This window comes from Vitis vinifera, chromosome 13 (genome assembly GCF_030704535.1).
Source record: "Vitis vinifera cultivar Pinot Noir 40024 chromosome 13, ASM3070453v1".
NCBI lineage: Eukaryota > Viridiplantae > Streptophyta > Magnoliopsida > Vitales > Vitaceae > Vitis > Vitis vinifera.
In genome coordinates this window covers 20412681-20484769 of record NC_081817.1, presented here as the reverse complement: position 1 = coordinate 20484769, position 72089 = coordinate 20412681, and the positions used below count along the sequence as shown (strand labels likewise).

At 34.2% G+C, this 72089-nt stretch overlaps 3 protein-coding genes across 26 annotated transcripts; 1 reads left to right on the top strand and 2 right to left on the bottom strand.

Moving 5' to 3' along the window:
* The first annotated feature begins 16865 nt into the window (after positions 1 to 16865).
* LOC100852523 (SAC3 family protein C) lies at positions 16866 to 36044 on the top strand. Of its 6 annotated transcripts, XM_010647172.3 has the most exons (9): positions 16874 to 17211; positions 26616 to 26716; positions 29235 to 29456; positions 30339 to 30560; positions 30660 to 30745; positions 30920 to 31016; positions 31393 to 31485; positions 31581 to 31735; positions 35506 to 36044. In XM_010647172.3, the coding sequence occupies exons 1-8, from the start codon at positions 16911 to 16913 to the stop codon at positions 31731 to 31733; spliced, it is 1275 nt and encodes a 424-aa protein (XP_010645474.1). In that variant the 5' UTR covers positions 16874 to 16910; the 3' UTR covers positions 31734 to 31735; positions 35506 to 36044. The 6 variants fall into 6 exon arrangements, 5 of the variants coding, with proteins under 5 accessions (XP_059597742.1, XP_059597741.1, XP_010645474.1 ...); XM_059741758.1 differs by having other exon boundaries at positions 16871 to 17211; positions 30339 to 30745; XM_059741760.1 differs by lacking the exon at positions 35506 to 36044 and having other exon boundaries at positions 16888 to 17211; positions 31581 to 31853.
* Positions 36045 to 36112: 68 nt separating this feature from the next.
* On the bottom strand, positions 36113 to 45695 carry LOC132252564 (disease resistance protein RGA2-like). 19 transcript variants are annotated; one of them, XR_009467372.1, is made up of 11 exons: positions 43994 to 45695; positions 40437 to 40522; positions 40251 to 40336; positions 40037 to 40154; positions 39590 to 39910; positions 39451 to 39502; positions 38871 to 39324; positions 38062 to 38191; positions 37827 to 37920; positions 37343 to 37432; positions 36113 to 37201 (listed from the first exon to the last, which is right to left on the bottom strand). XR_009467372.1 is itself a non-coding variant. In XM_059741755.1 (4 exons), exons 1-4 carry the CDS (start codon positions 45387 to 45389, stop codon positions 40141 to 40143), a joined length of 1578 nt encoding a protein of 525 aa, XP_059597738.1. In that variant the 5' UTR covers positions 45390 to 45695; the 3' UTR covers positions 40042 to 40140. The 19 variants fall into 19 exon arrangements, 5 of the variants coding, with proteins under 5 accessions (XP_059597737.1, XP_059597738.1, XP_059597739.1 ...); XR_009467374.1 differs by having other exon boundaries at positions 38924 to 39324; XR_009467378.1 differs by having other exon boundaries at positions 36113 to 36959; positions 37078 to 37201; positions 39451 to 39910; positions 40251 to 40309.
* A 12635-nt stretch (positions 45696 to 58330) lies between these two features.
* Positions 58331 to 67281, bottom strand: LOC100250564 (uncharacterized). The gene is made up of 9 exons (XM_002272486.4): positions 67172 to 67281; positions 66936 to 67049; positions 64684 to 64729; positions 64518 to 64569; positions 62845 to 62940; positions 59445 to 59498; positions 59303 to 59368; positions 58611 to 58689; positions 58331 to 58525 (listed from the first exon to the last, which is right to left on the bottom strand). Exons 1-9 carry the CDS (start codon positions 67232 to 67234, stop codon positions 58448 to 58450), a joined length of 648 nt encoding a protein of 215 aa, XP_002272522.1. The 5' UTR covers positions 67235 to 67281; the 3' UTR covers positions 58331 to 58447.
* Positions 67282 to 72089: the final 4808 nt, after the last annotated feature.

The following is a 72089-nucleotide window of genomic DNA, read 5'->3' as shown; positions in this document are numbered from 1 at the left end:
GTAATACTGGCTTGGAAGAAGTGACAACATCCCGGTCAGACTGTATCATGATAATGCGACCCTCGTGTATGAACTTCACCTTATGATGAAGGGAAGATGGTATGGCACCAGCCTCATGAATCTAAGGATTACCAAGAAACAAGTTAAAGAATGACTGAATCCTCAGAACCTAGAAAAGCACTGAATATTTGATTGGTCCAATCATAACGTGTGTAGTGAGAATACTCATAATTGTCCTCTGAGTCCCATCATAAGCTTTAACGGTCTATGTAGATGGCCCAAAATCAGATGGAGAAAAGCCAAGGGCAATGGCTGTAACTAAAGGACAAACATTCAAGGTGGAGCCGTTGTCCAACAAGATCGACAACACTCTATGGCCTGACGAGCAACATCAATGAACAAAGGTCGAACATGATCTGACCCCTCTGGTGGCAAGTCATCGTTAGAAAACACAATGCACGCAGCCCTATCAGCTGTCAGAAAGTGAATCAGCTCCTTTGGGGTGGTAGCAGTATCAACTCTAATCTGACTGGGAGCTCTGATCAATGCATCTCTATGTGTGCTAGATGAGGCTAAGAGGCTCCAAATGGATATGCGAGCCTGCGTAGTGCGTAGTTGGCGCAAAATCTCATCATCCTCTCTGTGAATCTCCTCCCTAGCAACTGTACCAACAAATAGCCTATCGACAGGTGGAGGATGTGCTACTCTCCTACTCCGTGTGACTATCTGAATATCTCTATGAGCGGACCCATACCCCTCCAAGAACAGAATGAAGGGTGTCAAATGTGGCACATGTTGTAAATACACTAGTGAGACTACGATCTGTCGGGGAATCTCATATGGGGCTAACCTGAATGGCCTGGGGACTTGCTGTCCATGGGTATATCCACTAAAATTTGAGTCCTCGTACAAATTGATCAGCTAAGAAGCCTCTCCATCCCATCCCATCATAAATACATTACCCTCTGTGTGCTCAATCAAATGGATTCCCCTTAGGGGTGGAGGTACAGCTCTAGTGTCATGAGTAGGTAACGGGTCTGTGGTCATTGCAGGTCATCCCAAATCAACCAAACCCTGATCAATCAAGTCCTGTATAGCATGTCTTAGTGCTGAGTAACTGTCTATATCATGGCCCATTCTCTGGTGGTAAGCACAGTGAAGGTCTGTTCTGAATTCTGGTGGGGTAGGCTATAGTGGTGGTCTGGGCGGTAACTAGGCAATCAATTCCCTCTCAACCAATCTCTGAAATGCTCTGCTCAATGGCATCCCAAGCTATGTGAACTGTTTAGCTGACCTTGGCGGAGGCGGTGCTCTATACTGATGGAACTGCATGGATGGCCTCTGGGATGCTTGTGTAACATATACTAGTTGTGACGACGAATGTAGATAAGCTGACCCTGCTAGCCTAATGGGAATAGTTGGCCTGTACTGATCATGCTGTATCATCTGATAAGAGGTATCTGAAAACTGCCTCTGAGTCTGAGGCTGACGTGAGGACCTATGCCCCATCATACCAATGGCGCCAACATCCGATGGCCTGGGTCCTGACCCCGACTTCTTCCACTTTGAGTTTGAGGGGGAAGAATCTACCCATAATCCTCTATATATACCCTCATCCATGCCATAGAGGGCATGTACTAAGGAGCCAAAATTTGTATGCGAAAAGCCCATGAGATGTCTAGCATAGCGGAGCTAAAAACGGCGCATAATCATACTGATCCGATCACGCTCTAAGGGTATGTTAATAATTTGTGCTATCTTCTCCCTCCAGCGTGAGATGAAGGAGGTAACTATCTCATCCGACCTTTGTTTGAGGGCCTCTAAATCTATCCGGGATACATCAACTACAGTATTAAAGGAATACTGTCTGAGAAACTCCTGTGCCAGATCAGTCCATGTTGGGCGTCGTGAGGGGTCTAATGAAGCAAACCACCACTGGGCAACACCACTCAGGACAGAGGGAACAACGTGATCATCTATGTCTTGTCTAACCTATGCCCGCACATAATAGCACTATACAACTGCAAGTGAATACAGGGACACCCGATCCCCTGTATCTCTCAATGTCCAGCATGCGAAACTCAACCGGCAAAGCTGCAACAGGCAGGTCATCATACCCATCCCAACTTATGACTCCATCGGTGACATGCAGTGACCTCATTCTCTGCTCAATCCTCTCAATATGGGCCTGAATATCATCTGCAACTTGTGCAGGGGCCGCAACAGAATGTGGTGTAGTCTCAGTTTGACCATGTAAGACAAAGGCCCCTGCTTGTGGGGCTGACTGAACTGGGGGTGGTGGTGGAGGAGGTAGGATTGTGTAGTCCGGCTGTATGGTAGGTCTGGGTGGTGGTGGTGGTGGTGGGGGTGTGGAATAATCATGTGGGTGGTCCCCTGAATCGGTACTGGTGGGGCCTGGTGCCCTTCAATCCTCTGACCTAGTCCTAAAATAACATCTTTGAGTGACGTCATGGTATCTGTAATCTCAGCCAACTAGCCAACAGTAGCATGCTACGGGTCCATATCTCTCTGAACTGATGTCTGTTCTGACTGGCTACACTGGTTTGATCCTCTAACAAGTCTGTCTCCGACCCTGATCCAAGCTTGAGAACCCAGGTCGGTCTCAATCAACAATCCTACAAAAGAAAAAGGGTATGTCAATCCCCATGACTACCAGTCCTGAAATCAATTCTATAATGTAATCCCACGACTAAATCCTCTGAGGGAATGAACTGTCATGTGATGTTAATAGCTAATCTAATACATGGCTCCACGGGTAGGAGCAGGATTCTGACATGGTGATACCTTAGGGGTAAGGTGGTTCAAAATCCAACAACGGGAAAATACAAGTCCTAAAAGCTAGATGGCAGTACCCACAAAGGGGATATGCAACCTATGATTCTAACCAACAATCAAAGTGACACTCTGGCCACGCAAGTATCCACGAAATCCAGCTCAAGGCTATGCAGGTCTTCATTGCTCGGATATTCGTCATCTTCATAGTGCTCCCAAACATTGATATAGCCCTTATGCTAGACCCTATTCCAAACCCCTAGCTTGGTCGAAGGCAAACAGTTAGGAATGACTCCTAAACAATTCAAGAAACCAATAAGGAATAGTCGACCAAGACTAGTGATTCAGAAATAAGGGGATACAAGCGCGCCCCACAAACACAAACGATAAGCAGTCATGCAAGAGAAAGGGCAGTCATGTAGGAAACAGTCATGCGCAAAGAGATACCCTACCATACAATCTACACACAAGTTAATCATCTAAGCCTATCATAAACCGCAAAACCAAGAACCAACAACAACGAATAAGCATGCCACAACCAATCAGGTGAACACACAAGCAACAACGTATCACAAGTGCAAGTCAAATACCAACCAAGTAAGTGATCACCAGTCACCTATAAAGCCTAAGAGTAAATTGGTCAATGAACCATGTGCTCCAATATACCCAACTCAAGTTCAAGTTTGATCCTCTTATGAAACCAGAGATTCTGGGTTCGATCCCCAGTGGAGTCGCCAATTTGTGGACCCTCACCCGATCCACCGATCAGTGTGACTCACTATTTTAAAGGTGAAAGGGAAAGTTGGTTTTCGAGTTTTGAAAATTTCATCCCAATGAGGAATGGTTTTGTTTGGAGTCGCCACTTACTTTTTATTTTTATTTTTAAATGAGGAAATTTTCAGTAAGAACAAAAACCCTAGCATGACTCCAGTCAGGAAAAAGCGGTCTGCAAAAACTAGATTCTAGGTCTAGGGATCAGGTTACCTATTGGGAAAGTACCTCATGCAAGGTAGCACGCCTCTAGGCCCGGAACTCGGTCTCTACTAATGAACTGGGTATATGGGAGCATATGGGTCAAAGATCAAACAAACTTTGGGCTAAACAAATGACATGAATCACATAGACCCACCTAGTATTTAGCATGCACATAGACTCAACAAGTCAAAATCAGAGTGCATACTTGAGGTCCCCAGCCAAGCATTGCATAAGAGGTTAGTCAATAAGCTCAAATGCACAAAAAATATACATAGCAATCATGCACCAAGCATTCATGTGAATTTCATTATCCAAAGCCAAAGTGCATACCTGTGGTCCCCAGCCACGTGCTGCAACGAAAAGGTGAGGAAAGTAATACAAGCATACAACATGCACTCTTAATCAAACATCAAATCTCATACCCAAAAGGGAGGAAAGTAGGTCAAAATGAAATAAATGGTTTGCTTTCTTTTGCACACATTCCTCTAAATTCCATCAAACCAAACCATGCTCGCTTAATCCACATTTTTCCCATCCATGAAGTGGGCTCACATAAAATCTAACCAAACCGAACTTTGACCCTAAAGGTGGCCTACAAGTGCCTTAGAGCCTAAGGGCTCAAGCCACAACAAAAATGGGGGTCAAAACATGCTAAAACTAGGGCTGCCTAGCACAACCTATTGAACCCATTCAACCGATTGAGAAAAATTTTGAAACTTTACCAGCAGATTCCTCGAAGAATAAGAAATCCAGCAAAAAAAATGGAACTCAATTCCGAGCCCGGATGAAGAAGAACCGGCCGAAACAATGCAACGTGTTTATTTTTCACTTCAATAGTGGAGACAAGTGAGTGAGCTAGTCATGCGGGGACGCATGGGAAAATGGTCAGCTGGCTACCGTCGGCGGGACTCCCATCTAAAAAAGCTACCCGAACCTACTCCTATGTATCCCGACGAGGGAATGAGGGCCTCAAAGGAGATGCGCTGCTCATGCCATGGTGGCAAAGGAAGCCATCCTGTTAGGCATTAATCCATTAACACAAAACTTTCCAGAACTGGACAGGCTTATCTCTTATATCCAAGCCTCTGTTATTCTCCAATACAGGCTCAAACACATAGACAAGAACTCTAATATCGTAAAAAAAAAAAGTAGAAAGCATAGATGAAAACATTAAAGAAAAAAATACAAGGGAATGGTGAGCAAAAGATGAACATAAATAGCCTCAGTTCAGGAGTAGATTCATGGGTTGAAACGGGGAAACAATTCAAAACAGATTTTTAACATGAACAAAATCAAACGAGATCAATGGCATCAACTGAATGAAGAACATAGCAAACAGATAAAGAACCAATTTCAATCTAACAATTTATGGCCCTTTTCGTCCACACCAATCAATGAAACATTAAATATTCCGAAACAACCAGAAGGAGGAATTGAATATAAGCAAGAATTCTGAGAGTAATTAGAAACGTACCCTAAAAGAACTAGACTTTGAGAGGTGTTCCTCAGCTTCAAGTGAGATTGATTATCTTTCTGAAAAATCCACTCAAGACAGGTGATCACGATCTTTTTTCTTCTTTCCAAAGCAAACAAAATTCCTCTCTTTTTTTTTTTCCTCAAGATCCTTTTTCTTTCCCGTTCTCTCTGTTTTTCTTTAAAAATCTTTCCCACTTTTTCCTCTCAGACCTCCGTTTTTCTTTTTCTCTAGGTGAAAAACCCTTAGAGACCCCTAGACTCTTCTCCCACGCTTTCAGTTTCCCTTCCTGCAGAGTCTCCCCCCAGATTTCTCAAAAACCCCCCATTTTTTCCTCTACAAACGTCTCCTCTTTTCCTTTCCTTTCCAACTTCCCTCCTCAACATCTGCACCACACCTTTTTATTTCTCTTTCAGCTCTGGAAATCCCCACCTTCATCCTTGAAACCCCAACTCATTTATCTCCCATCTTCCCAAGGTGAGCAACTGCCCCTCATAACTTCATAATTCCTTGCCTGCCAAGAATCCACATGGATTCAAGCTGGGTTGCAATCAACCCGAAAAATGGCCCAAATCGGACATAAAACCATCCTCCTAACCCATTTGGAGCACTAAGGCTTGAACCATCCTGAACAAGAGCACCAAAAATGCCAAAAGCAGAGCCATTTGCAAGCAGCCCTGACGAACCGGTCGACCTCCTAAAAAAAAAATTGAACCAATTGAACCGGTTGACCATCAGTTTTAACGGTTGATAAAAATACTCATATTTTGATACAATATTCCTTGAAGAATAAGTAATCCAACAAAAAAAACGGTGAGCAATTCCGAGTTCGGATGAGGGAGATATGATCGAAACAAGCCCAAGTGCTCCATATTCAAACCTGCTCCTATGAACTCCAACTGAATTGAAGTTTTGGGGAGACCTCACTTCCTTCCTTTAGCATAATGTGAACAACTAGGGAATTGGCCATGATGGCACTCCAAAATGAACTAAACACTCGCACTATATTGAACCGCAAATGAACCTACACAAGGCTTGAAAATCGATCAAACCCAAAAGGGGGGCATGGCGGTGCCATGAGGAAAAAATTGGGTGCATGTGACACCCCTAAGATAAATGCAAGTGTCAAAGGAAAAAATTGAGGTCTACAAATGAATTCCAAATTTATTACATCATGTCATGCTTTTAAGGGCTTTATCCTAACATTATATATTTGAGATAAACATGATATAATGAGATTTATGTTTCTTTGCTATAATATTTCAATAAGTAATTGTGTTTTAATTTTAATAAACTATGCATGCATGAAACAATTCAAGTATCATTGGCATCATTGGTATCATTGTGAGACAAAAGTTTCTCTTATTACATACTAAAGAGATTTAAGTTATCAAAAAGTGAAAATGGTTTTATCTAGGCTAGTTTCAAGTTGACAACTTTTAAATTATTTATCATGTGATAAAGAACTTTTCCCCACAAATGATACTTGAATTGTCTAATTAGACAGTGTAGGAAAACATAATATCTATGAAGTTAATTGTTTGTTCTTAATTCAATTTTTAGAAATTTTGGTAGTCTTTCCTCTTATTTTCTAGGTGCATATTTGGATAAAGTTGCATAGTATGCCTTGTCCATTTTACATACTTAGAGAACTATAGGGAAATTCTACTAAAATTTCTTTAAAATGAAATTGACCACATTGGTCATTGACACATAGAGATTATGTATTTCTATATGGGATAGGAACTACTACCGAATTTAGGATGTTGGACATGTTAGAATGCATAAAACATGCATCAAAATTTGACATACTCAAATGATTTTCTTTGTGTTGCTTAAGGAGTTTATTGAGAAAATTGTTATGGACAATGTTTGATGCAAAGGCCATGGACAAACCGAATATAACAATATTAATATGCACTAGTTTTATTGAGGTTATACATCCATTTTAATGCAAGATTCATGGTCAACAACATTTATAACTTTTTAATCACTACTACAAATAAGATATACCATGACCTTGTTTTTTCCTTGGCACTTTTAAAAATGTTAATAATTAGCGTGATATTTCAAAAGTGTAGATCTATGTTCATAGATCAAAATGGTTAGAACAATGCTTACTCTTTTTCTTTTAAATTTGGCATCTTAAACAAATGTTGAACTACATTTTCTTGATTATTATTTGAACAAAAAAAAAAAAAAGGTTGTTAAACAAATAGCATGGAAAATGTTGCTATTTTCTTCAATTTGAAGTTTGATCACTATTGAAAGTTTGTTCTTAAAAAATGGATTGTTTGTGGATTTCAAAGGATAGAGGATTAAAGGAGTATGAGGATGGGGTAGAACATTTTTATCACATTTGCAATATAAAATTCTGCATATAAAAACTCCATTAAAAGCCCATGCTTGTAGAGTGGTAATATGATATTTCATATTCCTCAAAGATTTCCTCAAAAGATTAGAGAGCATATGTTTTTCTATAGAATTAATCAGAATTACCATATATGGTATTGGCATGGGGAAGCAACTCCAAGTGAACCACCAACTAGAAGGGTAGAACATTATAATATGGTTCAATTTAATGATGTAGATAGTACAATAGAAATGGTTGAAGTTGTACAAGTTGAATGTCAAAATGACCTAAAATTGCTTGAAAGATTACTTTAAATTGTTGAAAAACCTTTTATATCCTAGTTGTAGAAAATTCACACAATTGTTTGCATTGGTTAAATTATACAACTTGAAAACACACTGAGTGGTTTGATAAAAGCTTTTCAGAGCTTTTAAAAATGCTTAGATATATGTTGCCTCGAAATAATGAGTTACCCTTGTCTATGTATGAAGCAAAAATGACATTGAATACATTAGGAATGGAATATGACAAAATACACACATGCCCCATGATTGTATACTTTACAGGAATAAGTTGAAAGATGCATTTTCATGTCCTATTGATTCGTCCCCAGTTGGTGTAATCTTGATTCAGTCCTGTGATGGGAGTTATCAACAAAATTTATAAACCTAATTCACCATATACTAGGGTAGCATAGCTAGCATAGCATAGTGGTTCTAGGATCGTCCACAGGGATGGGTTTTCACTTCACACATGATATTAGTTTAAAGAACTGGATTAGTGCTTTTTCTTTTCTAAGTTAGCTTTAAAAAAAAACATAAGTTTGATTGAAAAGGATTGGTTTTAAATTAACCAAAAATAGTAACTAAGATTAATTACAAAGAAAAGGTTTATTGGAGTTTTAGGTCACTAGGTTCAGGTTCCTTATACAAATATAGAGATTCCGGATCTTTTCCTTGCATTAGGGATTTAACCTATAGTTATCTCCCAAACCGGTGTGTTACAGTTGCTTCCCATTAATGGTTTCAAACACTAAATTCCTCTCATTGAATCATCTTGCAATGGCTCATACCTCTCACCTAGTATTGGACATTCAAGGTGATTCTTAACCTTGGATTACCCTTCAAAAGTTCGCAAGAGATAACTAATGGATGTCTCCAGGGAGTCCGAAAGCTTACCAAGTGTTGGCTATTCTAGATAATCCTACCTTTAAACCACCTCCTAGAGGCTCGCAAGAGATAACTAATGGATCTCTATGGATTGAGTCCGAAAATCTTACCAAGTGTTGGCCCAGGTGATTATAAGGGATTTTAAGTTAACTAAAAATATAAAAACCATTAACGGGTCACAACTTTTTCTTCATTAAAAACTGAAACAATGAAAACTCCCACTTTTGTAACCTAACCACTCATCCTCTGAGGCCTCAGAGGATGTTTGGTTAGAAAGAAAAATAAATACAAAATGAGTAGGTAAAGTAGAGCAAAGCTCTGTGTATTTCTTACTAAGAGAATTTACCCACCACTTCTCTGGAATTTCTTCCGAGATATATACAGAAGATATTTTCTAAGAAATATCTAGAGAGATATTTTTAACCTCCCTTTAGATATCCTAAATATCCCAAAAATATCATTAGCTGATTACAAGGAGAAAATAGGAAATTACACAAAATATCTTGAGATAAAAATCTAACTAAGTCGGTGCAAAAAAATCTGAAGACTACACAGGAAGATTTCGCAATGCTTGCGAAAATTTCGCACAGGGTGCGAAATTGATTTTCCTCAGCTTTGGTTTCACAAGGGGTTGCGAAATTCATTTTCCTCAGTTTCACAAGGCTTGTGAAATTTCGCACAAGGTGCAAAATGACCCTCTAACTTGGTGCAGTTGTCTTCAAATGGCCATAACTTCTTCATTTTAGCTCTGATTTGCACACCGTTTGAAGCATTGGACTCCTGACTTCCCAATATTCGAAACAATATATAGTATGTATATAATGGACTCTAGTAAGTACTCTAAATTTGTCTTTCAGCTGCTCTCATTTTGAATTTCTCATAGCATGCCAAGATTGCGCATAGCCATGCGAAATTGCTTCATGTTAGATTTCTCTCTCTGTTTTTCTTCCTTGCATCTCTTGATTGGCTTGGAAACCTATTGCCAAGGGTTGCACAAAATTCTCCCTCATTCTTGGCTTGCTTCAATGATCAAAAAGCTACCAAAAACACCAAAACTAGCCAAAAACTGATTAAAAACATTTGCAAGGTTCTTTAATGTGCCAATTGAGTTAAAAGGTAATAAATACTACTCAAAAGTGTTTAAAAGAGTTTATAACAAGCTATAAAAGAGCACTTTTTGAGTAGTAATCACCTATCTATGGAACTTCAAGGTGAAAAGTAGATAATATAGGAACTAAAAAATGACAAGAACTCCTAGGAAAGTAATGTGGTATTTTCCTCCAATTCCAAGATTTAGAAGAAGGTTTCAATCATCAAAAATCGTAAAAGACCTCATATGGCATACCTAAGGAAGAGATTTAGATGACAAAATGTGTCATCCAGCGGACTCTCTATCATGGCTAATTGACCATAAATGGCCCAACTTTGTTTCAAAACCTAGAAACTTGAGACTTCCCATTTTAGCAGATGGTATAAATCCTCACAATTCATTAATTAGCAAATATAGTTGTTTGTCCTAAAGAGCTCGAAGCAGCAACTATGGACAATGTTTTTTTATCATAAAGAGCAAGTTATGGGCAACACTATGGCTGCAAATAGAGGTAAAACCTTTAACTTGTTTTTAGTTTGATTTTTGTTTTCTTTCATAATGGAAATAGAAAATCATCTAAACAAATAGGACCTTAATAATTTTTTTTTATTCTACCATTTATTTTTGAATAAAATAATTTAAAAGATTCCATTCTTATATTTGTTAGACTTTTTTTTTAATGAAGAAAAAAATAGTCTCCCTTTTAGCATATATATTATATATGATTAACAATGGGCATAATAAAATTTATTTAATAAATAATTGATGTGACATTCTAAATTGAAAGTCATAAATTAGCTCATTAGTTTGATGTTAGCCCTAAAACTACAAGACTTGATTACATACTTAGATTTTGTTCTTGAAATTTAAGAGATAATTGATGTGACATCTTGAATTGAAAGTTATAAATTAGCTGATTAGTTTGATGTTGGCACTAAAACTACAAAACCCAATGACATAAATTTTGTTCTTGAGAAATGTCATTATGGTTCATAGTAAGGCTTAGTTTGGTGTGTCAGACCATGCATGCATGATATCTCTTCACATTCTCTTGCTTTTTGACAGACATGCTACCATACTCAAGGTATTTGCCAAGGTTCATCTTGGACTACTTAAAACTTTAGGGTCCTTTCTTTGAGTTCACAAGCTTCTTTCCCTTAGTGTCAACCCCAACTCCCAAAATCCACTCCTTATTAGTGCACTGACGAAATCTACAAATGCACCATAAAGTGAGAATGACAACATGAAAATGTATTAATGCATCTTAGATGTGGGAACTTAAAAAAAAAAAAAAAAAAATCTAAAGTTTAGACTTGTTTCTGTTAATTAGAAATTACTAAGCAATGAATCTTGCTAGTGTGGAAAGTACTAATAGATTGACCAAGGAAGGTATATATAAAAAAGATTCACATTGCCAATTGGGAAAATTCCTCTGCAAACGCCAATCCTATCTTCCTAACCATCATGGATGTTGAGAAGTAGATATTGATGACTATGATGAAGATCACAAAGGATTATCATATCAAGGAGTTAGACATTTGTTAGTTATCAACAATTTTAATGAGGGTGATATTAACTACTTGGTTGTTGATAGTGTATTGCGTAGTTCCACCAAGCCAATCCGTTCCTGCATTGAGATCAATCTTGATGAAAAGGTAACATATATTTTTCATTTCCTAATTATATCAACTGCTTCATGGTGCCTTTGTCTGATAAGCTTAACAGGTTCTTCTACATTTCCACCCTCTAATTCTCTAACGTTCATCATGATAGGGTTGAAATTTCATCATCAAATCAAAACATATCCTCCTATAAGAGGCCTTTGAATTCTAAAATAATCAATTTACTTGATTCTCATATTGGCAAAGACAAGCTTACACTATTGGAAAGACTACCTCTCACCTTTGCCTTCCCAAATAGCAAAGATGAGAGAGAACCTTTCACAAAATTACAAGAATTATTCAAGTTTGGAATTCATAGGCATTGTTATTGAATTTCATTTGTATAAAATTGGCGTGTTGTGTTTATTTTGTTGGTATTAAAATTGAATTTTTTTTAATTGCAAATTGATTTTTTTTTTCTCTCACATTTATACCCATTAGAGTTTCTTACTAGGGTTTGTGTTTGAAATTTGGAGAAAGTATGGTGCAATTGTTCACCGGTGTGGTGTACCATTTTGTTTGTTGTATATGATCTTTGGGTATTTGATTTAATTTTATTGTTGTTGAAATTGAAAGTTGAAATCCAAGTTAATTGTTTAACTAGCTATTTGTAGTTGACTTGTTTGCACCGATCTTGATTACCCATTTCATGGGAATAATTGATTCCAATTTTCCTTCATGGTTACTGAAAATATATTGTAGGTGAAGGACTATTATGGAGTATATTTAATTCACAAGATTGAATATTGAACAAAGATATGCCTTAGGTCTAGCTTATATGGAATAGCATATCTTACATTTAGTTAACTAAATATACTATACAAATTTTGGTTATATATAATATCTATGTTACAAATTTGGATAATTCGAAGTCTAAGTGACTTGATATAATTATTGTTGCATCTTAAAAATAATTTCACAAAGTAGAATTACAATGACTCCTACACACCCTAGATTCTAACTCAAATTCTCACTTGATTTTATTTTATTTTTGGTTTTCAATCAATTAATAATATGTTATGGGCTAGTATAGCTTATAGTTGAGATGAATTTTATTTAAGAGCACCTCAATTTGAAGCAAATTGAAGAAAAAAATGACTTATTATACCTTATGAAAGATAATATTATTAATTTCCATGTTTTTTTTTTTCAAATAACCTTTTCATGACATGAACTTATATGGAACATTGTTGTATTAATTGATTAGGAAATCACTAAGCCTAAGAAAGTGAGAAAATTTAAAAGGGAAGGAATGTCACCATTGTATTTTAGCACAAAGGAAGATGATCTCTAGCTATGACGAAAATTCAAGAAATGAACAACTTCCATTAAAGATGAAGGCACAATTGGGTGACATTTAAAAAAAAATGTCAAAGGAAGTTATTGTTTTAGCTACGGATATGTTTTTTTTTTTTTTTTCAGACTTCTTGTGTTACTCATATATACAATATGCAATGTGATTTCTATTTTATATTATAAATTTATTACTCTTAGCACTTCATTTATGGGATAGATAAATAATAATTACTTTAATTTTATTTAATTGTTGGATAGTTGTTGGATGGATAAATAATTGTCATTTCTTTATATTTGAGTTATTTCAATATCAAATGCCAATTAAAATAAAAGAGCAATAGGTGAAGCTAATTTTAGATTGTCACAATCCTTGGCACTTCCACTAAGTGTCAAGGTTTAGAGCAATCAACAATGGAAAAGGTGAACAATGATACTTCCAAAAGACGTCAAGGTTATTTCATCTTCAACAGTAACAGTTTTTGTAAGTGTCATTATTTAAAAAATCAACAATAACATTGGCAAATTGGTACACCTCAATGCTTCTAAAAAAAACATCATTATTTGTTCCATATTTACAATGACGCTTTTAAAAGTGTCAACATCGCTAAACACTCTTTACAATGACACTTGATTTCATGGCGCTTTTAAGAAGTGTAATTGTTTGTAGAAACTTATTATGACAAGCTAAGAGATGACACTTCGGAGAAGTGTCATTGTTTGTCTTTCTTGACGGGTAAAAAGTGTCATTATTGATCGATTTTTGTTATAATGAATCCAATTGGTTGTGATTGAGTTAATGAAATGATCACCAACTTTTTTGCAACCATACAACACTACATAACCTTAATACCTTTATGATGATGTCGTAAGAACATATGCCTTTATGTGACCTATTAAATAAACTGGTCTTATCAACTAAAAAATATTCCTCTAGTTAGTAAAAACTTCATTCATGTGGTCATTTATGAGCATCATAATAATCCATATTAAAAATATTTAAAAACATTAATGCACTAAAACATTGATTTCATCAACAAAAATACACTCATTCTTTTGACTTATAACATTCAAAGATGTTTAAAAATATATATGTACAATAAAACATCATCAAATTTATTAACAATTAAACTTTTAACCCTAAAACAATCCGTTACTTTAGTAGATGAGACACTATTTGGAATAATATTATTTTTAGCTCAAGTTAGAAGTTAAAATGCTAAGGTTAAAAGAACAAAACCAACAAAAAAAAAAAAAAGTTATTTTTTGTCAAACTTGACACTAGTTCAAGTTAGATAATGTAGCTCAATGCCCTATTGAATTGAGTCATATAACTAGACTCCCTAATTATATATTATGATGCACACACAACCTTTGGTCTAGAATACATGATTAAATTAAATGCCCAACCTAGTTTGCAAAGCTAAACTAGAATCCCAAATCTAGTTTATTATAAATACTCTTCAACCAACTTGCTATAGCATTCAAATAAGACAATGACAATGATAGAAAACCAAAAAAATACCTAATATATCATTGAAAACTCCTTCCTAAAGGAGGTAAAAAAAATCATGAAGTAACTTTCTTCTATTAATAAAAAATGGGAATACAATGATCTATATAGTGTTTTAACTCGAAACTTATGGTATTACAAATATTAAAGAAGAAATTTAAAACACACACACACACACAACAAGCATGTTGTCAAGCTTATAAAAGTTGGAGAAATCTCTGCATACAAGTCTTCAAAACATGATGGAGAGTAACCTTGATATTTAAGTCAACAATATACAAGGAAAGACAACCCAAAAAGATACAACTTTGAGAACAAACTCTCCTTTTTGCTTTTTTACATAACCCTTTTTTTTTTTTCTTTTTGAAAACTTCTCTCATTTCCTCTAATTGTTACACTATACAACAATCCTAAAAAAACAGAGTTTAAAGGTCTGTTTGATAATTGTTTTTAAAAATAATTCTGAAAAATAGTTTTTGAAAATTATTCTTTAATGTTTAATTTGTAGAACAAAAGTTTGTTTGGAAACCCAAAATATTTTTAACATGTTTTTAATGTTGTTAAATATGTTTTAAAATTTTTTTTTATGTCTAGTATTTTATTTTTAATCATTCTACATGTTTATATAATTATTTTTTAAGACAACCCTTAAAAAATAAGTAAAAATAACATAAAACAGTTAAAAGATGTTTTCTTAGTTTTTTTATTCTGAAGAATAAAAAATTGTTCTTGAAAACAGTTGCCAAACAAGAATCTTTTCATGTTAGTCTAAGTATCACATTAGTTATTGCTTAAAAACTAGTCTTTCAACTAAAAAAGAAGGTCCACTACTTATGGGTCAAACCTTCAACTTTCAAACCTCAACACAAAGTTATAGTCAAGACTAATATTCACATATTAGTATTAATATAGTTCATTAAATATGAAATTTCTATAGAAGCCAAAATCAAGTTTTTAGGGGAAGTAACATTCACTTTCATAATAAGCACTTTTTAACTCATAAGTTAGTACTTGCAACAAGATTTCTTAATAGAGACTTTAATTGAGTTTTAAGAAGAATTTTTTGTTTGTCAAAAACCAATTCAAACAAAATCTAAAACTAATATTATTATCTAAAAGACATAATGAACAACATAAACCATAAACTAAAGTGGTAGTGACAACCAATACGTAGCGTCAATGAATAATTGAAAATAGCCTCATTTTCTAATAATCTCAAACCTAGAAGCTCTAAAATTCTTACCTAATTCTTTGTGATGACTTTAGTTCAACCTTACTAGCGAGGGCAAAATTCTAAATAATTTTTGTCACAACTCATAAATTTAGAAGAAAAAAATGAAAATAAATGGAATCCCTAATGAGAAATTGTTATTTTCCCCCTTTATGACAAAAATAGTAACCGACTAGTATTATTAAATAACATGGAAATTGTTATTTCAACTTTAATACCATGTATGACATAACTTTAATAACCTTAATTTATAAGATTATTTAATTTAAAAGGATAAAACAATTACATATTCATAAGAATCACTTCTATTTTTTTAAAAACAATAAATTCCATTTTTTGGACAAAAATACCCTCCATTGTTTTTATCAACATTTCACAATCAAACAATTATTGGAAAAAAAAAAAAAGGTATAAGGGTAGCTATATTAAAATGAGGTTATAATTATAATACTCAATAAGTGGAGATTGTTTTTCCAAATATTGGGATCATCTTGTCCATTTGACATAAAAAATTTTAATTTATATTATAATTACTCTTATAGTAAGAGAGAGAGTAATTTCACATGAAATGGACCCATAAACATAGGTTTATTATGAGGCATGATACTCTAATAATAATAGGAAATAAGACGAGATGTGCTACCATAATAATAGAAAATAAGATAAGTAATTCAATACTTAATAAAGGTCTAAAACAATTATGCTTCTCATTAAATGATATTAATGATGGAAAAAAACTAAGGGGTGTTTAATAAAATTTAATATTTATTAATTTATGATTTAAGTTGACTATAAGTTAAATTATAATTAAATTGTTAATTTAAAACTTATTAATTTTTATTTTAAATATTAAGACTATTTAATAAAATTAATTTAAAATTTATTAAGACTGTTTGATAAAATTTAATTAAAATTTATTCTAAATTATCAAATTGATATATTTATTTTCATAAATTAAAACTAAGGTAAAGGAGATCAAGTAACAATGAATGTCTGTCATGGAGTAGTGAAAGAGATCCTAGAGGTAACGGGATAAATTATGGTAAAAAATGTCAAATAAAAATATGAATTTAAGAATAAATTAATTGTTTGTACTTATTACTTAAAGTTGTTTTTTATTTTATATCATTAAGTTATTTTATTAAACATGTTTAATTTATTTAATGACTTAAATTAAGTTATTAATTTATTTAATGACCCATATCGAATACATTTGGCTAGTAGGCCTGGAGTCAAGAATATTGCTATCATATGTTTTATGTATTAAGGTGCCAAGAATAATTCACCACAAAATATATGATAAGTTGATAAGTATAGGATACAATCTAAAAATGCACTTGATTTCATCATCTAAATAAATGCTCTTGGCAAAATGGATCATCCTAGCTGAAACCAGAGCACAAGCCGCCATGGACAGGAGGCAACGGAGAAACCCTTCTGCTTCTTCTTCTGCCTTTTCATCTCCAGCTTCATCCTCATCGCGTTTCCGCTCAGAGAAATTCTCCTCGAATCCCCCAAAAACTAGTAACTCCCTGGAGGATGCTCACCAATTGAAAAGCAAATGTGGGAAGCCACAAAGACCAGAGCAAGAGGAGGAAGAAAAGCAAGATCCGAACAATCTTCTCTCCTTAGTTGGAACTTGCCCCTTCATGTGCCCTGGTAAAAATGCGTGCTTATTTTTCCATTTTTTTAAATTCTATTTTCCTGTTATTCTGTGTTTGGTTTCCGAGAAATTGGAGGAAAACAGTAGAAAAGAGAAGTGAATCTGGAGTTTGTGTCATTTTTGTGGCTTTTACATAAATTTTACAAATAAAATTGATATTTCCCCCCCTTTATTAGATACCAATCTGCAGAAGATGTAGGAATCCCAAAAAAAAAATTCGCTTTTGCCTTTACTTCCCCCAAATCTTTCATAATGGAAAATGGACTTACCACCTCTTTTATCACTTTTCCTTTACCATGTCAGGTTTACATGTAATCAAACACTGTATTTGGAGTAGAGCACTTATCCTAATGTCAAATGGTGTTGAAAACTTGAATTACTGGATCTTAAGACTCCAGAAGAAATTTGATTGTTTATGATTATTGCTCCATGAGAAGGGAAAGGGATTTCTTTTGTTTTTGCTCACATATATGGCCAAATTGATTTATCTCCTTCTCATACGAACAAAATAAGGACATTTCTTGTCTTGCTGCCTTTTATGCCACCGGTTCCACATGCTGATGTGACAACCCTTGTGCTATTCTGTACAAATGGTAGGAAAATTCTGGTAAGACTGGTGGCCAGCCTATCATGTTCAGAGAATAAATTCAATGTATATCTGGAATTCACTCTATATCAGTATAGGGTGTTGATATTGATTATAAATGACTAAATTCAATTTATTATCCTTACATTAGGGAGTGCTAAAAGGATGCAAATTGTTCATGTTATACCCAAAGACATACAAGTGATGCTAGAGATTTTCACAATGTAGATAATCATAGAGTAGAGATGAACACTATGGAGTCTTTTGGCATGTGTTCATTCCATGTATGGGAACATGCTTTGGAAGATTATGTTTCCTCCTCCCTCCCCTCCCCTCCCCTCCCCTCCCCAAAGTTAATACTATGTTGTCATGGCAAGAACTTTGGTGACATGCTTCTGAGTGGAATAGCCTCCTAGAAGTCCATTTATGTGGCAGTTGGCAAGTTCTTCTAGTCAATGAGAACTTTGTGACTATCTGATTGTTGTACTAATCATCATCAGATTTTTTTTTAAGTTCAAGTTGCAAATAGCCTTTCACAGTTGAAGGTAGCAATGAAGAGGCCTGTTGAAATAATTATTTCTTCTGCTTGAATGGATTAAAATCAGATACCACACCTTCAGCCTAGAAAACTATGGACTTTCCTATGTACCTGCAATTGGCTGAATACTGGTGTGACACTGACCAAAGGCTCTCTGATGCTGTTATTAATTTCCTGAGCAAATAAGAGAAAACAGAGAGGTCATAATGTGAATCAGTTACCTCTTGAGTAGGGATGAAGGCTTTTTATAACTTTTTACTTTCTGGTTAGGCCTTGGAAGCACTTCTGTGAACCATGATTTTGTACTGTAAAATTAGATGGGATGGATAGGTCACCTTAACTCTACTTTTGGAAGTGATTGGGGAGCGCATGACTGTATGAATATTGATGTGTTCTCCCCACACAGAGCCCAACTTCTTTTTGAACTAGGAAGCATGAAGGGTGGGTGGATGTGGGCTGAGGAAGGAAGATTTGACTTGTGTGCCGCAGGCCTGCGGTACCAATTTGTTCCAGAACTTGATAAGGCCCATAAACTGGTAGGCAAGTTTCATTATTTGGTCACCACTGAATTTTGGCAGTATGGCCACAAGGAAGGTAGGAAGGAGAGGGAGAAGAGAAAACCCCAATTGCCAATTGCAAGCTTCCGGTTGGCACAGTGCTCATTGCTGACATTTTCATTTGATTTTGACCTCGCAACAGATACAGCTTAACATGATGGACCAGTTTTTCACAATCTTGTGATTCATTACCCAACTTCTAGTAACAGTTTCTCAGCAGATGACTCACCCATGACAGGCTGATGATGTCTGCACACAACTTGAAAGGTATTCATGCCAAGGTGTGAAAGGTCATATTGTGACACCATTTTGCCTATTCCAGAAAATGTAACAAATGTATGGCTGGTTCTTGACCAAAAAATGCTGGCATTGGTCACCAAGTGCTAGGGTGATTCTTGACAAAAAATCTTCGTATTGTTCAGAACAATGATTTACAACTTCAGATTGGCCATCCAGTTAACGATGATAAGCACTTGTTTTACAAAGTTCAGTGTCATAAAAGCAAAATAATTTTGTCAACAAATATGCAGATAACTTTATCATAATTACTACTTATGGAAGTTAAGGATAAGTTGGGTAATGTGAGAAAGTTTTGGTCAGAGGATATGAGGATAACTTTGTTGCAATTGCTAAGCTACACCTCCTAGGACTACTAGCAGAAAAGTATGAGCAACAGAACAAATTTACAGTCCATCCCCATTAGCTGCATGGAGAGGTTGGGCTTATTGCTGCTATGGTGGAGGTCACCTTCTTGTAAACTTTGAAATCTGCGAATGAAGAGGCAGATTTCTTAGAGGAATGGGTAGGATTCAGCTTGTGGTAGATATTGAGCTTATTGCCTCTATGGTGGGCGTCACTTTCGAGTGGACTCCAAGCCCCCCAAATGACAGGGGGGTGGGGAGGATGGGGGTGGTGGGGGGCCAATTCTAATTTCATGTCTTCTCAATGTGGATTTGAGGTTTAACGAGATTTTTGGGAAATCATTAAGGTTAAAAGTAATCGAAAGAGTGTGTCTGTGGAGAGCAAGAGGGGGAAATGTTTGGTTCCCAGCTAGGGTTGCTTCATCCGACCGTTAATCTCACAGCAAACACCGACGGAGCGTTATTGTTGGAGGCTTCCAGGTACTCTGATCAATTCTCTTGTTCTTTTTTTTCTTTGGGGAAGCGGGAAACCTCTCTTTCTTCTACTCCTTCTGGGTGGGATGGGGAAGGTGTTGCCATTGCCAGGGTTTCCGATCGGGGCAGTGGTTTAGAAGCCGTAGGGGGAGCTGTTATGGGCCTGTTAAGGATGATATTGGCGGATGGGAGGGAGGCCGAGGTCTTGGATTTGGCGGGTAGGGAGTCTGGGACTTTCGAGGAGGCGTCAGAGGGGGTTTCGAAAAGGGTCTCCCAAGAGGATGAGGAAGAGAGGGACGAAGAGGGGGAACTGTGTTGGCATTCTAGTAGCTTGGTTAAGTTCAGCCGCTATCTTGGAATGCCGATGGAGGGCTTCGAAGGGGAAATTTTGTTTTTGCTTAAAAGAATAAAAGAGAGGAAATTTCAAAAAGGAAAGTTGAATGGCAGAAAAAGGAAAAAATTGGAGTCGTCAAAATTCGAAATAGAATTGAGAAAGTTGGAATGGATAGTGAATTATCTTGGAGGAGGAGAAGAGGGGGGGGGAAGTATGAGCAGGTCTAAATGAAGCTCCAACTGCTCACTTGGAATGTAAGAGGGGCCAATAATTGTGATAAAAGGAAGGTGATCAAAGCTTTGATAAAGAAGAATAGGGTGGATCTGGTTTGCCTATAGGAAACCAAGATTTAGGAAATGTCAATGGGCATTATCCGTAGCTAAGGAGTGGGAAGATTCCTTGAATGGGGAGATGTAGATTCAAGGGGCACAGCTGGAGGTATAGTGGTGTTTTGGGATAACAGGGTGTTGGATTTGGTTGACCTTCAAAAAGGATTGTTCTCTATTTCTTGCACTTTTAAGAGCTGCGAGGATGGTTTCATATGGATGTTTACAGGGGTTTATGGCCCAACGTTGAGGAGGAATAGGGAGAGTTTTTGGGAGGAGTTGGGGGCCATTAAGGGGCTTTGGAATGGGTTGTGGTGTGTTGTAGGGGATTTTAATGCCATTCTAAGTCCGGAAGAGCGCAACAGAGGAGGGAGATTGAATTCAAACATGAGAAGGTTCTCAGAAGTTATAGAAGATCTAGAGTTAAAGGATCTGCCTATGGTTGGGGGTCCTTTTACTTGGATTGGAGGGCTGAATAACCAGTCTTTTTCAAGGCTAGATCGTTTTTTGGTTAATGAGGGGTGGGATAGTCATTTTGGTGATGCGAGGCAGTTTGTTCTACTAAGACCTGTGTCCGATCACTTTCCGGTTCTTCTGGACGGAGGGGGCCTGAGAAGAGGCCCTTCCCCGTTTAGATTTGAGAATATGTGGCTGAAAGTGGAAGGTGTTAAGGACCTTTTGAAGCATTGGTGGGAGGAAGGTAGCTTCAGTGGATCCCCAAGTTTTATCTTGGCCGAAAAACTAAAATTTATGAAGGCTAAGCTGAAGAAGTGGAACAAAAACACATTTGGTAGGGTTGAATATAGAAAGAATTTGGCTTTGGAGCAGGTGGAGTTTTGGCATACCAAGGAGAAAATTAGTAGACTGTCGTTGGAAGAGCTGGAAGCTAGAAAAGAAGCGAGGGAAGATTATAAAAAATGGGTCTTACTTGAAAAAATCACGTGGAGGCAAAAATCTAGGGAAGTGTGGTTGAAAGAAGGGGATAGAAATACCGGTTTTTTCCACAACGCCAATGCTCACAGGAGGAGGAATAATGTGGACAGAATTAAGATTAATGGAGCCTGGCTTACGGAGGTGAATGGAATTAGGGAAGGGATTGCCAATGCTTTTAGGTTGTTGCTGTCCAATCCGGGGGAATGGCGCCCTTCTGTTTTCGGGCTATAGTTTGAGACTTTGGAGCCTTTGGACGCTAGTGCCTTGGAGATTCATTTTTCTGAAGAGGTCTTCGATGCACTATTGGGCTATAATGGGGATAAAGCCCCGGGGCCAGATGGATTCTCTATGACCTTTTGGCAATTTGCTTGGGATTTCGTGAAGGCTGATGTGATGTGTTTCTTCAAGGAGTTCTATCAAAATGGCAAATTTGTTAAAAGCCTAAATGCAACTTTTATGGTCCTAATCCCAAAAAAAGCAGGGGTTGAAGCCTTAGGGGATTTTAGGCCTATAAGCTTGGTGGGAAGCTTGTACAAGTGGCTGGCCAAGGTCTTAGCCAATAGGCTAAAAAAGGTGGTTGGAAAGGTGGTCTCCAAGGCTCAAGGGGCGTTTGTGGAAGGTAGACAAATCCTAGATGCAGTGTTGATAGCTAATGAAGCCATTGATTCGGTTCTCAAGAATAATGAGAGTGGCATTTTGTGCAAACTGGATATAGAGAAGGCGTATGATAACGTGGACTGGACTTTTATTCTCACAGTCATGCAGAAAATGGGTTTTGGGGAAAAATGGATCAGGTGGATTAAGTGGTGCATATCCACTGCAAGTTTCTCCGTGTTGGTCAATGGAACCCCTACGGGTTTCTTCCAAAGCTCTAGGGGTTTGAGACAAGGCGATCCCCTTTCCCCTTATCTCTTTGTGATAGTTATGGAGGTCTTTAGTGCTTTTCTTGAAAGGGCTGTAGAGGGAGGTTTCTTATTGGGTTGTAGGGTGAAGGGTAGGAGTGAAGAAGGGGTCCTAATTTCTCACTTGTTGTTTGCTGATGATACATTGGTGTTCTGTAAACCTTCACAAGATCAATTGACTTATCTCAGTTGGTTACTTATGTGGTTTGAGGCCGTTTCGGGATTGAGAATAAATTTGGAAAAAAGTGAACTCATTCCAGTAGGGAGGGTAGAGAATATGGATGATCTTGCTTGGGAATTTGGTTGTAGATTGGGTAGCCTTCCAACCACCTATTTGGGGATGCCCTTGGATGCTCCTTTTAAGTCAGTTACAGTTTGGGATGGTGTGGAAGAGCGCTTCTGAAGAAGGTTAGCCATGTGGAAGAGACAATATTTATCCAAGGGAGGAGGGCGACTCTTATTCGAAGCACGTTATCGAATTTACCCATCTATCTCATGTCATTGTTGTGCTTACCAAGCTCAGTCAGACGGAGATTAGAGAAAATCCAAAGGGACTTCCTTTGGGGTGGGGGCAATTTGGAGCGAAAGCCTCATTTAGTAAGATGGGAGTTGGTGTGTTTAAGTAAGAAGAAAGGAGGTTTGGGGGTCAAATGCCTTTCCATTCTCAACAAGGCTCTTCTTGCTAAATGGAATTGGCGTTTCGCAAATGAGAGAGAAGCTTTGTGGAATCAAGTGATTAGAGGGAAGTATGGAGAAGATAGAGGGGGTTGGTGCTCTCGGGAAGTGAGAGAGGCTCATGGTATGGGGTTATGGAAAGGAAAAAGGATGGATAGGGAGTTGGTGAGCGATAGGATGGTTTTCATTGTTAGTAATGGGAGGAGGGTGAGATTTTGGAGGGATAGATGGTGCAGGGATTCTCCTTTGTGTATATCTTTTCCTTCTCTTTTTGATTTGACTGTTGAGAAGGAAGCGTGGGTGGCAGATTTTTGGGATCCTTTGGCTGAGGGGGGTTGGGGGGTGGGGGAGGGGGTTTGGAACCCCTATTTTTTAAGAGCTTTCAATGATTGGGAGGTAGAGGAGGCGGAAAGATTTTTGGAGAGGCTTCATGGTAAAAGAGTTATTGAGGATGTGGAGGATATAGTGTCCTGGACTGAAACTAAGAGTGGTAAATTCTCGGTCAAGTCTCTCTATGTTGCCCTTGAAGCGGGTTGTTCATCTCTGTTTCCTTCAAGCTATATTTGGAATGTGAATGTGCAGCCCAAGATTAGTTTCTTTGCCTGGGAGGCTACGTGGGGCAAAGCCTTAACCTTGGATATGGTCCAGAAAAGAGGACGGGCATTGGCAAATAGATACTTTATGTGTCTTGAGAAAGAGGAGACCATAAACCATCTGCTCCTTCATTGTTCAAGAACAAGGGTGTTAGGGGATCTACTTTTTACCTTATTTGGGGTGTCTTGGGTATTGCCTTCTTCAGTTAGAGAGACCCTTCTAAGCTGGAATGGTTTTTTCGTGGGCAAAAAACGCAAAAAGGCGTGGAGAGCTGCTCCTCTTCACATTTTCTGGACGGTTTGGAAGGCGAGGAATAGATTGGCTTTCAAGGATGATATGTTGTCAATTCAGCGACTGAAACACTCTTTTATCCTTTCTTTTTGGTCCGATACTAAGTTGTTCATAGATGATTGCCCTCTAACTATATCTAATTTTATTGATTGGTTGGGCTCTAAGTAGGATTGGGTTGTTGGGCTATCTTTGTTTTTTAGCCTTGTTGGAGGCGGGTGTATAGGTATTATATACCTTGAGTCGCTTTTTTAGCGTTTCTTTTATATATGAAATCTTATTTACTTATCAAAAAAAAAAAAATGTAATTGAAGACTTTCACATTAATGAGGTAATAAATAACCACTGATACTTCTTCACCCCAAAGTTCCTTCACAAAAATTTGGCAAGTGAAGAACTATTTCGGAGTTGTGAAGCACCAATTCCAGCTTCATTATCTTGATCTTCAGAAAGAGGGATCCAACTTGATTTGGGATTTTATACCTGTCAACCCAGTCACTAATTTTTAGGAGAATACTTCCAATTTACCATTGGGTTGCTTTAGAAAGTTTCTTAATAGTGCCATCTCTCTAGCTTAAGGGGCTTTTGTTAATGGAAGGCAAATACTAGATGTGGTTATCATTAGTAATGAAATCCTAGACAAATACTAGATGTGGTTGTCATTAGTAATGAAATCCTAGATGAAAAATTCTGTTCTAAGGACGAAGGGATGGTTTTTAAAATAGGTTTTGAGGAAGTTTGTGATCACATAGATTGGGGTTTCATGTATGATACATACTTTGAATAGGGAAGGCCTTGAACCTGGATGGCACAAAGGGACTGGATATTTTGAGGTTGTTTTTCAAACTGCAGGCTCTTTAATGGTGTTATTGAAGCTGAGTGTTTAGCACTCGAGGAAGATTCGGACATGGTTGTTTGCCTGGATGTAATGAACCTCCATATTGAAGGGGATTCCTTTGTTATTGTCTCAGAACCTTCTTTGAAGGCAAAGGTCCTTAGTGGATTGCTCATCAGATGGGGTGGCTTCATAATCATGCTAGAGACATTGCTTGTTCTTCTCTATTGAGGCCCAGATCAGCTAGCCAGGTGCATGGCTATATTTTTCTTATAGGGATGCTAATATCTGAAAATTTTTATTGAGAACACTTACTGCTCTTTGATTGGTTTGAGGCATGGAGCGGCTTTTCTGTTCTCTTCTTGCCATAAATGCATATCATCCCTCTTTTTGATCTTGTTTAACTCAATAAATTCTCATTTGTTATAAAAAAGAGATATTATGTTACATGATGGAAGGACTTTATTCTGTTATGGAATATGCAAAACCTAGATCTATTGGCTAGAGCTATACAGTAGGTTGTTGGGCTGTTCAGCATTGTCTCTTTTTTGGATAGGTTTGGCCAATGCCCCTTGATGTTACTTTTTGGTAATGTAATTTTCTTTGATTTTTCTTGAAAATTCCTCATTTTTCAAGCTTGCTTGTATATCTTTCCTGCTTCCATTAATGATTGTTTGATTCCTTACTAAAATAAATAACAAATTATGATGCAAAAGGATTACGTTTATGGAAAATTTTGAGATTTTCACCAGATTAGAGTCTCTGAAGCTGGTACTTGTCTTGACACAGATAATAGGAATCGTTTTCCCCCCAAACTACATAAGACATGTCTGCTACTTGGTAATGTTCCATTGGCAGTTATAAACTCTCCTGTCAAAAGTGAATCTGTTGTAGCATTCCAAATGGTGTAGTGTCGTACATAGATTGGTAATTGAGGACTTTATTATGGATTTTGTCCTGTTCTGGTTGTGCCAACAAGTTCTATCCTGTTCTTTGTCTTGCTGATTTGGGTGGTTGTGCATCATGATCCTACAGCTGTATAATTATGCTTCAGGAGCATAGTTATTCTGGTTTTACCATCCAGATGATGGTACTAAAGTATTTGTATTCTAGATTGCACAACTCCTTATATGGGATATTTTTGCACCAAATGCTTAGTGATCAAGAGAACTCTCATATTAAACACAGTCATCTTCTATTAAACTAAATTCCTTAAGTATGCAGTCTCACAACTACATCATACCATTCTTTTCCTTTTTTCTTCCTTTCTTGCTATTACAGGTTGGTTGCCACTAATATAGTAGAAAGCAAATTACACGACCCTGCTTCCATAAGACCTTTCTTATTCCATAGGTTGAAATAGAAAAAACACTTGATGGGACTAATGTTTCTTTTTGCAACCAAGCAAATTAAAATGTTTTGAAACCCATGCTGCCATGATCGTAGGTAATTTGCATTTTATATGTCTACTCCTTTCTATTTACCATAATGATGCATGCATCTAGTCAAATTGTGTATTTCTTATGCTTGTATTTATTTCCTGATGAGTTTATTCTGACTCTTTGATCAGGATTTCTGCAATCACATTGCTTGCTATTGAATTTTCAATGGCTTAATATGAATTATTAATAAAGATGTTGTTTAATTATTTCAGCAGCTTATACTTGGTAATTTCTTTTAACAACTCTTATCTCTGATGTTCATTTGTAATAAATAGCTGGAGAAAGGGCCCAACGTGAACGCCTTCGGGACTTGGCTGTGTTTGAGAGGTTACATGGAAATCCTGGGAAAACATCTCCAAGCCTTGCTGTCAAAAAGGTAAACCCTACATCTCATTCCTCTATACCGCATCTTAGCTTCTCATCTTGCATCGGACAATGATACTCTTATTGAATCATCTTTACCATATCAGCCATCAACATGTGCACTTATTGAGCGCTAATTCAGGCACTTATACTTGTGCTTTTGTTTTGTTTTGTTTTATCTTGTCTTGCTTTGTTTTGGAGGTGATTGTGTTGGATGACCTATATCTGTGTTAGACACCAAAGCCTATCTTAATGCTACTGTAAAGTAAGACTATGCTAATAAGCTATTGATCTGTTACAGGGTTTATGCCAAACTGATTTTTTAGTTTCTCTAGTAGAAAACTTGTTTTTTCCCCTGTTATATTGGTGCTATTGTTGGATTTGTGTTTGTTGTTGATCAAGCATTTGCTGAAACTTTTTTTTTTTTTTTCCTTTGCTTCTTGACGTGCAAAGCATTATTGTTTGAATTTTAATGATCCCATTTGATTCACTATTCAATATTTTTATTTGATATTACATCTATCTCATTTGTTTTCTTTTCTTAGTTTGTTTGGTTTTTTTTTTTTTTTTTTTGAATTTGTGACATTTGAATTTGATGGAGCCACCATTAATTTATTTTTCCTTATTATTGTGGGGTGTGCTTTATTTTGTTGTACTATTATTGTCATGTAACTTTTCTTTTTTGTTTTGTTTAATCTATTGTTCCTATGAGCATTAAATGCTTCTAAAATGTATGGAACAGGCTAAACCTTTCTATAGTTTTTTTAAAAAAAACTCATTTATTATCTATTTTCTTGTGCTCAAAAAATTATATTTTTTTAGTAAAATTGAAAATTTAGGGAGCTCTTAGGCCTCAGCAACTCAACCCCTTGAGGGTTTAGGCCTATCATAGCAAGATGTAAACCCCCTTGCCTCTTATGCTTTTACCTTATGAAACTATACCAAGAAACAAACACCACAACTCCCTGCTGCCATCAAAGGATACTTCAAAGTTTGCTTCAAATCAATCTTAAGGCTAATTATCATAGGCTTGTCATCATGTCACTAAAATTGGTATTGTAACCAAAGTCCTATTGCGAAATCTTCAAGTTGCAGCTCCTCTTTTTCTGTTGGCTCTTGTATTGTTAGGTGGCCGCAACCTGTTGCTTTTCTTATGCTTTATGAACTACTCCAGTTAAAATAATGCTCCAAGTAGATGCTTTTTGGATCTTGACTCTAGCAAGAGGCTTATATTGCAAATTTTTTTGTGGAGGCCTAGATAGGTTAACTAGGAAGACAATAGCTTGCTTAAGAGGATTGCCACCTCTCCTTTTGGGTTTGTAAAAATTTTGGTTCTCCCTTGACCTTAGGAGTCCTGTGGTTTCAATTTTGGATGTGCTCTAGGTTGTAGCCTGTGTTATGCTTTCTAAATGGTAATCTTCTTCTTGTTTTAGCTGGGATGCTTTTGTTTATTTTGCTCGTTTGCTTTCTTTGTTTCTTTATTGTGGCTGTAGGATCACCAATCAACTTTTTATTCTCTGCAAAAACTGTTTATGTTTCATAATGAAAAAGGAAAAAACAAAGGCAAGTTAGCCTAGAATAGGTTTCATCTTGTTTCTTCTTTTACCATTAGTGTGGATTCGAACTCAGGAAGAGGCCTTCAAACAAGTGGCATTTGTGTTTTTTAAACATATATCTTTATTCAATCATTAGTAAGTGTTTGCTGTCTTGTCTGTTCTTTTGGTTGTTTTTGTCTTTGTCAAAGTGTATAATTGTAATATCCCACACCGTATAGAGGAAAAAGTTCCTAGCGCTATATATGTATGAACTTCTTTTAATCTTGTTGATTCGTTTTTAAGCCGCGAGGGTCGCTTAGGCTCAAAGCAAATAATATCCACACAACTGGGAGTAGGTTGTTACAAATGGTATCAAAGTCAATCCTCGACCTCGGTAGGAGAGTTTGCTTGGCCTAAAATGGGTGTTCGTTTATTTGACCCTACAATCCTGTGGGACACAATAAGGACGTTGTGTCTGCATGAGAGGGTGATTGTAATATCCTACATTACATAGGAGAAAAAGTTCCTAATGTTATATATATATATATATATATATATATATATATATATATATATATATATATATATATATATATTCCTCTTAACCTTGTACACATATTTTAAAGTCATGAAGGCCACTTAAGCATAGGATGGATAATATCTATACGGTTGGCTGCAGGTTGTTACAATAATTACTTTTGATTTTCCTTTCATATGTTTAATTGCATAATATTATTATAGCAAAATATTAATCTATCATAATGCAACGTCTTGTAAAGCTTATGTTGGGTCTCATGATTTGATCTCTTGTCATTTTTATTATTATGATTCAACATCATCTTAGCTTATAATCATTTATACACTTGATGCATGAGAAATGAAGATGCCATAAATTGTAGGATCTTTTTCTCCAATTTGTTCCTTGATATTTTATAATGCCATGAAATGTCTATATTTTGATGCAGAAAGCCGTTCACCCTCCATCTCTCTCACTAGTTTTGCAGAACCATTGCCACTAAGCACATGCAGGCATCAGATGTGCGGCCACTTCCAGTGTTGGAAGAGACTTTGAACTACCTATTAAACCTGTTGGATGCCACGGAACATCCTTTTGACGTGGTTCATGATTTCGTCTTTGATAGGACAAGATCAATAAGACAAGATCTTAGCATGCAGAATATCGTTAATGATCAAACAATTCATATGTTTGAAGAAATGGTATGAATTTCTTGAAACATAATCTCAATTACCTTTTTTTCTAAGCATTCATCTCCTCAACATACAATAAGTTAGCCAACCCATTGCTAAACACTCTCCTAGTTGGAGAAAATAATCAAAGTATACAAGAGATAAAATGTTGAATAATTGAGTCATTATCCTCTCCTTTTGCTTTATTGAATAAGATAATTTATTCAGTGGAGTCCAAATGAGGTGAAACTGTGATCACACAACTTGAAGCCTACTTTACAATGGATAAATGAATGGTCTGATTCTGAATCTTTCTTGGCACATTAGTTATTATCCAATCCATTCTAATTAAATTATCCACTATTAAGTGTCTATTTCCAGTCACCCTCTAAGTTATGAAAGACCCATAGAACCAAAGCAACTCACACCACCTGTGATAGGAATTGGTGCTCTCTTCCATAATGTCAAGTTTTCCAGTACACTTGCTGACTTTGTAGAATATGCCTACAAAAAGGGCTGCCACCTCCTAATTCCCAATCATAGAAGTTTCTTAACCATATTTCAAAAGTTGTATTTCCTGTTCCCTCTCTTAAAGTTTTTTAAACCTATATATCTTTATCCTAGTAATTCGGAAAAATGAGGAAATTATTTAACAAGAACTCCATCAATTTGTTCCTCAAAATTTTATATAGTTTCTCTCTCTCACTTTTGATTCAAATTCTTAAAGCAAAGGAACAAATTCATGGCCAGTAACATTTTTAGCCAAGCAATAGAATGCACAACAAGCATGCATATGAATGAATTGTGTTTTTTGATGATAATAGATCAAATATTTTAATCTCATCCTAAAACCTTTGAGTTAGCTAAAAGCCGCATCTTATGTTCTGACTTGTGGTTTGTTTCATAATATAGGTGAAATTTCATATTATATCCCACCACAAGCTTCGCAGTTGTAGCAGCAAGCGAAGTTTTTCTTCAGTTCATTACCTCAATATGGAGCAGCTGAAAAAGTGTCTGATATCTCTATATGCTCTGTACAAAGAAAATCGAAATTCAAATTCTATTTACAAGAATGAACCTGAGTTCTACTCATTTCACGTTCTTCTTCATCTTGGCTCTAACAGCCAACCATTGGTGGATACTTGCTTCCATTGTTTGTTTGAGTTCATCTTTTTCAGTATCTCTTGCTGCCTTGTATTGGTTTCTGAATATGTTACTATTTCTGTTCTGAAGGGAGAGTCACTCTCTTTATGGTTGGGTCGTGTACCTTCTCTCATTTTGAAGTCAAAGGAAATGTGTTTTGCTCGGAGACTTTTAAGGTGACCACAAAGCTATTATAGATTCGACTTGCATTTAAATTGTTTATATTCATTTTACATTTAACTCAATGTAGAGTGGTTCTGTTTTCCAATCGATTTTTTTCTCTTCTTTTAGTACCCAATGTTAAAAATTTTGTTTTCATGAACTGAAAGATCTGTCTTTTCTTGTAACAGATTATTTCGGATGGGCAATTATAAGCGTTTCCTTTGTACTACAACAACTGAGGCATCTTATTTACAGTACTACATAATTGAACCTTACATCAATGAGGTTGCTTAAATATGTTGATTTTGCTAGATTTTTCAGTTTGAAAAATATATGCTTCTTTATTGATTTATTGTTTTCCAATTTCATTTATGAGAATATATCTAAAATCTAGACTTGAGTACTTATGCTTTTAGGTTTTATTTTTCTTTCATTTTTGTTAGTAGTTGTACTTCATTATTCTTAAATTTCTCACCAGTTGTTTCTTTATGTGGTTTATTGCTCCTCACTTTCTTCATTCATCTGAAGTGTTCAAATTCAATTTGCTTGTTTCATAAACCAGGTCTTATTTAGAAGTTCTTCTCAATTCCCTTTTTTAGTGCTTCTAAAAGACATGCCTGATTTATATACATTTTTGTTGGTTTTCTTTTGACCGTAAAAGGTTCGAGCATTGGCATTGTCATGTGTAAATTATTGTGGCTACAAACTTCATCCGTATCCAATTGCACACTTGTCCAAACTCTTGATGATGAAGGTATGATTGCATTTACTAGCATTAAATTGCTAAAATTTGTCATCCAAAGTTCCAATATCTTTTGAACCTTAAAGACTTCATTTGCATTTTTGTAGGAATTAGATGTGGAATCATTTTGCAATGCTTGTGGTCTTGAGACCAGCACTGATGAACGGGGAAATAAGTTCTTATCAACCAAGCAAACAAACTTCCATTATCCCAAGGAAGTCTTTCCAAGCTATTGCCTTTTGGGTTTGGAACACTTTTAGAGGTAACAATCAATTGGAACTAGTTACTCTTTCAAACTTCTTATTGTACAAATATAACTTGCATGTGCAACCATTTCTGATCCCATAATTTCAAGAATTTATGACACCTTCTAGTGGTTAGTTTTTTTGGGAATAGAGTAAAGCAATCTATTCACTCCCAGAAACTATCGTCAAAGGAACAGTAGATAACCCCGCAAGACCAAATTTATGTGTGTGCATGGAGATGCATGTTTTCTACATCCCAATCATGCAGTGTTGTGCCAAATGGAATAATAGCAACTGATGATAAGTGGTATTTCTAAAATCTTCTAAGAGTATTCCATCTATTGTAATATTGTTTTCTCAAAATTGTCTTTGAGTCTTATGTGTAAATATTAGAGTTGACCTCTTGTAAGCTATCAACTGATGTTGTAACTTAACTTGAAAGGGAAATTCTATAAATTTAGCCTTGGTTTGGCTCTTGGAAAGCAAAGAAAAATTAGGTTAATAGTGAGTTGATTTCTTCCCTTCCCATGGATGTAAGCACATTCTTGAATCATGTTAATTATTTTTTGGTTTATTTTGTTGTTTTGTTGTTTATTGTTCAATTGTCTCCGCATAACAAGTGGTATCAGAGCTGTTTCCAACACAACAGATGATTCCTGTGCTAACACAAAGTTTGAGGCTAAATGGAAGATGGTAAAAGTTTCTAGAATATTTCCCTATGACAACTACCAATAAAGGATGTACTTAATAGGAAGTTCATAAGGTGTTACATGGCAAGTTGAACAAAACCAATAGCTAGAGATATCTGAAATATTTGGGGCCACTGATCCAACAATAGCAGAGAATAACACAAGAAGAGACCCTCTAATCACCATTTTTGCTTTGATTCTTCTCTACAAAGCATCATCTCCTTTATACAAAAAGACAACCCATTGCTGAGCCCACATTATTCTCTACATATCCCAAAAAAGCCCTCCAAATTTTAGGGCATGGTGCTCTTTTTAGGGGTATTTTGGTACTAAATTTGTGGTAGTCTCTCAAATACCTAAACTACCCTCCAGATTTTAAGGCATGGCCCACTCTTTGAGGTGGTATTTTGGGTACTAATTTTTGTTAGGAGAGGTTTTGGTGTGGAAACTGGAGGGCTTTACACACGTTGCATGTATTTTCTTTTGCATGCATTACACATAGATTGGAGTTTATGCAGTTACTCACTTTTTGTTCGTCCAACAATACTGTAGTGCCACGTCACCATATGATGGGCTCTTTAGTCTTTTCAAACCCAAAAAAAACACCAAAAAAAAAAAAAAAACTAATACTAAAAGGATTGCTAACTAGCTATGTGAAGACGAACCTCTATAGCTAGCTTCTTAGAGGGACCATGATCGCTTAGGCCAAGGAAGTTTAAGGTGATAATATGTTTGTGATGCCCTTAGATGTTTTAGGCACACGTGCGTTACATTAATGTATTCAATGAGTCTCTAACCTTTATTGACAGGTCCGAGTAATCTTTGAAATTTCATTGTGATGGGAAGGTTCCATGTGAACAACACTTGCACATGGGTTAGTCAATCTTAAGAGACGGGGGAAGCTCATCTAACAGCACACAATGTGCGAGCTTTGAAAGGCAATCAGGTTAACATTTCTGAATTGGGACATGACAGCGGACAACAATATTAGGTAGTCCAAAGATGTCGTTATATTAATTGTTATCAATATTTTTATTTATTCAATAGAGATTGAGGATTAAAAAAATACCACAAAAATTAGAAAAAACAAAATTAATTACATGGCTTACATTTCAAATATTTAATAAAATATTGTATGAAAGTTGAATATCATACACTATTAAATAGTTGGATTCTCTTCTTTAATTTTTTTAATTGTCTCATCCTATTAAATTACTCATCTAATATTAATTTATTTTAAAGGTAAAATTAATTATATTGTAAAAAACTTTTAACTGACCAGAGTTTGTGCACAACATCTAATATATACTTAAATATAATCCTCCAACTAAGAAATGAAATCAAAACTTAAAAATCATTTATATATATAGATATATGTTATCAAGTTTAGGTAGTGAAGCAATTAATGTGGTATAAAATTAATGCCAAAACTTTTGATTGTTCCTTCACATTCTCCACAACCAAACAAAGGATATAAGAAAAATAAAGAAAGAAATTTAGGGTAGTTTGATTTTTGTTCTCATCTTGTTGTGAAGTTAATAGAGGAATGCTTGGGTTGGTGCTCGATAGTTAAGTGATAGCAGGGTATAATGATTCTTCCAATCGTGTAAATATTATTTGTTTTAATTTCAATGGATCATCGTCACTTTAAATTGCATCCACATGGTTAAGAGCAACTCATATGTATATAATATCATGAATTTCTTCTTATTCGATATGGAATATCAAATTAGGTATCTTTCAATTTTAGGTATTGTGTAAGTGTTTCAACTCAAATGACTTGGCTTAATGTATACTCAAAGCCTTGACAAAGGAACGTATATGTAATAAAGTGAAAATTAAACCTTGTCGCCCTTCTATCTCTGGTATGAAACACAAGTCCATTATCCCTTAAACATGTGCAAAAAAAGATATACACCTCTGATACATTAATTAAAATAAACGATAGAAAAAGAGACTTTATATATCCATGTACATAATTTGATTAGATTTGTTATATATAGAGAGAAAAAAAACTGTTTAGATTAAGGATCTCATTAATTAATACCTAGAAAATATAAAAGAATAAGAAAAGATTAGAAGGTGTGAATCATAAGATAAGACTACATTTTTTAATTAGATTCATCGAAAGATGGCATATTGTATGAACATTTTTACTCTATATATAAAAACTTATATTATGGTTGAGATATATTAATTTGTCATATTTTTGGACATTTAAAGTAATGAGCAATTACACTAAATTAAATTATTGACCTTATTAATCAATACCTCAAGAGTATAAAATAGTAATAAATGAATAATACAAACTTCATCGAAATATTTTTATAAGCACATTACGTAAATATTCTTATTTAATAAAAGTTTATATGTCATTAAATGAATAGAGAATTTTAACATTTATTGCAGTGCTAAGTAGAGGAGATCCTATTTTTAAGCTGTTGATTAAGGCTTATTTGATAAAACTTAATATTTATTACTTAATAATTTAAGTTGACTTTAAGTTATATTATATTTAAGTTATTTACGTAAAATTTATTATTTAATATTTACTTTAAGTATTAAAGTTATTTGATAAAGTTAATTTAAAAATCATTTTAAATTATCAAATTGTCATATTTACCTTCATTAATTTGGTAACTAGATGCAGATAAATGAAACAAAAAAAAAAATTTGAGATTAAGAATAAGTTAATTACTTTGATTTAACACTTAAAAGTAACTTTAAGATATAATATTAAGTTATTTTATCAAATATATTTAATCTACTTAATAATTAAATTAAGTTATTAAGTTAATGAATGATTACCAAACACCCTATAAGACCCAAAAAATCGAATGAGTTTTAATAGTTTTTAGGATGGGCATGACTAGGTGGTGGTTCAATGCTGATTAATCATAATTCAATCAAGGCAAAATATGTAACAAATACATGTCAAACTGCACCATCCAAATGGGCGCCAAGAACGTTACATTTGACAAATGCCATTACACCTCTACAGCTAGCAATTATTTTGATCACATAAAAAATGGCAAAAAAGTGTGTTGTACTTCATCTTGAAGCTCATTAACTTCATCTTAATTTGATCCGAATTGCAGAAACATGTGAAACTCCATGAATCTATGGTGCTATGGTGGCCTACGTTCATATAACTGGGGACACTTTGGTTTACACTACAATGACCCCAAACAGGGTTTGTAGAGACTTTATCAAGATCACTAGCTTCAAAAGACTAAGGAAAGAAACATGTTCTCAATGAAAACTTGGAGTCAAATTGCAGATAAAGACCTAAAACTCCCACTTAATGTGTTTGAGGAATTGTTGTTTCATGGGGATAAGCTGTTTGGTTTGTACGTGTCTCCTTGGTGATACTTAGAGATCGGTGAAGTATACGTATCCTTTGTGATCTGGTTTGTATATGGGCAGATGAATGTTGATGCCAGGTTCATATATGTTTCTGATATATATCACCCTGGAAGGATCTAGATCAAGGGGATGAGTTTCAAAAGCTTGAGTAGGTTTAAGATGTTCCGAGAATTGGTGAGCATGATATATATCAATACGATATTGCAGAAGACAACAGAGCTTCTGAAATTAATATGTCAGGTTCAATAGTAGGAAATCTTATCAGCTGTCACTTACTGTAATCGTATGCTCTAAATATTCATTTGTTGAAGAAGAAAAAAAAAATTTGCTTTCACACTATTCAATTACAAGAGAATGTTCAATTATAGAAGAAAATAATATTCGCTAGTCTCTTTCAACTTAATCAACATGCAGAGAAAAGCAGTGAATAATAACTTACATACATTGTCTCTCTACCCCTACTTGTTACTCATCAGCCAAGCTTATGGTAATATAAGCTTGGGTTCATCTCTCTATGCCACTGATGAAAACTCCACATGGGCTTTGCCTTTCTGGTGATTTTGCATTTGGATTCCGACCCTCTCCAAGTGAAGAGGACCTATTCCTTCTTGCTATCTGGACTGCAAATGGAAGTTAACTGGTGCCCAGAGGATCAAAAGTTTGGGCTTACCACCAATGGACAGCTTGTTCTCTAGAGGCTAAGATATATGGAAGACAAAGACTGGTAATGTGAGCAGCGAACCAGTGCATGGTGCCGTGCTTGGACATGGAAATTGTATACCAGTATGTGGGAGAGCTTCAAGCACCCAACTAATACCATATTGCCAATCCAGGGATTGGTGTTGGAGCCTACTGTGCAGTTGCTATTTTTGAGGACCTGAGGTTTGCAAATGGAACTGGAAGCTGTTGGAGGAAAAGACTACCTCTTTCAAATGGGAGGTTGGATCAAACTGCTGTTTCCGGAAGTGCTCTAATCAAGATATTGAAGTCCAGTGAACTAACTTCAGGCAGATGCAAGCAAAATAAAGCAATTCTAATACTCTCAGTCCTCTTAGGCCCCTCTGCGTTCTTCTTCTTCGTTTCTCTGGCTGCAATTTCACTAGTTTTCTACCGCTTGAACCTCAAAAATCTGCAGCTTTATCACAGAATCCTGAGTACAAGCGATGGTAGAAGTCTTTGGCACTGTCTATAAAGGGATATTACCATCAGGTTCTGGAAATTCTGTTGCTGAAAAGTTGGAGAAGGTGGTGGGAGAAGATGAGAAAGAATTCAAAGCAGAAGTGAATGTGATGGGCCAAACTCACCATAAGAATCAAGGACACTTGCTGCGTTACTGTTGTGAGGGTGAACACTGACTACTGGTTTTTTTTTGTGCACAATGGCTCTTTATCAAGCTTCCTTTCTGGAGGCGCCCGAGGACTTGTGTACCTACATGAAGAATGCAGTATACAGATCATCCATTGTGACATAAAGCCCTCAGAACATAACTCTTGGATGATTCTTTTACAGCCAAAGTTGCAAACTTCGACTGGGAAAGCTTCTGATAAGCAACCAGACTAGAACACTCACAGGCATCAGAGGGACTATGGGGTATATTCAGACAACTCGGACACTTATAATAACACGTTATGAAGCATCAGCTCAATGCCAGGGTTCAATCTGCAAAGCAAGGGATTCATCAATGTTTCCTTCAAACTAAATAATAAGGAACAGAAATGGATCATTCTGCATTTTCAGTGGTGTTTGTTATAGCATTTATACAAGAACTCTAGGGGTTTCTATGTATAACTTCATTCCTATTTTGTATAATCCAAATCTCTTCAATCGATTTAATGTATAAATGAATCCTATTCATTGTTTGGAGTAACAACAAAATTCTGTAAGACTGGGAAAGTTTCAACACTGGAGAGAAAACAAAATGACAAGACCATAAATTCTGGAAGAGGCCTTTGCTTTCTAACCATTACCATAATTTTAGAGCTCAACCCGGATGAGTAAATTATATTTCAGAATGTTCAGGAGACAATTCTAAAGTGATGAACCTTCTACTCACAGTTTCTTGTTCTTCTTGAACAGAGCAATGAACATCAATAGTTCAGCACCCAGGAATCTCCCCTTCCTCCAATTCCTCCACTGGGAAAAGTCACCTTTCCAGTTAAGAAAATCATCAGGATTAATTTGAGCAAAACATCAGAGTATACATCAAGAAAGCCTTGATCAAAATCAAAATACATCAACAAGTCAACAACTATCAATCAGTAAGGAAAAGGAAAAGGAAAAGGAAATACCTTTGGATATTTACAAATCAAAAATTTGAGAGAGTCCAGCTGCTCTGTACAGAAAGGCTTGAGCTTATTCCATGGCCCAGGCTTTAGATGGTTCTGAATTACGGACGAGAGGGTTGAGTTTTCTTTCATTCTGCAATAAGATTAAAAACATCAATGAAACACTAAAAGTTTGTATATAGAAGCCCTTCTAAAGATAAGAATTGGTAAGAGAGCTCACCCATGGTCTAGTAAAACAACATCTGTTAGATAAGTAACCACCATTCTATTGTCCAGCTAATGCATTTAGATCTAAGATAACATATGGAAAAATAGTCGAAAATAGCTAAAGACAGTCCAAAAACTCATTTGACTAATAATTTTTTAAAAACAGAAACATAAAACCAGGATGAAGAATCCACCCCTCTCCTTGACACCACTTCAATACCAAATAAAATGTTACAATGACCATTTATGGTCTTAAGAGACAGTGGATGTTGTTTGGGCTCAAGACATAAGACAAGCCAAAAATCAAGAAGAAAACAACATCAAAATTGGCACAGAAACAAGTACATCAACTATCTAATAAAGAGATTTATGCATGTAACAAATGCAAATGAAATATGATACAAGATTTTCATGGATTAAACAAAAATAGATGGCAAAATAGAAGGATAAGGTCACAGACAGGACAATATTAAAAGAAATTATTATTTTTCCGACCTGAAAATCGAGGCATTCAGAACAGTACAAGTTTGTAAGTAGTCCATGGAAACCAGGGAACATATGCAGATGTTGTATTCTATTGCATAAGGCAAACACTCAATACTTACAAGCATAATCATGCCCAGAAAGCCATGAATCCCTTTTTGTTTTGCTTTTTTACCTATTCCCATCTCTTATGGCCAGAAGTGCCCAGGATGATATAACCTCACCAAATAAGTTAGAAACCAGCCCATTCAGCAGGTTGAGTAGCCAGCTTGCCCTCAATCTTCTTTGAGTCAACAAACAGCTGGGCATTATTGCCTCCAATGGAGGGTCTGGAAATATTAGAGCCGGCAGCAGGGGTGGCTGTAAAACTCTCTGTTCCAAAACCCCAAGTTTCAGGGCCAGAAGTTCCTTCTGTGGCTGGTTTGTTGTGATGGCCATTTCGGGTCCTAACAGACTTGCTATTGTTGTCTGGGCACCTGCCTCAGAGAAAGCCTGCCAAAGATCAGAGTCTGGGCCAGGGGAAACGGATTTTCTTTGCTGGAGTTCCCAGTCTGTTGCTTCAATCTTTTCTCTGTGCTGTTATGAGAAGAAAACCTATCAGACACATGAATGGGTACAAAAAGGTAAACTTCAGGTTTTGGTTCTATTGAAAAGCACAGGAAACTTCACAAGAGGCAAATTATACCCCAGAAATTGACTTACCCAAATGTCTACTTTCTCATTTATAGGTTTCCTCCTAATCAAATCCCCACATCTAGGACAGGAAAAGGAAGAAACTGGGAGTCAACATTTTTTCAACCAAAAGCACTAACTTACCAAAAAACATAGTTTTCCATTCAACCTCGGGAGCTGTATGTGCAGGTGTACTGTACTTTCTGATATTGTCTTCTTCAATGCCCATTTCTTCAGGCTTCTTAAAGTGCTTATGATTGGTGGAGGTGCTTCCAAAATTACACAACTTCCATAATCCATTAGGGCCCAATAGAAGATTCTCAGCATTTATATAAGAACTTTAGGGTTTATACCAATGATCATGTTACAGTATAAATCATAGTGAACTGGTGGAATTTGATCATTTAGCCAACCTCATCAAAAAACTGTTTCACAGTTGAGGGGATTGTTAACCTTCCCATGGGCCAAGCAGCAATTTCTGAAACTGATCCTGAAATCAAAAATCCCACACAAGTAGATATTTAACAGAAGAGGATCCGAATCTCTTCAATTGATTAATGTATAAATGAAATAATAAAAAATTTTAGAGATAATTATAGGGAGATGAACCTTATACCTCTGAGTTTCTTAGTCTTCTTGAACAGAGCAATGAGCATCAAGTGTTGAGCACCCAGGAATCTCCCTTCCTCTACAGGGAAAATCTGAACAATCTATCTTTCTTCATATTCCACTTCCTTGCAAAAGTCAAAACATGAAGAAAATATCATCAAAATTGAGACAAAAATAAGTGCATCAACTGTCTCAAGAAGAGATTTATGCCTATTGCTTACCTTTTGCAGAAGTCCACTTGGTTAGAGCACATTTTACATGGACGCCCAATCACTGCAAGCTGCTGAACCAAAGGAGGTTCAAACATCTAAAAAATTTGACTAACTCAAGTATCATAAAAATGCTTCACATGAATTCCAAATGATCTCATATCTAAAAAACATTGGCATAAAATTATTGTTGTTTACCTTACATGTTTCTTCCATGGTCATAATTGAAACTTTGTTTATCATAACAAATCTTCTATGCTCATCCTGATTACTTACAATGAACACTGAAATGAAAAGAAAAAAAAAACACAAAAAATGACGATTAGTTTGGTTTGATAAATTTAGCACACACAATTCCCTTTTTCTTGTATGAAAAAGGAAAGAGTAAAAAAAAAAATGAATTTAATAATTTTTTAAAACTAGCAATTATAAAACTAGTTTGGTTCTCAGAAAATTTATGGGAAAGCAGGGAAAAAAAAGTGTAAACTTTTTCTCTTGTTTGATTGTTTATGGGAAAATTGAGGGAAAAACAAATATTTATGAGGAATCTATTTAACACTTTTGAGGAACAAAAAATGTTTTAGATGTTGTCAAATCGATAATTTAAATGTATTTAATTCCAATTAAATGAGTTTAATCAAACACATGAAATGAAATTGTGAATAAAATTATTTAAAAGCATTGAAATTCATGTCATTAAAGTTGTCCATAAAATTTGGTATATTAAAGCAAGAAAAAAACAAAGCAATTTGAATGACTTGCTAATAAAGCAGCTAACTAGAATATGCCCTAGAGTTGTTCTATGTATATAAGAAATAAACAGAGAACACAATAAATAAATAAAAAACCAGAAAATAAAATACAAACAAACGAAAATAAACAGCGTTGTTCAATGGTTATAAATGGTTATTTTTGCAAACCACCAAATCAAAACAGAGCATGAAAACGTGTTCAATATTTGTTTCAGGCTTGAAGCATCAAGAAAAAGAAAATCTTAAATCAAATAAATAGGACTAGCGAATGAATTGGAACTTGAAAGAAAAGTTCAAGTGCAAAAGAATTACCTGACTCTATATTGGCGGAGTGGCACTTTGATTAATATAGCACACCATTGATCATTATTTTTGGAATGTGAGCTATATAACGCCATTCTTCCCCTTTCTCAAATTGACACCGTTTTTCCAGTAGAGGACACCCGTAGATCCTCAGAAAAGAGAGGGAGTCTGAAAGTCTCTCTTTTGTCAAGTATTTGAGCTTACGACAGATCATGATCTCCAATGTTTTAAGAGAGGTGAGGTGTTGAAGACCCACTTTTTTCAAGGATTGGAGCATTGGGCACTCATGGATCCACAAACTTTCAAGAGAGGTGAGGTGTTGAAGACCCGCTTCTGTCAATGATTGGAGCCTCGAGCATTGACAAATTACTAATCGTTTTAGAGAGATAAGGTGTTGAAGAACCGATCCTGTCGAGAACTGGAGCTTTGGGCAGAAGTAGATCCTTAATTCTAAAAGAGAGGTGAGTTGTTGAAGACCCCCGCTGTCAAGAGACTTGAGATTTGGAAGATTCCAGATTTGAAGAGAAGTCAGAGAAGAGGGCAGCAAACACTCTTTGGGAAATAATTCAATGTCTTCACATCCACCTTTGATTATGAAATGAGTAAGAGAGGTCAGCCTTTGCAAACCCCACTCCACCTGGGGCGTGAGTTGGTTGCACTTCTTAATTTCAAGTTCACGTAGGTTGGAAGGCAAACCCTCTCTCTGAAACAACAATTCTGGACAATCATATAAATTCAAGTACTGTACAGATGACTGTCTGTGTGCCAATGACCTGAGCTTGGAGCACCTATGAATCGAACAAGACTTCAAGTTGAGAGCGCGTAATTCGATAGATTCAAGATCAGAGCAACCTCTTAGACGCAGGGAACATAAAGATGTGGGATCACCCTCTGAAACCAAAATCGAGAGCTTCTCAAGCCCATTAAGACCATTGATTTCGAAATCAGTCAACTTGGGGAAGATGCCTAATGAGAAGGATAACGACAGAGAATCATCGATAACACCACGTTCGATGATTAGACGTTCAAGGACTGGGAGATGGCATCTGAACAACTCAGGTACGAGAAACGCTAATTTCGAGCAGTTATAGATTAACAGTGATTTCAGTGTAGTGGGTAAACCAACTTTGTGCAGGGATCTAGAAAAAATACAATCACAGATTTTCAGATCATGAATGTTGGTTTGCGAGATTTCCTCCTCTAGCAGAGACTCCACATAATCACATTTTCTAATTGACAGCTGGTGTGGTGCCATTGGAAGTTGACTCCACTGAGACACATCTAAAATTTCAATTTCTGAAGTTTGAAGAGGTGTGAAGTCACAACCTGGCATTTGCAACCGCAGTTTACCAAAATCCACCATCCTCAACTGACGAATTGCAGGAACTGTGAGTGAAGCCATAAGCAGCTGCGGACATCCATCAATTTGAAGTTCCACCAATGAAAGAAGCTGTTCTGGTAATTTCCCAGTGAGTTTGGGACACTTTCGTATAAAAAGCTTTTGGAGACGAGGGAATTCTCCACAACATAACCATTTCTCCCAGTTCTTCATATCCTCAAATGATAGTGTTTCTAGGAATTGAAAGGAAGCATTCTCATATAACTCATCACCCACACACTCTACTCCATTCATCCTTGAGATTTGCAGATATTTAAGCTGGGTTAGCTGTCCAAGTGGTGGCAATGTTGAGCAATTGCCACAACCCCGAAGCTCAAGGGACACGAGATTCAACACTGAAGGATCTCCAAGCCAATTTGGAAATCCTTCACCAGGATAGTTTGTGATGGAGAGTTGTTTTAAATTTGGATGAGGTTGTAACTTGTTGAGTATATCATGCGTTGTTGCACCACTTTGTGTAACACCACTGGTACCCCAACCAAAGATTAACTCATAAAGATAACTTTTATCCTTCATATTAGCCCTTAATGCATCATTAACACTCACCACATTCTCCATGTTTGAAATACAAAGTTTTCCTCGAATCTCTGACAGCTCCCCCAATTCTCCAATTCTTAATCCATCGTTTTGGCCCACAATAAATTGAGTCAACCTTTGTAAACTTTTTAATCGACCAATTCCATGACTTGACATTTCTCTCAATGAACCACATCCATCAATATCAAGATAGCGCAAATTAATCAATTTTCCCATCTTTGAAGGCAATTCATCAAGTTTTGAACAATTTCTCAGCATCATCGTTTGTAAATTGCATAAACAACATGCTGATTTAGGTAATTTTTTAATCCTCGTGGAAGACAAATCCAAGTAACGCAAATGTTTTAAATTACCTATCGATTTAGGCAAATCAGTTATTGTATATGCACATAATGATAACACGCGTAAACACCACATTTTTGGTAATATATCTTGCAAAACTCTTTTACTCAACTTATACAAAGGAAGATCAACCCATGGCTTCACTCTTAAGAATGTCCGAAGAGATTTAGCTTTAGGGACAGCCTCAAAATTCTTAAATGCAACAAGCCTGGTATCATCACTATTAAAGTACAAAAAGTGGCGAGCCTTCTCAGATACTTCTGGTGGTAACTTATCATCATCTTCCACTCGAGCACAAAAATCTCCAGACACGTATTGAGCCAATTCATGTATTAGATCATGCATTACAAAGCATGATCCTTCTATTCCAATAGATTTTTGAAAGAAAGACTTGGCAAGAAGCTCATCAAAATATGACTCACCGATCTCTTCCATTCTCCTTCCTTTGTTTTGTTGTGCATGTAAAAGACCTTCTGCCATCCATAATAAAATCAGCTCCTCTTTGTTGAATTGGTGGTCCTGGGGAAAAATAGAACAATAAGCAAAACAATGCTTCAGAGGTAAAGAAAGATGATGGTAGCTTAATATCAAAGACGGAAGAATTTCGGAGCCACGCTGCGGATGCCATATTTCACTTCTCAACACATCGTCCCATTCCCTTTTTTCGTCCTTAGAATACAAGAGACAGCCGAGTGCTTTCACAGCCAAAGGCAATCCTTGGCACTTGTCCACAATCTGTCTGCCTATGCGTTGAAGCTCAAGGTATGCGTTGGGGTCTCTATCTTCAAATGCATGCTTTTTAAACAGGGACCAACTATCTTCAGAGCTTAATTCCCCAAGATGATGAGTAGGGACTGCTCGCATGGTTGTTGCAACAGATTGATCACGACTGGTCACGACAATCTTGCTTCCCTCTGCTGCGAGGAGTGGAGTTCGTAGAATATTCCAAACTTCACGATCACTAAGCTCCATATAACCTTCATCACGAGGCTTCAAATTCCAGACGTCATCAAGAACAAGCAGAAATTTCTTGTTACGAAGTTGCTCTGTGAGTTGAAGCTGAAGCAAATTTAGGTTGTCAGCGGAAGTAGGTGGAGAACCAATTTCCTCAAGAATTGTTTTGGTGAGTTTGATAAGGAAAAACTCAGTGGAAACACAGACCCATGCTTGCAAGTCGAAGTGTTTCTTCACTTCCTCATTTTTATAGAGACGCCGAGCAAGCGTGGTCTTGCCGCTGCCGCCCATGCCCACTATGGACATCACCCCCATTTTGTCGCCTGTTGTATTGTCAGAACGCAACCACTCCACCATCTCCTTCTGAATTCCATCCCTGCCGACAAAAATGGAGTCATGCTCCAAAGAAGTGGTTATTGGTGATCTTGGTCTTGGTGACCGTTTCTCGCCCCCACCTTCTGCCAGCCCCAACCCAACTTTTTCTAGTGCGATTTTTTCCAGTTGAACAATCATGCCCCTGACCCTGGACTCCATGCTTTTGATAGCAAATGGGGCCTTCACAGAAGCAGAGAACTTCTTCCATTTCCACGCCTTAAGAGTTCCGTCGGTAACGATCTCGTCCAGCAGGTCTTCCGCACCATACACAGCATCCTTGACAGGGACGAGCCACTCTTTGACATTTGGGTTCGAAAATTGCTTCACCTCCGCATCATCGAGCACATTGTGAACAACCACGAGTTTCCTCTTCAACTCGTTGAGGAGTTCATCGCTAAGGCTCCGTCGCCGAATGAAGTTTATGAGCTCTGGAGAAGCCAACCTTTCGAATAGAACTTGAAGCGAAGTTGAGAGGAGGGCGTCCGCCATATCTGTGTCGACTGTTGCTTTGCAATAGGAATTCAGAGGATTGGTTTCTGTTACCGCGATACCACCAAACTGCAAAAGACTGGGTTTGGATTACCACACTGCAGAATGCTTGAAGGAATCATTATTGGTGGTGGACCCAGCTGCCAGATATTGGTGGTGGACCCAGCTACACTGCAGAATGCTTGAAGTTATTGGTGGTGACCCAGCTGCCAATATTTGTCAAACACCATAGTGGTGAGAAAAAGAACAGGAAAAGCGAGTGGGAGGTAGATGCGCTTTCCCCAAGGAAAGCAGAATCAACAACAGCATTCGGTATTTTTCTTTTTCATCTACGCATTTCTTCTTTCTTTCTTCTAGTATTATTATTAGTAGACATATACACACAAATATTTGTTTATAACATTTTCATTCTTAATATTATAAAATTTATTATTAATAATATTTATACTAATATTATTTTTTAATAATTATATTAGTATCAGGATTTTATAATTAGTATCCTTACTTTTATTGCTTATAATAATAATTATTATTATTATATTATGTTATTATTAAAATTTATTAGTATTTTCACATAAACAATGATATATGCATAAGACATATTAAAATTTTGAATATTATGGTTATTATTATTTAATAATAATATTATTATTTGATTCAAAAAAAGTTTATAATATAATAATAACAAAAATAATTTTTTTAATAAAATAAATTATAAAAATATAATAATTTTATTATTTATAAAATACATTTATTTTAATGCAATTAAAAAAATTAAAATAATTTTAAAAAATTTAAAAATTTTCAAAAAAAAGTTAAATGGGACGGGATTAGGATGGGATCGATCCATCCCAATGTCGTCCCGTTGTCATCCCTAACTCATCTTGTGATAATTAAGGCCATTTTTTATCATTGTTTTTTTAAAATGGTCTTTTATCCTTAATATATATATATATAATAATTAGAAATAAAACATAATTTTTGTTTTTAAAAATAAAAAATAAGGCATTTTTAGATCATATCCTTTTAGTTACTTTTATTTGTTTTTAAAAAGTAATTATATAAATATAAAAAATAAAATAATTTAAATAAAATTTATTTTTAAAATATAGAAAATTAGTTAATAACACTTTATCTTCTCAAGCTCTTGTTTTATAAAATATCATAAAATAATTTTCAAAAACTTTTTTTTTTCACTATTTTGACAAACAAAACGTGTTGCAATAATGCACTTAAATTCAATGAACCTAAAAGCCAAATGTGCAGTGTTGACTTTTCAACAGAGAGTTCACACATGCCCATTTTTTTAATTAAAGCACTATTGATATAAAATATATATTTAAATAAAAATTAGACTTTTAAAAAAATTAAAATATATTTTTAAAATTAAAATATATTTTTAAAATGTTAAAAAAATATTTACAATATTTCCTTAAAAAAAACATCTTCCAAAAACATTTCTTTAAAAAATACTTTCACCGATAACAATTTAGACACACTTGTGATTTAATAGTTAAATATTCTTTCCAATTCAACTATCAGTTTGTATTACCACGATACCACCAAACTGCAAAAGACTAATTTTGGATTACCAAAATGCAGAAGAGCTGAAGGAATCATTGATGGTGGACGACCCAGATGTCCACATTATTTGTCAGACACCATAATTGAGTGATGAGGAAATGAAAGAAAAGAAAATAAAAAACAAAAAAGGTGATGCCAAACATGGTCTTATAAGGTGGGTGGAGCGAAAGCAACAAAGGAAACTAGCAGGATTTTTCATTGCTATTCCATACCTTAAAGGACAAATTTTGAATTACCAAAATACAAAAGACTTGAAGGAATCATTGATGGTGGTGGACCAGATGTCCACATTATTTGCCAAACACCATAATTGAGTGATGACAAAACAAAAGAAAAAGCAAAAAAGGTGATGCCAACATGGTCTTGTAAGGTGGGTGGAGCAAAAGCAACAAAACAAACTAGTAGGATTTTTTTATTGCTATTCCATATCTCAAATGACTAATTTTGAATTACCAAAATATAAAAGACACGAAGGAATCATTGATGGTGGTGGACCAAGATGTTCACATTATTTGCCAAACACCATAATTGAGTGATGAGAAAATGAAAAACAAAAAAGGTGATGACAAACATGGTCTTATAAGGTGGGTGGAGCGAAAGCAACAAAGTAAACTAGCAAGACTTTTCGTTGCTATTCCATACTTCAAAGGATTGATTTTGAATCATCAAAATACAGAATACTTGATGGAATCATTGATGGTGGTGGACCCCGATGTCCATATTATTTGCCAAACACCATAATTGAGTGATGAGAAAATGAAAAAAAAAAAAAAGTTAAGAAAAAACAAAGAAGTGATGCCAAACATGGTGTCGTGAGGTGGGTGGAGCAAAAACAACAAAACAAACTAGTAGGATTTTTTGTTGTTATTCCATACTGAGAAAATAAAGGGCTATTCTAAATAGATAAAAACACCCAAGAGAGGAGGTGAATAGAAGTTAAAAAATTTCTTTTTAAACACAATAAAATTAAGCATAAGAAGTACAAATATAAAGAAGTAAGGTTATAGAAAGTAAACTCAAATTTATAGTGGTTCGACACTTCCTTACTTACATCCACTCTCCTCAAGCTCCTAATCGAGTGAGGGTTCCACTTATACTTGAAGTTTCAACCAAACTTCTAATCACTTTTTACACTTGGATTTCATCTCCAATGGACTCTTACACAATCTTTTCAAGTCTTTACTCACTTGAAGGTTTTAACACTCAATTAACAAGTTTGAATCTCTCAACCTAGCTCAACAATGACTCAAATACAACTCAAGGCTAGGATGAATCACTAAGGTGCACTAAAGAATATGCAAATGAAAATTTAATGCACTAATAAAATAATGAGAGCTTTTATGGCAATAATAAGTAGGTAAACAAATAAATGCAAGTGTTCTCTTACTCATAAATGAGGTAGAGCTCTCAATTTATAGGTTTCTAACCTCAGGAGCTAAAAAGCCAAAAAACAGTCTCAACTGGTTGAACTGGGGGTTGACTGGTTCATTAGCCGTTGGAACATTAAATGCTTGGCAGGTGACCGTTACCCTCGACCAAACCTTAACTGAGAAGGCAAATCCATCAACCAGGAAAGAAAGGCTACTAGAAGAGAGAGAATGTTTTTCACATCTCTCAACCGGACCTTGACATAGAAAGAGTAATCGGTAGACCGATACCTTAGCTGATTGAGCCGATTGGCCAGTGCCTCGACTAGTTCACCATTTTTAGTCTGAAAACCTATCTTTTTCTGGTCTTTTTGCTTCTAGCACTTAGGTAAGGACTTTAGATAAAATAATATGTCAATTTTGAAATGTTTTGCCTAAGGTTCATTTGATAGAACTCGGATTTTGATGGAAATGTAACTTTAATGCATAAACCGAGTTTTAAAGATGTATGAAATGATATGAATATCCTAAGTACACTCATGCATTTATCTTACGTATGTTTCCTATGATTAAAAGGTCGTTCAAAAGTCTTGATCTTGCATTCATTAGGTCCTTTAATGAATTTCCAAATTAACACCTGAAATTCTTTATAATTCAAATCAATTAGTAACTTAACCATGATTTGTTATAATCAAAACATGATTAGGAGAATCATTGGGCTAACACATACCTCAAAGGACTAATTTTGAATTACCAAAATATAGAAGACTTGAAGGAATCACTAATCTTTTTATAATTTAGAAAAATAAGTAAAACGAGTTTGAAGAAATGTATAAAAATAATTTATTAAATTTAAATTTATTTCTTATTTTCCTTCATTTTTTCTTTTTTTCTACTTTTTCTTTCTATTTTCTTTCCTTCTCGTTTTCCCTCAAATTTTCCAAGAGCCAAATATAGCTTAAAGGTTTAGAATCTTATGCACAAGACTTTCAATTTTTTTTACAATATTATTTTATTAGTTAAGAATTAAAATTTAATGTACCATATCTAACACTAACAAAAAAATTTATAACAACCAATCTTATCTTTTAAGAATATATTGTTTAAATGAGATTAAAAATTAAAAATAAATTTTAATTCATTTAACAACTAAATTAAAATGAAATTTATATATATATATATCATAAATTTATACAATTTTGAATCATTTTATATGGAGGATTGAGAATGGAGAGATTGAAGAATTGTTTGGTGACGAGGAGATTGATCGAAGATTTTATAGTCTTAAGGTTCTATGGGATGAAATTTTTTGTAAAGAGTTTAAATTTTTGTAAAAAATAAAATTAGTTTTATGTTATTTGATTTCATGGAAATACAAAGTTTTAATTCAAAGATTATGTTTTAAAAATATTATTTTTAAAATATATTTAGTAAAGATTTATAAAAATTTAAAATTAAAATTAGTTAATCTATCAACTAAATTAAAATAAGATTTATATATTATTTTTATAGATTTACATGTGTAAAATCTTTAAAATGCCTCAACTTAAAATATCCTTACAAAATTTCATTAATCTACTAGCAATCTGCATATTGTCTCTACATAGAGTCAATTTGCATTAGGATGAATACCATCATAATAATAATTACGCTCCACATATGATGTATCTTAACATCCACTTGGAGGTTAAAAAATAATTAAAGTAAGGGAAACTAATATATTTAAAATTTAAAAATCATTATGAAGATTTGGACAATAATTCAAGTAGGCATCTTTGAAATTTGGCTTCCAAATCCCTTTGTCAATATACACCACCCTATGACAATTAAATAAATTAAAAGAAGGAAAAAAAATGTTAAAGGAATGACAAAACATAGGGAACAATTATATTTAAGGAGTGGATGGAGTTGATAATGACTAAAGGGTACAAATCTTGCATAATTGAACTAAAAAGGTAGAAAAGGTTTGTAGATTGTTGTGGAAGATATAAACCCACTTTGTGAGTCAAAAATGCTCAAAATACCCTTAAGGGTGTTTTTTAAAAAAGGACAATTAAGTACTCATGATAATTAATATATTAAGATTTCAAGAAAAATTAATAATAAATAAAATCTTTTTCTAAATCTATTTAACAATCATATAGTTTTTATTTTATTTTATTTTTTCAAGTGGCAACTATTATCTTAATTTATTTTTCATTTTAAGGTTCAATTATTATTATTCTTTATTTTGAAATTTAATTAAATGAAACTGTATAAGACATGTTTATATTAATTAGCTAAAAAGGATAGATTTTTTAGCAATATGATTAAAATAAATAAAAACAAGGAATTTGATTTTCTTTATAAAATAGATTAGGAAAAGTATATTTCGATACATTCGTATGAAAAAAAAATTCATAAAATAGGAACTCAAGTTTATAAAATACAAATTTTAAGCATTCATCTAAAAATAATTATCATTTCATGCATTTTTTTTGTCAAATATATTATATTTGATAATTTAGGTATTATATTTTAATAATATAAGTAGTACCTTTGACCCCCATAAAACTTGAATTATTTTAAATAGTTTCTATTATATAATTATTTAACCATTTGATATAAATATTAAATAATAAAAAATATATCATTTTTTAAAGAATTTTAATTATATTTGACTTTCTTTTGTATTTTCTATGGTGTAATTCACATATGAGAAAATCATTTTCTTTAACATTTTTTTTTCTTTCCTTAATAATTTTCGAGAACCAAACAAGGCTTGTAGGTTTGAATTATAGGGTATAGATGCCAAAAATACCAGAATGAGTTTGGGTTTTCATGCTAAATGTCTTTATTATTATTTGGTAGCACTTTTCCAAAATTGTTCCATTCCCAAAACCACTTAATTTGCTTAAATATTTTTACCTCACGATATCATAACATTATAATGGAATAGATTTTGTTGGTGTTCAAATCATGTCAACTCAATTTCCAAACCATTCGGATTGTCATTTGGTGAAAAATAGAAAGAAATTTTACTTTATTGAAAAGCATTTCATTTTGATTTGAATATGCTGCAATGAAATAGTTACTAAACCATGGGGTAGCAGAAGAAGTAATCGAGAAAATGAAGAAGGATGTTCAAGAATTCTTTATGCTGCCATTGGAGAAGTTTTCAAGATTTCTCCTGAGTAGAAAACTTAATGGTAAGAGTACAATAAGTCATATGAAATTGGAGAACTGAAAGAGCATAAGAACCATGTTTTATTAAAAGACCTGTGAAAGTTTAATCAGTCATGGAACTACTAAGAGGGGATGAATTAACAGTTTTCTTAAATTTTGTCCAAAGTTATGAATTTTTATTTTTTATAATTTTTTTTTACTTAAATTGAAACTTATTAATCAAGGTAAGATTTCAGCCACATCGAGAAACAATTTACGTGAAAAGGGACTGATAAAATCTTGAGTTTACAGATGTAAAAATCATAAGGCCAAAGACTGTAGAACTCCAACCCACTGAATCAAGAATAGAAACACAAATTTATCTACCAACCTACACTAATCTCATATCTACAATGCAACACCATCATACTCTTAAGTGACTTGAAAGGATGTGAATATTTCTCACAAACTTCATAATGAAATTCAAATTAGCTCTGAGAGTTTTGGGTTAGGCACAAAGAGTAATAATGCATAGCTTTTGTGTGTGAGTTTTTAAGTGAACTTAAGACTCAATTTAAAGCATGTATTTTACTAAAAATAAAAAAATAAATTTAAGAAACTTCAAGAATTTTGGAAAGATAAATTTTAAAAAAAATTCAAAGAGAGTCAGAAAATGTTTCCTTTTTAAATTCTCAATTTAATTTATTTTCAAATTTATTAAGAGTTTAAGAAATATTTTCTTTTTAAATTATCAATTTAAAACTCTCTTTTAAATTAATTTTCATGCAAGTCTACTCTATACATTTTACATCGTTATTCTCAATTAACTCAACAATATTAGAGTGTAACATCCCCAATTGATTTTACACCAACCTTAAGTCTTCAAAGACAATGATTGAGGCATTTCTTCTCCTATTTTCTCCGATGTAGAAAAAAAAACTTGAATAAGGTTAAAGCTGGTCTATAGCAAAAAGTCTTAATTTGAGTTAGCCTCTTTTTTTCTTTTCCAAATGATATGCAGGTCCATCTAGCCTTCAACTCAATTTTTTTATTCAAAAATCACATGTGGATATGTGAACAAGTAAAAGTTGAGTTTTACCAAGCATATCATTTTGAAAATTAGGAAATTTAAAAGGTATTAGTTTGTTAAACTCACCACCCCTGTTTATTCTACAAAACAAGAAGATTAGCAAAGAAAAAGCATTCATATTTGTACTACAAAATAAAAAGATTAGCAAAGAGAGAAATTGTAAGACTTAATTTTTTAATTAAAGCCTCAATTGACAATTGCGGCTTTTTTTTTAAACTGAAATCTCAATTGTCAATTGAGGCTTTATTTTTGTGGAAGGATTATGTGACACTCACGTGACTAGAAAAAAGATAAGTTTCAAAAGTGGCTTAAAAGGTATAAATTTTATGATCAAAGATGCCATTTTGACCCAAAATCCCATGGGTGCATGAGACTCTAGTTAATCATAGATTTCATGGATAAAAATCAGAGTTAGGATGATTCAACCCCAAAGCGTCAAGAATTCTTTAACATAATGTTAGAACATTTTCCAATTTAAATTCGAGAGTTGACTTTATTTGAATATGCTTTTGATTTTTTTTTTTAAATAAGCTTCAGTGTTTTTCTTAAAAATAAATAAAAATGGGAGCTTCTATATAGAAAGTAAAAATTTTATCCAACAAATATAAGGCTCACCTTATATCCTTATAAAATAAAAAATTTTAAATTTTTTAATACCTCAAAATTTTTAATCAATATTTAAATATCATTATATTTTCAATATGATCCTTTAAAAGTTTAAATTACTTATATTTTTATTTTCAAAAATACAAAAAAAAAAGAATGATTTTTTTTGTTTTTTAATTAATAAGATGGATGAAATAATCCCAAATTTGCAAAAATAACTTCTTCCATGTTTGAATTTGAAAAATAACTCATTTCCAACATAAATACTCTTCAATATTTGGATTATTTTAATATAAATTTTAGAAGAAAGTGTTATTTTGACAGGAAATCATGAAGGACATTTTTGTTAAAAATTGATCTTTTTTTAAGGCTAAAATATATATAGGCTTATATTTACAAATTTGAGACTATTCCGTCCTCTTAATCAAATAACTTAAAAAAGAAAAGAGTTAATTCAACAAGTGGGTTTAAAATACTCACAAAATTGCAATATATATATGAAATTACAAATTTACCCTCGTGTGTTGAGCACATGACACTTCCATTCATTAAAGCTAACATTGTTAAATAACAAATGTACATTGCAGCTATTTAAGAAGCATGAAGGGCACATTGCTTGATTTTAGTACATGGTGAGAAACTTGTTGAACAAGTTATGTGTAAAGTTTTATGGTTCATGTATGATAGAAAATACAGATCTACTATAACACTGGATTTGCAATTTGGGTTAATATTTAAAGAAAAGACCATAGGACAAAAAGAATTAAACTTTTAGTGGAAAACAATAAAGAAAGGACTACATGGAAAAAGGGAAGAGATCATTATAAAGCAAGATTATTGAATAGAAATAATTCCAAGATCCTAAGGCAAGTCATAGAGTATCACTACTACTATCACAAAAAGGGGTATATCATAAAATTTATGAAATTTTGAAAAAGACCTAAAAAGCGAAGAAAAAAAAAAAACAAATCAAAGAAGCCTACAAGTGTAACTAGTGTTCTTAAAGTTAAGAAATGAAGGTAATAAATCAAAAGTAGATTTGTTAATAGTTTTTAAAATGCTTGAATTAGGAATTGTCTACTTGTACCATACAAGCCCTTGTAGAGACTGGTTTGACATGTAAATTGTTTGTAAAATCATTTTAATGGGCAATGATGCACCAAGTTGCTCCACGAGAAGGGGAGGGGCTTGTGAAACCATCACTTGTCGTGGCATACATCGTCGGGTAATCACGAATGAGGGCATCCACGGGAGGCCAATGTCTACTCTCGCTCCACACCCCTCTAGTACAAGGCTCTAGGAGGGAGAGAGGCAACAAGTGTGTGACACCAAGGTAAATATGCTTGACCTTATGGCTTTGGGAGCAACTTGCATTTAAAGGCTTGATGATTCACAAGATTCTACAATTCATACCAAGTATTGCATTTTGCGACGTTCTTCATCAATGAGAGAGCCTAGATATCCATTGTCAAGAATTATTTATGTATGAAAACAACGGCGCCTAACCGACATGCCCAAGATCAAGGCAACTGGAGCGTGTTGCTTCGCCCAAGTTACTTAGCGCGTTTTGTGCCGAAGTTTGTTGTTCGCTCAAGAGGGCTTTTGTGAATCTTTGTAATAAAGGGATAATACAGAGTGGGCCGTAATTTAGCATCTTACACGCTTAGTTTCTTCCATTGGTGGCATATATTATTTTGTTTGCCATTGGTGATTATTTAATAAAACTATGAGAATATTTCATGAAATATAAATAAGAGGTTTTTAGGATATTTAATCGATGGTAAACAAAAGTTGAAAACTAAGTAGGGAGGAAGATAAAATATTTTAGATTTGATAGTGGACTTGAGCATTAGAACAAGAAGTTCACAAAGTATTGCGAGAATTCTTATATTACTTAACATCACATGTAAAGAAATTACAAAGCAAAATGGAGTGGTTGAAAAGATGAATAGAACACCATTGGAATGACTAGGTGGCTAAGATTAACCATTGGGTTACTTAAGAATTTAAGGGCTAAAGCTATCAACATAACTTATCATGTAATTACTTAGTTGTCAAGTTTTACAATTATTTTCAATATTCCAAAAGAAGTGTCAAGTAAATCAATTGACTTTTCATCTATTGAAATATTTGATTGTTGCACTTATATTCATATATAGGTGAAAAAAAAATTCAATCCAAAATAAAAAAGGTATATATTCCTTGGGTTTGAAAAAAGGATTGATCAAAGACTATAGACTTTGGGATCCAACAATTAAAGAAAAAAAAGTGGTGAGCAGAGATGAATTCGATGAAAAACATATGTTAAAGAAAGATCAAGGACAAATGAAATTGGTATTGAAAAAAAATTCAACTACATGACCAATCATCGAGATGAAATTTGAGGAAAATGTCATTAAATATGAAATCCCTCCTAATTGATGTCCCTATTAGAACTTTATATGGGCATCTTTCTCTATTGCTCTAAAGAATCATCGGATTGGGTAAGGACATCAATTTTAAGATTTTAATTTTTTTTCATTATTTATTGGAATAGGAGATCTTTAAATTTTTTTGGGGCTCAATTAGGAAGGATGATAGTCATCAATGTCTTGGTGCTATGTCAAATGAGAATCCAATGCACATGTTGACTAAAGTTGTTCTTAAGGATAAGTTCAAGCATTGGTTGAATGTCATTAATTTTTCATTTTGTAGAACATGGAAGGTCAATTTTATCGAAGAGCCAGGTCAATCAACTTCTATTAGGACTTCCATTGATTCTTGATTTGACTAGAGGGACTCCTAGCAGTAAATTTGTATGAAGGGGCCCTACGGAGATGCAAGAGCTGCCAATCGGATCGACCAATAAATGATAGGCCCATGCAGAGATGTCCCTGAAATAGGGGATTGGTTGATTGGAAAGCTTAGGCAGAGTATAAAGGAGAACAATTTAGCATTTTGGGAAAAGCACATATGAAGATGTTTACAAGTTTGGAAATTTGAGTTAAAGAAGAGATGGTCTAAAAATGTTTCAAATTTCAATTTTATGTTTTTCTAAGTTTGATATATCCTATATGGATATTTGGGAAGTCTTCTCTTGTTACATAAGGTAGTCCTATGATGAGATTTGTTATGAAAATAGGTTCTTCCTCGTGTGAAATATTCCTATGAAATTAAGAAGGAATATAGGAAGAGTTTTGATTGAAATTATGAATCTTTTTTTATGTAATTAGAACTTAAATATGAGAGTTTCAGAATTGTAATTACACCTTTGAATATAAATAATTGATAATAGTGAATTAGTTTACCTTCTCCCCCTAGATGTAGGTAAATGCTAAATTATGTTAAATCTTGTATTCTCATATGATTTTTTTTTTTTCATTTATTTTTCATTTTCTTGCCCATTTCTAACTTGCTACTACATAATAACAGGTGGTATCAGGCTTTTTGTGTTTGCACAACAAATGGTCTCAGTATTTCCAGCACCACAAAAATGATATTTTACTTAATTGCTCCTCAGTGGAAAAGTTGGAAAGAAAAATTAAATCATCGACTATACCTTTTTTTTTTTTTTCAAAACTTTTCTCGTCTTTGTGCAAGAAAATTAGTATATTTTCTCTTTAGTATTTGTTTCTCTTATATATATATATATATATATATATATATATATATATATATATATATATATATATATATATATATTCAAATGAAACCTTAATCATCTTTTATATGAAGTATAAAAGAATTAGAAAATATTCAAATTTTAAATGATTTTTATTATACTTTGTCCACTTCCTATTTCATATATCAAATTACAATAGAATTTAAAATTCTTTTATACGTTTTTCCCCCCTTTGCTACCACATAAATGCAAAGACAGTATGTGAGTTAAATACCTTAAAAGAAAAAGAAATTAAAATGCTATAGAAAACAAATGTAACCTCTTGAAATTCAAGGAAACAAAACACTAAACTTTTTCATGTATTTTATTCCATTTATAAATGCAATATGACAAAAATAGACAAAAATATAAATGGAAGCCCTTTGGGTCCTTCATTTTATATTTTATCAACTTCGACCAATTCTATTTCTATAGCACAACCGATACTATAAAGTTCAATGAGCATATAATATATAAAGATACTAATCAATACGAATTATTCTTTCTTTCAAATGGCTACTTGTATTAAAAATTAAATGTAATTCCTCCTAAACAATAAAATATGTTGACAAGATTTCAATGAATATACAGTACATAAAGATATGACCAATTAGTATGAATTATTCTTTCTTTTAAATAACTACTTGTACTAAAAAAATAAGTAAACGTAATTCCTCCTAGACAATAAAATATGTTGACACAAGGAGGAATATATTTACTAATTATATTATTTGCAATAGCCTCAATCTTGCGACGTTTTTCGAACCAACCATAGACTTTATTGAGATAGGTTAACCAAGGGAGCTCCCACTCTCATAACTCATATATGAAAATTTCATCTTGTACAACTCAAATAGAAACCCATAAATACCCGTTGAAACCACAATGTAATAAAAAATAAAAAAACATATTTCAATGGATTCAATCAGTATTTTTCCGATCTCGGATAAACAAACAAATTTTTCTTTATTTTGTTTTTTTTTTCATTAATCTTTGTAAGTAAATTATATTTTAATTTAACAAAGCACTAAACTTTAATTTAATTTTCATGCAGGATTAACTAGCTTATCATAATAAAATTTATCAATATAGCTGAGCAAAGATTTGATGTAATAATACCATACAAAATTCAAGTAAAATTAAATTAATCAAATAGGACACTGTGGTTATATTTGGATACATATTCTATTTTTTATTTTTAAAATTAAAATTTTGATATAAAATATGACAACCCTTTGTATAAAAAATAAAAATTTATCCTATAATCTTAAAACTACTTTTCAATATTAAAAAAAAAAAATGAGGACGTGTCCTAAAATTTTAAACAAATTTAAAAATATTTTTAAATACCCAAGATATCCACTTTTTTCTTTTTTAATAAAAATTCCTATATTTGATATAAAACTCTATTTTAAAAAATGAAAAATAAAAAATGTATCCAAACATAAGCTAAATTGTTAGAGTTCATTGTGAAATTTCTTTGATTCTACAATTCATAGTGAAATGAAGATGAGAGATAACTGACTGAACTATGAAAAAAAAAAAAGTTAACATTGATGAGATTCAAAAATGCTAGTTAATGAAAGTTTCTCCGCCAGGATGACTAAGAAAAATGCTGAAAAATGTGTCATGCCCAAAGCAATGTTACAATGAAGAATAGAATGAGAGCTAACCCGAAACAAAATCCGACAATCGCCATGAAAGCCTGGATGCAGAGGAAATGTAACTAGAGACATGTAAGGAATCATTAAGCAAGTGAGAACAACATCAAAATCTCATGTACGACTTACCTTTCCCTGAGATTCAAACTTGAATTTTACTGTAAACCATGACAATCCTCTATCTACAATAGGAGCAAGTGCAAGGGCCCTGCATGAGAAGCACCTCTACAAAAATCACAGAAAACCCAAAGGAAAAAGAAAAAAAAAGAATACATAAATAGAAACTAGTCTACCAGAAACTAGAAGGCTGCAACAAATAATCTCCAAATGTCCGATTTAATATTTATTTACGAATGCGCTAAAAGGCCTTTTCATTAGAGAAATCTAGAATAAAAGAGGATAAGGAGCCATTTGGATTACAGAGGTCAAAGATTGGGTTGGATGGGAGCAAGTTTAACCTCCTCAGTAAAAATGAAAATGCAAGGCCCATCATCAACGCTAGGTTCAAAAATTGACACCATTACTTCAAGACTTTCTTTTTTCGTTCTTCAATTGTCATTTTGATTCAAAGAAGCAGCAGCATGATAGATTAAACAATCATCATAAACCCAGTTGCAAGTTATAAGGATAAGAAAGAAAATGAACAGAAAACATATATGAGAGAACTGATAGGCCAAAAAAATCATTGTTGAAGGAATCGAGCATAAATCTCTGAACTAGGAAAATTCACTGATTTTGGGTTATTTTGTGATAAGAGCATTGCAATATCCCAATAAACTGTTACGCTAACTAAAGATTTAAAACAGAATTTAGCTGCTTACCCTCCAGCTCTGACAAGTTTAGTGACCTGGCTGCCTGCCCACACCATAGCCATGATTTTGACAAATCTGCCAATTGGATTCCATATGTCAAGATATTTTGAAAAACTTGTGCAAAAATAAACTTTTTGGAATAAGTTTTTACCTTTCAACTGCCGCCAAATAACCCATCCTTCCTGGTGCTGGAGCAATATAAAACCTAGAAGCAGCATAGTGAATTCAGAGTTATACTGGTTATTTGAAATCTACTCTGAACACCTATGATAGAGACTGCAGGATGTGGTAAAACACTAAGGCATATTTCAAACTACATTATAAGGTATTTGATTAGAAAATTAAATAAATAAATAAATAAAATAACATAACATAAAATACAAAAAAGAAAAAAAAAAATTAACAAACTGAATTTGTCCATATGCAACAATATGCAATTGTTAGCCATGAATCCCAGTTATGTCGGTTTCCAGTATTAATAATTAAGCATGATGTTTATGAACTAGACCAGCATTCTAATAACTCTAGATTGAAGGGCATGGATGTCACATTTGTATTCCATCATGTGCAACTAACATCACATTGAAATAATATCCACTAAAGCAAGTTAAGACCCAGTATATCAGATTAAATTTTTTCTACCATGAATATAAGCTTGATAAAAATGAAGATGGAAATGCAATACTTCTTTATATGACATAATGAAGGGAACCAAATACAGGGACTCCCCATTCCAGATGCAGAAAGCCAAGTTACAACCTTTGCCAAATAAAGAGATCCACCATAAGTTCATTTTTAGACATGCTATAGTTGAATATGCCATCAATAAGTGATCAAAAGCCAATTCAGATGGGAATAACAGCCACAATGTTGGGAAGGTCAATAACAAAAGCATTGACTTGAATGTTGGCAGTGTCATTTACACTGGCCATAAGAACCAGAGGTAATGCATACAGTTGGTAAGGTGGGGAGGAGGGGATGAGAAATTGAAAAGTCTTGAATTTAATTGTTTCATGCAATTCCGTTTTCCAATACTCTATACGATAATATACATTGTACAGCACAAGAATAGGGTTGTTTTAAAATTTTGAACAAATAAAAATTTCATATCAATATCTAATATTTAATAAAAAAGAATGAAACAAGAGTAAGTACATTCTCTTCTCCTTAACATGGTATTAAAGCAGTCTCCAAACTCTTAACTCCTAGTTGCAAACTTGATTTCCACTGGAAGTTGCAGTTTGCTCATTTTGTTATTCAAGTAAGTTACTTCAATCTATCATAGTTTAAATGACTTGGGATGGTAGTTGTCATGGGCACGAATTTTCCCACAAATTTTTCGCATTCATGCAGCGCTTAGAAGCCCTCTAAGCCAACATACTCAAACCCACATGAGATTGCAATCAAGAAAAAACTCACAAAGACACACAAAGCTATGGAGCTCAATCCCTAACTTGTATTTTATTTCTTCTCTAAATAACAATACAAGACATAGCTTAACAAGACTTCCACAATCTCTTTGGTGAGTTCATGCTCTCTCTCAAGCTATGTTTTAAGAAAGTTCTCCCTCTCAATATACCTCTGTATATTCTCTATGATCTCCAGATTGCACGATAATTCAAAGGGCACTCCAGTCCTCCTTTTATAGGTGTGACACCAACCGCTCCCTATTTGATAAGGAGCAAGGAATCCTAGTTCTACTCAAACTACAATTAAAATAAGAATCACTCCTATTCAAACTCAAATTACAATAACAATTTGAATTCAACTCTGAACTTTCAAATGTCTTCGGCCCATTCCTCATTCATTTGAAACTCCTTGTATCAGGCCACGTATCAGCCCTTCAATTCCCTGGTTTGTGGTGCAATACATCTTCCTTAAGCTTGTCCCAATGCCAAGACATCTTTGTTGTGTTCTGCCTGAAGTCTACCCACTCTTGTGCCTTGAGTCAGTCCATTCATGCATTTGAATCAGCTGATGCATCCGATCAGCTTGCTATAGCGTCTCTAGGCAGCCTACTACATGTGTCTCTATGCAACTAGTGTGCATGCCAAGCCCTCTCTTAGCCTACAGATCTAGCAATTTTCCTTGGTGCCAATCTTTCCTAAGGCTGTAGCCCCTTGTTGTTCCTTGAGCATGTCAGTCATGCCCATATGTGTTCCCGCATCTGGATCACGTCCATGCTGAGGCAACCTGCCCAAGTTTGCTCTGCCTAGCTGTTGTTATGGCATCATGCCATGCCCAAGCCCTCTTCTTGGTGCAGCAACGAGTCATGGCATTGCACCCATGACTCATCATCTCTACGCACAAGGCATTGTGCCTTTGTGCTAAGCATTAGGCATCACATCTGAGTCGGCTTCCCTTATCTCTATGCACAAGGCATTGTGCCCTTGTGCCAAGCCACCTCATTGCAGAAGGCTTTTCCCCCTCATGCTACAGTCGGGAAGGGAAGACTGCATAGCACCCCATGTCGTTGCAACCTTGAGTTGCACACCATCACATGTCATGGAGCCCATATATGGTTACTAGCAAGGCTTGCCCATGTGCCTTGCTCATGTTTGAGAACTTGCACCAAAGCCCCTAAGTGTGGCCATGCCCATGCCACCTCGTCTCCCTTGAGTCACCCCCACCCTCACCCCCTTAAAAGAGCATTTTAAGCCCTTTTAATTAATTCAAGAAAATCTAGAAAATTCCACTTCCACTTGGAGTCTCCTTTTTGAAGGTTCCTATAAATCTTTTATCTCTAAGCAAATTAACCAAGTCACTTAATTGTTTTGCAACATTCCTTCCCTTCCCATAGTGTATTTCAAGATCTCTTAATGAACAAGACAATTGGTGGAGGGCATGAAGTAAATGGAATTTATCACCATATCGGCCCACCTCTTACTCCAATTGCTCTACATACTTCCATTTCTTCTATGTAGTGGCACACCTTTCACTTCGCATCTTTAGCATATGGGACTTCTAGTTATATTGGACTCCCAAGTTAAAGCACCAAGTTTGTGAGTCAAGCAAATAGCATCACCATAGTGTTGTTCTAGTCCTTTTTGTTCTATAATCAATAAGAGGAGTACTAGTCCTTTTCATCTTGTTCATTTAGACATTTACAGTTTATGTAGTGTTGTTCCTAATGTTGAACTAAACTTTTTTATTGCTATTTTATTAATTAGATCAATGAAAATGGTATGAGCATAAAGAGGCTGAATAATAGGTACTAATCTCTTAAAAAAAAACTATTTTGTAGAAACATCATCAGGTGACTATGCACAAGTAAATGGTCAGACAAGGCGTGAGAAAAACATTCATTTTTGTGCAACAACCAAGTATTTGCATCTTAATCAACCAAAGAATAAATGGCTGAAGACAATAAATGACTGAACAAAAAGAAAATCATAAGTTTTAGGCCAGACACTTTTTTCATCAATTATATACAACAACAATAAATCAAATAGTCCTAAATTTCAAAAGAATAATGCTCAGCAGCTATGCATACTCACAAGTCACAAATACCTCATCCTTGACTAATTTACATGAATGAATTATTTACTTACCATACCAAGAGAAACGTTGTAAGATAGTATGCAGTATTCAGGAGTCCATAGGATAATATTCCAGAAATTCCATATCTCTTCAGTTTCTTTAGAAGACTGAAAGGTTAAGCAAGAATAAGCTCTCAATGTAAGTAGACATGCATTTCAGCATACAAAGGGCAAAAGGATTGAGGTATCACTTCTTACAGATTGTTTGCATGAAATTCAGTAGTAGAAGAGAAATTAAAATGATTGGGACAAGATCACTCATCCAAACAATAGTTTATTTACTGAGAAAAGGTCTAAAGCATAATCATGCAGTAGACAAAATGAATCTTTTGTGTCATGTTCCAATAATGTTAACAAACTACATTAAATTCGTAAGGTTACATAGAAAAAGAAAGAAAAGACATTGTTGCAATAGTTTGGCTGTTACACTGCTAGCACCCAGACTACGACCAAATCCTTGCATTGAAATTGAATTTCAAACTCCCAATGTGAAAAAGGAAGATACAAAAAAGAAAAGAAAAACAGGAGGAAAAAAAAAAAGGGAAAGAAAAGAAACATGGGATTTCCATGTATAATACATACATATTATATCTATAGATAAATGCATGTATGGGCATATGTCATAGAGGCTGGTCAGAAACATTTCAAGAAGTTTCACAACTTGCTTTGGAATGACAAACACCTGGATCAACAAATGGCTTGTCTCCATTATTGAGAAATTGCGGGTAAATTTCATCCACTACAAGCATGGGGTGGCTGGACAAAGTTATGCCATTTGGTGGGATGTAGTGGACTTAAGACACAAAATTCTAATCATTCTTCTGTCCCTTGTGCAGTGTTGAAGCTGACAATATTATTGAGCATACAAGGAATGTGATGTAAAACATCATTGAGGAGCCATGAGCTGTGAATGCAGGGAGAAATTAAGTTATGATTAAGTTTTGGTGAGGGATTTTCAGATGCAGATCATATGGCAAATTAACTTCAGAGAATTGCATGTTTTTATTCATTTCCATACACATTGAATAATCATATTTAAAATCCCTCATTCACTTGTTTCGCTTCCATTAGTGCTCCTTCCACATGCCTATTAGCAGCACAGACCTCATGATAGTTTGGTAAAGGTAAGACAATAAAATTCAAAAATACAGCTAAAGCCTAAAATATTGGCTCATAAAGAGAGAAACCATCCAAGTTCTAACCAGGGAGACAAGGACTTCAACCTGGTCCATCAATGCATATAAATGGGTAAACATTCCAACAACCATTACGTTAGAAGTACACTAAAAGAAAATTATTAAACAATGTTGTTTCCAAAAAAATTCCATGTGAAAGAATAGAAGAACATACCGCTATAAATGAAATTCATTCAAAACAGTTCAAACAGTAAAGTTAAGAATTGTGACTGCATATTTTTTTTTTAAAAGAAACAAGAATTGTGACGGCATATCACCACACTTGTTTTATTTATAATCCACACAATGTATTCTTCCCTAGCATGTTATCCCATTAAGTAACCTCCAGATAAAATTCCCTTTCTGACTCTATCAATCAGTCAAAAAATTTGATGTAAAATGTAAAATACATGGGTACACAAAAACAACTATATAAACTGCCATCCCATCATTAATAAATCAGTTGTCTATAACATAGACTAATAGCATTGTAAGGCAAGTAGGAAGTACTCTTTTGATGTGTGCAGTTCTCCTTCACCATTTTCGCCCTTTGCACTTGAGTCTATAAAAATATGTATAAGTAGATTTTTAGAAATATCAAGTTTATCAAATGTAAAATATGGTATCACAGAAAGCTACACCATTTTTCTAGTTATCATTTGAAAGATATTGATACCTTCATGGTTGGCAGAGTAGTCATGACCATTTGACATGTCAGAAGCCTAACCTACAACAAAGGCAATGTTGAAAAAGCAATATTCAAAATTCAATGAAAAAAACAGAAGACAAACAAATGAACAAATAGCAAATCATCACACTCAATTGTTTTCCACAAATGAAAAACCAAATGAAAGGAACAAGGAATATATTGAGAAAAAAACCTATGATCAATGGATATGCAGTTGCATTCTAGCACATATATAGGATCAAACAAGTAACTAATCTAGGCATAGCTGCAGCAAATTTGTGTATCTCTGAATGCGTGTCTGCTTTTTGTGGGGGGATATTTATTATGACATGTTCTTAGTGCAGACAAACCATCTGCATTTACTTGAGGATTAGGTAAACATACTTTCCATTTAAAATGAGGCCTTGAACATCAAGCCCCGGTGAGTTTTCAAATAAGGAAAACGTAATAGCTTTACAATGAGTCCCATAGCAAGAAGGCATATACTTCCATTCATCAGCATACCAGAATATAGAATAGTGTGGACACGTGGACACATGCCAGAATTAGCATTGGACACACTAACATGCCAGTCATACATAGAAAGAATTTCCAAAGATATTAAAGTAAAACACTGGTAGTAAGCAAATTAGACCCAGAAAAACATGCAAGTATAGGCCAAGATCAAATCTTAATTTTAATTTCCAGAAAAAAAAAAATTATATCAACCAATAGAAATGGTATCACCAGCAATTAACACCAAAACACACCAACATATCGGAATGCATAACACATGTACCCATCTCCAATCAGCATTACACCTGTACAAGTTAGCCTGTAGCAGGTCATAATAGGTTCAGACTATAAAACCTTCCAAATCTTCCTTTGCAGGGCTTAGAAACCATTTTCTAAGTAATTTGCAAATTTAAAAGCCTGTGACAAAATTTTGGATGAAGAGCTTGAACTATATACTCACAAACCCACTCCAAAATTTCCTTAAGGTAATACACATTTTTTGAAGTCCTGTCCAATGTCTTCTCTTATTTGAGTTAGAAAAGCCAATGTTTTTGTGAATTGACTACTACGTCTGTTGAGGTTTGAGGTGTATAACTAATTTCTTAATATATCATAATTTACATCAGTCAGTAGAAATTAAGGTTCCATCCTTTTACACTAAGAAAATCCTGAGAGCAATTAAAAAATACCTTCTTTTATATTATTAAATTTAAGTTTCCTTTAGGTCTTTGAGTCTAATAGAAATTAGTGTAAAAGGAATTTTAATTTTCTTACACTAAGAAAATTAAAATAATAGGCAAAATAATTTTCAAATTTTGGAACTTTATAGGTAATGCTTATTAAAATAAATCAACAAAGTTTGTCATTTGCCATTGAATGAACCAATTGTGGAAAACTATGCAAAAAAATTTATTAGTATGGAATTTTTTTTTTCTACCGATAAATAGAATTCAATTTCAAACCTGCCCCTCCCAACCCACCACTTGCTGCTTGAGGCAAGCTTAGAGGCAGAAAACTATTTACAATTCTACGTATGGATAAAAATTATTTCTTAGATTTTATGCCAATTCCATATTAGGTATCAATTTATTATTCTACTGTTGTCAGAGCTTCAATTTTGGGCGTCCTCATGGCTATGCCACCCTTAAATGAGAACAACTTTGCTCTTCTGTTTTTCTTTTTGAGGTCTTCAAATTTTTGCAACTTATTTCTATCCAGGTTCTAGGAAACACCCATTTTTTTAAATCTCCAATAATTTAGGGTTCTGTGGCTGAGGGAATAGACTTATTTTTCGTTGAAGCACATAAAATTCTTGGCTATTTTTTTTTTTTTTTTGGCATCAGGTCCTTTTAGGTTGATTTTTCTACTTATTTTTTACCCACCAATTAACATTGCCCTAACTCTATTATCTAACCAAGCAAATGTTTATGAACTGGCAAATCATACTAAAATTTCTTACTAGTTGACATGTGCATCATCTCAGCATGTCATTCCAACACCAAACTACAACCATAATCTCACTAACATCCTAACTGCCTCAATGAGTATGGATTACAGAAATGCAATTAAAATATACTTCCCTGTTTAATTTCATAATTTTTATAATAATATTTCAGCAATATTTCCACATAGTAGCTTATGTGAGAAATCCCCATTTTCGTATAAAATCGAAAAACCCTATAGCTTGCGCATGTGAATAGAAAAAAAAACAGACAGATTTTGCAGAATTGGGAGAGCAGACTCACACCAGCATGGCCATTGATTGAGCAGAAACGCAGATGACGATGATGGTGGTGGAATTGGGAGAAATTGTTGAGTTTGTGGAATGTGGGAACCCTAGGAATGCTGGGATTGAAACCCTGGATTGAAACAAGAGGATTGTGAGAGAGAATTGGAAATTGAAGAAACAAACACAAAAAATAAATCCAAGAAATAAATAAGAAGCGTAAAAATGAAATAGAGAAGATTATGTATGACGCACCTGATGATGTGAAAGCAGCTTCAGCTGGTGAAGGCAAACTTTCGACGGGAGAGACATGAGCATACCGGCCTCCGACGACAATCCCTCCAAAATATTCTTTCTATACCCTTTATTATTATTATTATTATTATTATTATTTTATTATTATTATTTTCAGGTTATTTGAAGTGTAATGTCTAGCTATACCATTTATTATTATTATTATTTTATTGTTATTATTATTTTCAGGTTATTGAAGTGTAATGTCCACCATACCTTATATGTCATCCATGATGAAGCCCTTAGAACTCTCCATGGAGCCTAAATCTCGGGATGCTAATCACCCTATAATAACCAGCATAGAGTAAATTCAAAGTATTATTAATGACAAATTTCGAACTTAGGACCATATGTCATTTATTGAGACCACACTTCTTAATGTTCATCCTTAGCGACACACTCATATATACCAAATTATCCGATGGCCCGCTTTTCCTATTTTCTCATTTTTAGAAATAAAAAGAAAAAATAAGAATAACTTCTATTTTTAAAATTTTAATTTTTTTTATAAGTAAATTTTTGTTCTCATTAGGACTTGTGGAACCTCCCACAAGTCATCTCGAATCCTTGCAGCCAATTAGCTCGGGTTGGCTAACCCAAGCCAAACCTACTTACCAATATGTCCAACCTATGCTAAACTCGATTCAAAGTTAGGTTGGTAGTTACTAAACTCATTGACAACTAAAGTTTCTACGGATTCCTACAAGTTTTCATGGATTATCAAATAAACCACATATAATGGAATCTCCTAATATATAAAAGACATATTTCAAAATTATAAATTAAACCATATTATAAAATAAAATTTTAAAAGCTAAGTATATATCGAAGTCATAAATTATATTACTAGTCACTAATTTTAATGGTAACATGAAACACAAGTGTGAATATTTACAAATATTTTAATAATTAAACAAAAATGATAAACTTATAGTGTAATGTAATAAAACTAGCAAAAGTTATAGTTCTTTCATTATCCCTTTTATAAATTTCATATTTTAAATAAACTAATAAATAATATAATAGTAATGAATTTGCTTAGTCTTCATCATGTAGAACCAATTTGAAGAAATTTTTTTTAATAGGACTGATTAATGACTTAATTAAGGGTAGGTTACAACTAAAATATTTAGTAGGACTGATTAGTGACTTAATTAAGGGTAAGCTACAACTAAAATTTTCCTAGTAGTCTTCCACTATGGCAAATTGTGGGAACTAGTAGTGGCCTGTCCAACCTATAGAGGAAACAAATAGGTGAATGAGTTATTGAATATGTGGCTGAGAGTGACCAACCATTGAGCCCCACATGAAGTTGTAGTGGCTTCTTGCCAACATCAAATCGGTATTAAAAAGGGCTAAAATAAGTGTTTAAAGAGGAGGTATTGAAGGGACACTTAACAACCATAAGAGAAGACGCTTGGCAATTGCTTGAAGTTAATTAGAAACTAACTACATGTAACGACCCGCTCCCAACCATGTAAATATTGTCCTCTTTGGGCCCAAGGGGGTCCTCACGGCTTTAAAACATGTCTACTTGGTTAAAAGGAGTCTCTACATATATAGCGCCAAGAACATTCTCCCCTATCTAATGTGGGACATCACACTACATATGGCTATTTGCAGTCCTTAACCGAGGATATAAAGCCTAGACAACTAAGAAGTTAATTATGAGCTACATGGTAGTGGTGCATAAGGCCCTATATGTGAATATAAGCATCATAATGGATGACTTAGTGAATTAATTGTGGCTGGGGTGGGGAGGGGGTGTGCGTGTGTGTACAGGCCTTAGCCCAAAAAAAGAAATGAAATAGGTTGTGAGCACTTGGTCAAATATAATTGTGAATTAATTAGGGGCAACCATTTTTGGTTAAGAGTTCTTAAAGGATGAAGAGAAAAGTATCCTAAGATAAGAGACCAAAAACATACTCAGGGAGATTCTTGTTAGGATCAAATTGGGGGCATAGATGTATCTCTTTGGTAAGAGTTCCCATAATTTAAGTATTAATGATCATAAAGGACAACTAAATAATGAAATAGGTATAAAAAATTATATATCTTGATATGATCGTGTTGTTAATGAGTTGAAATATTATGCTTTCAACTGTGTATATCTAATAAATACATCAAATGCTTAAAGTTTAATATAGAAATGCTCCACAATGGCTTGTATGACTCATCCTCTTACAAACATACTAGATTTGAAGTATGAAGAATTCTTCTTAGACTTTGTGTGTAGTGTTGTTAGCTTATTGTTGTGTTAAAGTCTATTTTGATGTATTTTGGAAAGAATGACCAACTAGAACCACTATAAGATGTTGCATAACTTATTTAAACAAGGGCTTGTGAGCAAGATTTTTTTTTTTTCCCTTTCATGTACAAATAGTATGATGAATGAAAATTTGATTCTCAGTTGTAATTAGTGTTTTCTTTAAGTTTTAAATCATGCAATGAATACTTAAAATTAGTTTAAGATGTCAAAGAATGTAAGTAAACAAGGTTTTACATGTCGGATATATAATAAATTCAAAACGTTTACCTTCCGCATTGAATGATTACATTTTTTCTTTAAGTGCCCTTTAATCATTCTCATCTTGTTTAATCATTTTTCTCTAATGTCTTGAGCATAGTATATTTCTATAAATTTACATGAGCATTCCTTAACTCTTCTTGGGTGATCCTAAACTTAGCATTGAAACAATCATAATTTAGGCGAAGATGCTTACATGTCTTCATAATCATCCTTGGTTGCTAGCCATTTTTCCTTAATTACTTTAGGATGTTTAGTGAAGATGATTACAAATATTAACTAGTTGACTCATGCATTTTTGTATGAGTGTAGAACAATTGTGCATTCTTTCCACATCACTTATGCATGTTCATTCCAAGAAAGAAGATATAGAACTCTTATCTTTTGCTTACACCACTTGGATCTCCAGCCCATTATGCTTATGTGTCATTTTTATATCACATATGCGACTTGTTTCTCATTAAGATATTTCACTTACATGTTCTTGTATATGCATAATTTAGGGAAAAACATTAAAAAAAAAAAAGAAGCAAAATAGATGTTAATATATATATATTTGGAACAATTAAACTCAAACTATGCAAGTGACCTTGTCTACTATATAGGTGACTTTGTTTACTCTATAGGTAGAGTATATGATAGTGATAGTCAAGGAAGCTATGTGGTTGCATGGTTTAGTGGAGAATTTAATGTTGGAAACTGTTTTCTCTTTTTAATAAAATAAAAATATTTTTAAATTGTGGCCCATTTAAATATTATTTTCCCTAAAATAAATGAAACGTGAGGGCACATCTCTTATGGAATAACCACCCATGTCTACAGACGTGGGACATATTACTCGGTTGAAAACTACCCGAAGTCTTCTTTGATGGGAAGAAAAGAAAATAAATAGATAGATACAGGATTAATTCCAAAAGATGGAAGAAGAGTCTCTGGTCTACAAGAATAAGTCTATGAGTTCCATCGGTGCATGGACATAAGGTCTTATAAGGACTAGCCAACTAATCCCTATTTTGTGTGAATTTGATTGCCATGGCTAGAGGTACGATCTTGGATTTTCATTTTATTACTTGTAATTATCAAAGATATTTATCTAACATTCAAGAGTAAAGCAAGATCACATTATGATTTATTATGATAATGGGAGTGCCCTACATTTATTTAAGAATAAAATTCATCACTCATTGGTAAGGCATATTGATGTCTAATTTCATTTTATTTAAGAGATTCTAGAAGAAAGTCATATCTTATTTTAGAAAGATTGCTAATGTTAATGAGGTAGGTCATATTTTGAGAAAGATTTTTCCTAAAGTCAAGTTTAGCCATTGTTTAAATGTGATCCATGTAGAAAGGATCAATGTACCTTTAGGTGTGTAGTAGTAAAATCCTTAAAGATTGTTTGGTTAGCTTCATTTAAATTACTTAGTTAAATATTACATAGTCAATTATATGTTTGACTTTTTGAACTAGAATATTTAGATTTTGGTTGTTGTAGTTGTTATAATTACTATTTAGGTTTTTAAAAAGGTATAAATTTAGAATTGTAATTGGTTTTATTATTTTCATTTAAAATTCCCAAGAAACTTCATTGAGGGAAAACAAAGCAAGAGAGTTTTTGAGAATTGCTTGTAATTGTTGTTTATTATTTTGATATCTTTAGTGCATTCGTCTTACCATTACCATAGATGAAGGCATATTGTCAAACCACATAAATTGTTTATCTTTGTCTATCGTTTTCTATTATTCTCTTTTACCATGCTTGGATATTTCATCATCATTTTCATAGATTTCTTTGTTTCTTTATAATGAGGAAAATGAAGAAGGTGAGAGATCGAAAATGAAAAAATACATTAGGATTTGGGTTTAAGCGGGAAGATAGACATAGAAGATGATAAAATTTATATAATTTCACATACTTATTTTTGTTTAAACATAAAAAAATTTTAAAAAAAATATTATATTTGGACCTATGTTGTTCTCTTGGAGCCTCAATTCTTTATTTTTTAAATAAAAAGTGGACATATCAAATTAAGACAATATCATAGTCCTTTATTATTATTTTTCATTCTTAGTTGGTTTTTGTCTTGAATTTAGAGTGAAGAAGATGTAATAAATGAGTAGGGAAAGAGGAAGAAAAATGAAGATAACATAAGAACTAGGAATTGGAGAAGTGGAAGAAGATGAGGACATTTCTAGCAATGTTGCATGTCAATTTTTTGTTTAATGATTTCCTTATAATAGTTTTCATATTTCATTATCTCTCTCTAAACTAAGCAACATATTTCTTAAATATTTTGAATTCTAATTTATTTTTAAACGCTTTCATTCTCTACTCTTTCACCATTTTCACAT

Bases quoted from the DNA above. Each gene is read 5' to 3' on its own strand.
- LOC100852523 (XM_059741758.1), top strand. From the start codon at position 16,911: ATGCTCTTGGCAAAATGGATCATCCTAGCTGAAACCAGAGCACAAGCC. The intron at 26,717-29,234 runs GTAAACCCTACA...CTCTCTCACTAG, and splicing joins CAAGCCTTGCTGTCAAAAAG to TTTTGCAGAACCATTGCCAC. The intron at 29,457-30,338 runs GTATGAATTTCT...TTCATAATATAG, and splicing joins TTCATATGTTTGAAGAAATG to GTGAAATTTCATATTATATC.
- LOC132252564 (XM_059741754.1), bottom strand. From the start codon at position 45,389: ATGGCGGACGCCCTCCTCTCAACTTCGCTTCAAGTTCTATTCGAAAGG.
- LOC100250564 (XM_002272486.4), bottom strand. From the start codon at position 67,234: ATGCTCATGTCTCTCCCGTCGAAAGTTTGCCTTCACCAGCTGAAGCTG. The intron at 67,050-67,171 runs GTGCGTCATACA...GTTTCAATCCAG, and splicing joins AGCTGCTTTCACATCATCAG to GGTTTCAATCCCAGCATTCC. The intron at 64,730-66,935 runs GTGAGTCTGCTC...GTTGTAGGTTAG, and splicing joins CAATCAATGGCCATGCTGGT to GCTTCTGACATGTCAAATGG.